At 39.3% G+C, this 72089-nt stretch overlaps 1 protein-coding gene across 1 annotated transcript; it reads right to left on the bottom strand.

Moving 5' to 3' along the window:
* Positions 1-29051: 29051 nt before the first annotated feature.
* On the bottom strand, positions 29052-71474 carry LOC134046793 (vitellogenin-1-like). Its single transcript, XM_062497558.1, has 36 exons — positions 71435-71474; positions 71113-71133; positions 70736-70887; positions 68058-68309; positions 65741-65902; positions 64902-65053; positions 62098-62248; positions 61840-61997; positions 61574-61739; positions 60387-60509; positions 58596-58814; positions 56333-56550; positions 56156-56253; positions 51665-51789; positions 51484-51579; positions 51280-51399; positions 50850-51039; positions 50668-50761; positions 50370-50555; positions 45170-45314; positions 43464-43683; positions 42438-42607; positions 41369-41783; positions 40818-41074; positions 40679-40735; positions 39797-39982; positions 38575-38781; positions 37291-37433; positions 36629-36767; positions 35815-35950; positions 34933-35119; positions 34433-34530; positions 33763-33857; positions 33502-33661; positions 32160-32321; positions 29052-29170 (listed from the first exon to the last, which is right to left on the bottom strand). The coding sequence occupies exons 1-36, from the start codon at positions 71472-71474 to the stop codon at positions 29052-29054; spliced, it is 5619 nt and encodes a 1872-aa protein (XP_062353542.1).
* Positions 71475-72089: the final 615 nt, after the last annotated feature.

Raw genomic sequence — 72089 nt, 5'->3', positions numbered from 1 at the left:
ATAAATTGTTGCTACTCTTTTGTTCAAGAGATACATTTGAATTGTCATTGGTGCCCTGTCCTGCTCTGGCATAACCCTCTGCTTTTCTGCTTTACCAAATTAACATCACATCATCCTGAAATAATCCCATTTTACCTGGGCTGAGATAGGGCTGTCCTTCATCCTACTGGCACTCCTTGTTGTAGCATTTCACAATTTTGAACATTATCAGTCAGGAAGCTAGTAGATTTCTAGGCAGGAAGCTATATATTTAATTCCTTGGCCTGCTCTGAATCATCTTGTTCTAACCTTTCAAGAAATTATCCTATGGAAATTCCCCAATTCTAGACCAGCAGAGACTTTAAAAAGAGCTATCCCTGAGCCCTATTAATACAGCTGGAGGCTGCAGAGTGTCCCACGGAAGCCAGAGACTGAAAGAAACAACTTAGTTTCCTTGTTTGACATCACTGTGCCTGATCCTGCGGGTTTTGGGGAGAAAACACAGGAAATGAAACAATGCCAGGTCAAATATGCCTGCAGAAGCAATACCGGGAATCCTTGGGAAAACAGTGACAAGCAAGAGAGGCAAAACCTCACAATGGAAGAACATGTTGGAGCTCTGCTAACCCAGCATCTGACCTGGTGGCAGCCAGCCCTTGTGCTGGGGAGAGGCCTTTTCTCCAGACCTGTCTCCAGGTCGGGGTGTGCAGCAGCTGCACCCAGGGCTGTGTGGCCAGGTGGAGGTTGCAGTGAGGAGCCACAGCCTGTGCTTGTGCCTGTGCTGGGGCCGGGCTCTTGGCACAGCACGGCCACAAACTTGGCCCCAGAGCCTGTGCATTAATCTGACACATTCAGGAATTTTGCTTTGTCTTCTGCTAACAGAAGGTAGCAGGGAGAAATAGATTATATGTATACACAAATAAAGAGAAACTAGAATATTGCAAGCTATGCATCATGAATAAGGCAAGGATATTGTATTCCTCAGCACAGACAGTATACCATGAGGGCCATCTTGTGGTCAGAGAAAGTTTATTCTCTGTGAGCATAGAGGAAAAAAAAAGAATTTTTTTTATGTACCTGAAGATACTGTCAGCTACATTGTAATTCTTGGAACCATGGCGTGTTTTGGGTTGGAAGGGAACCATAAAGGTCACTTAGCACCAACCTCCCTGCCATGGGCAGGGATGCCTTCCACTAGACCTCAAGCTCCATCTAGAGCTCAAAGCTCCATCCAACCTGGCTCTGAACACTTCCAGGGATAGGGCATCCACAGCTTCTCTGGGCAAACAATTGCAGTGCCTTATCACCTTCACAGTAGTGATCTTCTTTCTAATCTCTAAACCTACTCCTTCATTTTAAAGCCATTCCCCCTTGTTCCATTGCTACAGGCCCTTGTGGAAAGTCCCTTTCCAGCTCTCTTGTGTCCCCTTTATGAACTGGAAGCTGATGTTAAGGTCTCTCCAGTGCCTTCTTTTCTCCAGGCTGAACACTCCCAACCCTCTCAGCCCGTGCTCCTAGGAGAGGTGTTCCAGCCCTGTGAGCAGCTCCGTGGACTCCTCTGGACTCACTCCAGCAGGTCCCTGTCCTTGTGCTGGGCCCAGAGCCGGGTGCAGTGCTCCAGGTGGGGTCTCACGAGGGCAGAGAGGCAGAATCCGCTCCCTCAGCTCTGCCCGCGCTGCCTCCGACGCGGCCCCGGACACGGATGGTTTCTGGGCTGCAGATGGACACTGATGGATCGTGTGGAGCTTCTCACCCACCAACAGCCCCGAGTTCTTCACCCAGGGGCTGCCCCTGACCCTTTGTCTGCCCCACCTGCGTTTGGGCCGGGGATTGCCCTGGTCCAGGTGCAGCACCTTGTATTTGGCCTTGCTGAACTTCCAGAAGGTTGCACAGGCCCACCTCTTCAGCTTGTCCAGGTCCCTCTGGATGGCATCCCTTCCCTCCAGAGTGTCAGAATTGTTTCTGATATGCTGTAATGAATGGAGCTGCTCTGCTGCTGGTCATTAATCAGGTCATTAATCCTCAAGTGACATGCAACAGGATTAGCTGTGATCCCATGACAGTAAAGTAAGATGTTCCATGGGTTGGGAAGGCTGTTGTAGATTAATAACTAAGGTCAGAGTTTGATGAATATTTTATGCCTATTTGCTTTGGAAATTCTTTCATCCTCTATGTTGTATAAAAGCTTTTTTAAATCCATGGATTAAATGCCATCATAATGCTAGAGTTAAGAATGCCATTATTTATTGTCAAATAGCAGTTCAAACCAAGAATCAACATTCTTTTCATGGTTATCGTATGATGAACCCACTCTGTGTGAGATAGAGTTCTCAGCTGCACCCCTTGTTGGTTCTGTATCTCTGTGTTCTTGATGACAGACTAAAAATGCTGAATTGAAAGGGAGACTGTCCATTCAAATTAAATATATTATCCAACACAGACATGGAAATTTGAATAAGATCTTCTCTGTATTAACTGGTCTACTCAGAATTATTCAATTTCCTGCTTTTGTGTGCTTCCCAGTGAATCCAGATGCCTCCCAAAGAACCTAGGAACTTTTCTTTACTGCTTTCCTAATGGGAACCGTCTGCCAATGGTGGTGGGCAGGCACAGCTTTGCTTAGTTTATGGGATCATGATCCATGGTCAATTAACCAGGCTTTTTTGGTTCTAGAAGAGGTGTGTTTACAAAAAACCATCCCCACCATCTGGTACCATTGGCTGTAGATCTGCTATAGATCACTCACAGTGAACAAATATTTTTCTCATTTGTCAGTCAGCCTTTGTCCACACACAACTGACTTTTCTAATAACATTAAGTGTTCCTTATTGTACTGTTTTACTGCTACTTATGGATTATTTAATTCTTTTAATGGCTCTGCAATGGTTCATTTGCTTTCTAAAATTATTCTTTAAAGTACTTGTGCAGATGGGGATAGACAAGGTTGATTCCTCCTGCAAGGAGCTGTTGATAGATTCAGAGATGCTGGCTGCTGAGCACTGCTGTAAATATTCACTATCTCAGCTCTGCAGGCTTAGCCTCTTTGTAGGGTGTTTGGGAATATCTGACAGTACAGAGTATAAAAGCAGAACAGTGGAGAGCTGCCTTCAGCTTCCAAATGAAAATGACTGATTATAAAACCCGTATTTTAATGGCATTGTCTCTCTCAGGAACATTTGCAAGTTAATCCAGCAAAGTCCCAAACAGATTTTATGGACCAGGCACATCCGTGGGTTGTAGAGGCACGTGTCACTCGTTGTGTACCAATTCCCAGAGTCACAGCTCAGGTTTTACAGCTCTCTGCACATCCCCTCAGCAGTGCTCCCACTGCCTGGCCTGGAGAGACCTCACCTGGGAGGAGCTTTTATCAACAGCAGCTTTTCAATAAAGGCTCAGATGGCATTGTTGTTCTGAGCATGGTGTGATAACACAACCTGGCTCCTGGACACCTGGTCAGACGAACAACCATCACTTTTCCAGCAGGGAAAATGAGAGCAGTATCGGTAAGAATGTCACACGTGTCCCCTGGGGGATGGATGTCCCTACTCCCTTTCCAGCTCTTTCTGAGCAGGGTGCAGCTCTGGTGTTTTCACAGTGCCTTCTGCTGCAGGCTTCTGCTTTGAGTCATAGCAGAGCCCTCGGTCTGCTCTGCATCTCTTGGGAAAGGAGGTACAGCTCAGGGAGCCAGACCCCAGCGCCCAAGTGTGTCCACGTGCAAAGGAATCTCTGACACAGCACAGGGCTTGTGAGCTGAGTGAGTGGGGCATTTAAATGTATTTAGGAATTTTTATTTTTTAAAAGAGCAGAAAGATTTCTTGCATCTACCTGTCAGATTACACAAGTATAGAATGCTTGTTAAAGATATTGGGATTTTTCTTGTGATGCTGAATCACTGACGGTCTCAGAGATAGAGAAAAGAGCCGTGTAGGAAGTGCACTGGATATATGTATATAATTGGTGTACACAGAACACTTTCTTAGGTTCTTTGATGGTTTGGTAAGGAATAAAAATAATAAAAAAAAGGAACTCTTAAGAAATTCAGATTAGAATTGGTTCAAATAAATGAGATTTTTCTTCAGATAAAAGCACAAATATTGAGATGGATATGCATATATGCAGAGTGGATTGATTTCTTTCTTTACTCCTGTAACTATCAAGACCCTTCAATTGCAAAACACTTGGATCCAAACTTGCTTGGGACTCTGTGTGTCAGTACAGGCATATGTGAGGACTTGAGGGGGCATTTGGACATGTTTCTGCAGCTCTTGGAGGGGTAAAGGTACGTGACTCCAAGGCCAGTTTGCATAACTTGGCTGCAGAACTTTTTTATATCTAGCCAAAATTTTCCCCAGAAGATGGAGAAACTTGATTTCCATTTTCTGAGGGAACATATGCAGAGGAATGAGGAATCAAAGGCCCTGCTCAGGGCAGCAGCCACATCCAACACCCTTTGGGATGAGGGGTGTTTCTTGTGAATGGAATGTACTGCTGGGCAGGAGAGAGACAAGGCAAGAGTCTGAAGCCCCTTTCTGACCACATCAACAGGATTATTAATTCCCTTCTGCTTTTTCATTGCACTGGAAGGGTGGCAGAATGTAAGTACTTCTCCCACTTCTTCATTTCCATTTCTGAGAGCATTTGTAGTAAATGGTGAGCACACAAAATTACAGCTTGGTAGTGGGTGAGTTGGTTGCTGCAATCAAAGTGAGACAGGCTCTTGACAGCAGACTTTGGTGCTTGTGCAGAAGAATAGAATAAATAAGAAATGTCAGGAATTATTCTGATGACATGCCCAAAACTTTGGGTAAATCTTGCCAGACCTCAGACCAGATGTTTAACCCTCCCATCTTCTTATAACTTTGCCACTTGTTCAGAAAATGCCCACACATAAAGAAAATACAGGGTTTTCCCATCTAGGACTGTGCTGAGATATTTCAGTGTGTTTGGTCTGTCCTTTGGAGACATTGTAGTTGCATTTCCTTCCTTCTTGTAGGAAATAATTGCCCTTTTGCAAAAAGATACAGTCAAATATCTCTCTACTACTATATACACCCTCTAATGAAAGCCTCAGAATATTTTCATATCAACAATAAAGAACATTGAGCATGGACATGTTCCTTAGTATTAAAATGTTAGCAAAGATAGGAAAAATTAACACAGCCTGACTCATGAATGAGGCCTCATCAAATTAATTGCTGAAATCTGGTTAATACTCATTGATATTTTTGATTGTGCCACAGCTGGCTCATATTTTACATAAGGATATTGTTCAGAAAGGGTTAGTGCAATTGATTGATTATTAATAGTTGCTTTTACAAAAGTAGACCATAATGTTATTTGTTACAAATAACATTCAGGCAAGCAAATCAGTGTTAGCACTGTGTATCTGTTCCTAGTATTTTATATTGATTTCCTTTTAGCTCTCTGGAACTCAAGAGTATTCATGTGTAAAACATGGTCTTGATATTTTAATTAATTAGCTTATCTAAACCAGTAATGGAAAGTTGGTGCTGTTTGGTTTATTATTATCCTGCTACCATTTTTGGCAAACAATGCACAAATTTCATGCTGTAATAGCTCCCCTTGGATTAGCTAAGGAGCAGAAGGAAAGAAAAAGAGAAAGGATATAGAGTGAGTGCTATGTTTGCAACTTGTGTTCACTTTTTTTGTCCCCTGTGACAGTATAGGTTTGATGTAATATTTAAATACAAGTAAAGCAAAGTTATTGATACAATTTCTTTCTTGTGCCATGATCTATTTAGGCTGAATTCTGTTGACAGCTGAGTAACACTGTTACCTGCCAGTATGATTACAGAAGCGTCCGCCTTCATTTTCAAATCCAATTTGCATTTAATAAAATGAAAGATGAAAGCAACCTGGCTGAAAGTGCATCATCAGCACCAGCTTGCTGAATAATGGATTTGAAAGACTGGAAAGAAGTCACCAAACTAGTTACAAAGTTGGAGTGAATCTAGGTCAGAGAAACTTCAGCATGACTTATTGCAAGCCCATGATATAAATCATCCAGGAGAGGCCAGAGAAGACCAGCTTCCAAGCTTATTTATTGTTGGAAAGATTGGCATTAATGAGCTGGAGGAGCAGAATGCATCCATCTGGGATCAAAACACCACATGTCCTTCAAGGGAATGGTGACTATCCAGAAAATGCTGCAGCCAACATGTCCAGAGAGACCCTGTGCTCCAAACCAAGGGAGAGTTTCCTGCTGGCTGCAGTGTCACCCCGAGGTGACAATGCCCACTGCTCCTCAGGTGCAGCCTTGGGGAGCACACAGGGAGCTGGAGGTGGCCGAGCAGGGGCTGCCCTGGCTGGGGCTGGATGCTGTAGCTGCTGCTGCTTGTACAGCTTGGCTTTTCTGGGCTCAGCTGGCATTACCTATTCGGGCATTTCCCTGGTGCTGTGGTGGCTGTGAAGGTGGTGGAGGGAAGCCTGTGACAGTGTTAAAGATTGTGGTGAACCAAAAACCAGCCCTTTGTGAAAATCAGCCCTTACTCATACTGTGATTCTTCGTTTTGGGCACAGGCAGAAAAAAAATGTTTCAGCTTTGGTTCATGTAGGTTAAATTATTGCTGTTTTCTGCCTTTGAGCAGAGAGGGTTGAAAGTTTGTGGGCTTGGGACTAGCCTTGATTAAGGCCTTTTTTCTCCTCTGAAGTATAAATATTTAGTGCTCAGTTGGACAGGAACATTTTCCACTGCAGCTCTCTTTTCAGCATGATTTCCATTTTAGCTTCCATCTCTAAATCACAAATTTTTGCAATAATGATTCTGGGTGCAAAAGAATGGAAGTAGTTGGATTGTGGGAGATTGGATATCGTGACAATGTACATATGTTATTTTCTTTCCTTTATCTGATTTACTTGTAAGACCTGTTACCTAACTGTCATTTTCCTGGCTGGATTTCCTGTTTTATGTTCTTGTCCCAAAGTATTTATTTCTCTTTTGTCTGCACCCAGCACTTGCAAGCGTCTTAATTTTGTTTTTCCTTGACATGCTCCTGTGATGCTTTATTTCATAAAAAAAGTACACCTGGCAGGGAAGCCTTGTTTAACCCATCAGTTCTCAAGAGTGTTTATAGAACAAAAAGAACTTCCTGATGTTTCTGAAGGCGTAAATGTGTTCAACCACACCTAACATTCAGAACTGTAAGTTATTTTAGTGGTTTTTTTTCAGGAAATGATAATTACACAGCAGTAATTTCTTTCAAGTTTTACTGTCACATGTATTGCAAGGCGTGGAGGAAACTCTTTGGTTTCAAAAATTTAGGTATCTTAAAAGGGCTATGACTTTGGTTATTACTGCTGGAACAGTCTCTATAATACTTGTCATTTTAATAAGATTTTTAAAGTTAAGCTCTATAAAACATGCTTTTGAAGCAAGGAAAGAGGACTTGAATATACCTAACCAGTGAAGATGGGCAGAAAAACTACATAAATCTTACTGGGGAGCTGATGTAGCTGGAACCAGGATGTCAAAACTTTCAAGGGCCTGACAGCTATCAGCAGGACCTTAAGTGAGGGGAAGCTTTTGCTCAGTAGAGCTGATGAACAGCTCACTGATGCTAATAGGGCACTTTTCATGTAGTTTGAGTTTTTGGACTTTGAATCAGGTCTAACATTCTCATTGAAAGTGTGATATTGCAATCTCTGTTGTCATAAGAATGACACCTTCTTCAGTGGAGATTATTTTCTTTTGGAAAGGGAGGGAGCCATGAAGGAAATAATTGATAGTCTTAAATCCTGTACTTTGGAAATTCAGGTTCTCTTTATAATCCTCACAAAATGAGAAAAATTACTAGCAACTGCACAATACTTACAGCAGAACTGATAATGGAGTAATTATTTTACAGGGGAGCACATTCTTTATTGCAAAGATGAGCATTTAATTCTATCTATACACTGCTTTGCAATAAAGGTAATAATTTCTACCAGAACATGTATGATTAAATGAGCAACTCAGTATAGAGTTGTCAATCTTCAGTGTTCTGGTAGCAAGGAAAGAACAAGGACACCTTGTCTGTGATTATTGTTATTGGGTTGGGGGTGGACAGGAAGATCTTATGAACATTGTCTCAACTCACCTTAGGTGTATCCTTTAGATCCACAAAAGAGAATGGGAGATAAAGGGAATAAAGAAGATAAAATGACTGCCTGCTTGCTGCTGAACAAGCCAGTCTCTAGGAAAAATGAAGTAGAAGCATAAGATGGGGGAAATGCATGATCTGTGCCTGAAGAGAATAATATGGAAGTAGAGAGAAAAAAATAGTATAACTTAGAGTTTAAGAGAATAGCATTATCTAAAATTACACTGCCTTGAAGGCAATAAAGATATTAAAATATCTTTTTCCCCCATTTTTAATCGGTGGGATTTTTTTTTTAATTAGTAAGATTTGGAAAAGCAAAAAATTCTAATTAATTTTTTAAAATGTGCAGGAAATTATATTGTTCTTTCTAATGATATATATGCGTGGATTAGTAACTTAAAATTATTTTATTTTTTGCTTAAACTGATAATTGCATTAATGGTTCATAATCTGTTAATAAGAATTTAACTTTCATGTACTTTGATTAAAAGGCATTCTCCAAAGCAGGAAAAAAGCATTAGAGATGTGCAGTGCAATCCTCAGTGTATACTGGTGAAATATATGAGTGGGCACAGTGGAAGTGGAAGCAAATTTTTAGGAACAAGCATTTGAACTTCACAGTTTATATCAATGATGTGTCTCTGGAGAGCTGTGGGTCGCAGCAGCAGGAATTTCTGTGCCTACTCAAACTACAGACCTGGGAACATTTGGAAGGTGACCACTGCAGTGCCTTGGGGCAAGCAGCATTTTTGTGCCCAGCACTGCACCCACCACCACACTACAGAAGAGAAAGGCAGCTCATCTTCTCATGCCTTAGATTTCACCTTGTGTGGCACGGGTTCTGATGAGCTTTTGCCTGTATGCTGTAAGCAGTGGAACTACCTGTAATGTTTCAGTTTGGTGTCCTATGGCATTGAGTTCCTTGAATTCCACAGACTGCATTTGCATGAATTTTTGGCTTCTAATTTTCTTGTGAGTTCTCACTTTGAGCATTAGTTTGGGAAGACAAAGGAGGGTGATCTCTTTTTTTTTTTCCTGTGCCCTGCTGCAGCAAGAGTTGTTTCATGGGAGCAGAGCACCTGCAGAGGACAGAGAACAAGGACAAGAATGTGTTTGTGGGTGAGCACACAACTGCAGCAAAACACCAGGAGCTGTGAGCACTTTGAATTTTCCCCTTTGCTGATCTGTTGTCCTTGTGCTGTCCTCTTTGCTAGGAGAGGTGGGGTCTGAGTGGATAGGGTTCTCCATCCTCCTGAGGGTCTTTTGACTTGGTATTAGTATTTTGCTACCCATGCTTACCCAGTTACTTTAAAGTGAGATGTCAATGAACATGGTAAGGGACTCTCTCTTCTACATATATTGAGTAAGAAGATATTTCTTGGTATCAGGTGCTCTGATGTAAGGTTTTCTTATATAACCTGAGAACATTTGCTATGGTGTATGTTTTATTATAAAATGATTGTACAGCTAAAACTGATCTCTATTTAAAAGTTATGTGACAACATTGGGCTGGACTGGGCTGTATTTAAATACATTGTCACCCAGCTACCAAAGTGGTGAACCAGGTTCATGAATCTTTGTTCTTTCTTTGCAACTGGTAACAGTGAAAGCCATCTCATTTTGGCATCCTGCTATTCATTCTGTTATTTTCTGCCCCCTGGAACTGCTGGTGTTTTCATTTCTGTATTGAAACTTACAGACCACAGAGATGTCCAGGACAGAGCACAGCCCTCACTGACTCACTCCTGCTCATCACAAGGTATAGGTAAATGCTATAGAGCTGTGGATTTGAGGTTTAAGCAAATCTAGGCCTCCACAATGGAAAAAGTACCCTGTAACAAAAATATTAACCCCAAATTGCTTCAGAGTCCAAAGCTGCAGACCAGGTTGAGAGTGTTCAGTACATTTCTTTTCAACAATGAGTTGAAAGAAAGCAAGTGGCATCCAGAGGAACTTCACAACCCTCTTTTTAATGGGGACTGCAAAATATGTGTGAGAGGAAAGGCAAGAGAGTCTCAGCAAACCTGATGTCTTTAAAAACAAAATGGGTGAGCCAAGTCTATATAGATGTGGAAAGGGTTGCATTTAAACTTCATACTGGTTAAATACTTTTATAAATACACAAGAACAGGCTGCGCACCTTTGACTTCCATTAGTTCAGAATCTACTTACATGTTTTAGTGTGTATATATGCATAGAATTGGTGATTGGGTCCTTAACATTCCTGCTAGACATTTCCAGCCATCTCAGTTTTTCTACATCCTATTCTCTGATCAGCTAAAACCTTAGTGAAAACCCCATCCTTTCTCCAGAGATAGTTTTAAGAAGTGATGGGACATAATGAAGCTGACATCTCCCAGTTTGTGCAGAGTGGATGAAATAACTTCTTTAGAAGCAAATATTGCATGAAGAAATATGCTTTTCCAAAGAAATAGCCCTTATAAGGAACATTTTCAAAAACCCCACAATGAGGTCTATCATTAAACAGCTGAACCCAGTGCTTGTGTTTATGAAATCATGCTTTATTTGTGAGAACCACAGTGATGAGTTTCAGACAGAGAGCAGGCACAAAACTCCATGGGGAACAGAGTGTGTAACCCCAGCCCTTCCTCTCCATCTGTAGGCTAGGGGACATACTTGCAAGTGACAGTAACACAAGAAATTAAAACATTCCCTTGACATCAGAGACAATAATTCAGTCTTTTTTTTTACAGATGAAAACACAGACACCTGCTTGCCACAGTGACAGAAATTATTTCAGAACAGCAAGTGTTAGGGAGCACTCTGTGGGCTACGATGAGCTACAGGTTTATTGAGTTTTATATATTTTGTGTCATTTTTATTCTGCCTGGATTTAGGTTACTTAGGGAATCTTGGAAAGATTCTTTTAAATTATCTGGGGCTGAGAGGAGATAATGTATGTATTTGATACAAAATTTAAATATCCTGTGACATGAAGATTGATTTTTAGTGTACAGGTAGATGCACTGGAAGAGACCTTTTGATAATACAGAATAAGAGATGTGAAAACAGCCTGACCACTAGTCAGGATTTAGCAATCTGGGCTATGCATACCTGGCCAAAAAAGGACAAGAACCTTGTTTGTGGGACATTTTCTCATCAGTCTGAACAGTGAAGATTTATTCTGGCAAAGCTGCCAGTATGAAAAAGAAGGCAAAGGGCAAAAGCAGGGTGTGATAGAAAAATAATTCAAACAAGAAAACCAACAGCTGGTTTGAGTTGGGTCAACCCATATTCTAGTTTTTGACATCCATGCACAAAGAGGAAAATGCAAGTTGGCTAGAAAAATGCACAGGTAAAATTGATGTGCTCCCTAAGGGAGGCAGTTTGCTGAAATTCCAGAATTCAAGAGGTTTTTGTAGACCATAAAAATGTCAGTACAATAGTCTGCTGTATGATCGGTCTTTATAGAAACTGTTGTTTAAAATACGTCTATAAAAAGTTTATAAATAGTACAAAATATTAGTGAGGACTTAGATGTGATTTTACTCATTCAGGACTGACAAGTCTAGGAGATTTTTATGCCTTTTTAATGCTTAATAGATACAGAAAAATGAATTCCAAAGATGACAAAGTCCTTGAGACTAGTTCAGGATTTGTATTGTGTTTCTTTTCCTTTATCTTAAAAAATGGAGGTAAAACCAGCTTCTTTTACTCATTTGCCTTGTTTGTTCCAACTCTGGGCCTTGAATTTCAAGAACCATAATTTCTGTTCAGGCATTTCTCTGACCTCAGTAGCCCTGACCTCAGGCTGGTGTTTACAAGCACTGCAGATAAAATGATAAAAATATTAATGTTACCAGTAATAGGCATGGCATCTGATGTGGGAATAGATCTGTAAATACTTTTTTTTCCCACTTTACCTTTCAAGAGAAAACAAGTATTTCTGAATTACTGGAATGTAATTTTTTATTTCTTCTTAATAAGAACAGTGTCCATGGTTACCTTGCTGCTGCCAGTCAAGCCAGTGTTGTTATCAGTGTCTGAATGTTAGCAGTCATACAAAATAAAACTGATGGTGTTTATAGTTGTTTTATTAGTCAAAATTATATTCCAGCTGAAAGGTTTGCTAAAGATGAGATGAAATGGATTTTCATTTTATATTAAACAGGAAAGAGTGCAAAGGAAAAATATCCTATTAGAGACAATGCCCTGTATACAGGTTTATAAATTTGACCCTCATTTTGGAAACAAGTCTCTAATCTTGCTGTGCAAGCAGCTCATGCTGCACAATAATAGCACAGCCATAACATCAGGTTTTAAAAACTGCACATTCAGTGTGACAGACTTCCTTGGAAATTATTTAAATCTTGTGGAATGTGAGTCAAAGGCAGGTTTATCTTAAAAACCTCTGGTTACTCACTTTGAATGTTGCCCTGCTCTATCTCCTGGCAGGTGTCTGACATGGACACAAATTGCATGGCAGATAGTCCTTGCAGCAGCTGCTCTTGACTGTGGCTGGGAGCTAACTAAAGTAGATCCATGTTCTCCTAGGAGGTCATTTGGTTGTCCTTGATGCTTGAATGTTAGGTTCTTACCCATTCCAAAGAAGCCCAAGTGCCCCTGTGAAACTGGGGGCTAATTCTCTGAGGACATACAAGTGGTTTTATCCTTCCAGTCCAGGCGTGTAACTCTTGGTTGTCCTGATACCCCAGAGGATCAGCAGGGCTCAAGGGTGGGATTCTTGGAAGCTGGTGTGCTCAGAGCTGCTTCAGTAGGCCGGGGGGACATGTCCTTTCCCCCAGACAGGCACTTTGGGTGGGAGGCAGAAAGCTCTGTACACCACAAGCTCCACTCAGGCAGGAAGAATGAGGCAGTGCCTCTTGGATGCTCCCTGATCTTGTGGTGCTGACTTGGAAATGCAGCTGTCCAGAAAATCTCATCCCCATTGTAGAGAGGGTAAGATGTGTTAGAAAAGACAAGGGTAGATAAATTATAACGTATTATTCCTTTTCAAATAATCTTTGCTCTAAAATCCTCAAGGATATTTATTCTAAAATCCTTTAGGTTATTCATTCCTGAATAGGGGATTTTCAATTTAGCTTTCTTTTCACTGAAAACTAATTAAATATTACTTGAAACACGGGGTATGATGCCCCAATTAAATGGATGACTGCTGTAATCATAGAACATTTTTGAAATTAAATGGAAAGCTTTCCTGTTCCAGGTGCAGGCAGTACCATGGATACCAAGGTACTGTCCCAAAGACGAATGCATAAGGAGAGTGAAGCTGCAGTAGTTATATTAATGCTGCTATTCCACATAACTTCTCTCTGACCCAGGGAATACAATAGCTTGTACTTCAGTGAAAGAGAAGAAAGAATATCTGCACTGTGCCATGGAGGGGCAGTGCAGAGACGTTCAAGCTGCTGCAGAACTGAAATAATGTAATTGCACTAGCACATTGCAAATAAGGCTTGCCAAGAGGACTGGCATCATTATCTAACCTAGTGATTATGGAACTTGGCCAAGAGTGATGTATTCCTGGTCCCAGTCTCACCGTCCTTGATTATTTCTGGCTTGTATTTGTTTTTTAATCCAGATGCCATCTGACATTAGGTATTTGAACATCCCAGGGAGCAGAAACTCAGTCCTTCTTCTACTCAAATCCAGGTTAGTCCTTCTTTGCAGACTCTGCATTTTCCCCCAGGAAGTAGAAGCCATAGTTTCAGCCCTTCTCAGCAGAGAAAAGCCTGGAATTCAGGTCTACCACTTCCTGAGCAAATGCTCTATTCGGGTATTATGCAAAAGGCCATGTCTGTGAATAAAAACTTGGCATACATTAAGATTGCTCAAAGCATACCAAATAAATCAGGCTCTTCAGGAGGGACAGCTAGTCTGTAAATCCCAAGCAGCCTTTGTTGACAGAGAAGTGCTTAGATTGTCAGCTCAGCTTGGATTTCTGAGAAATCTAGTGCAAAATCCCTTTGTGTTTTCAGTTTTCATCACCCCCTGAGCTGTGAGGTGGAGTATTTGTGTTTGGCATTCAGGATGAGGTGCTTTGCCTGTCCTGTGCACCTACAGCAGCTGCACCCATAGTCCCTTTCCTGTAAAAGGAATTGTGGCCAAAGAGCAACAGTGCAGCGAGAGCAGGAGCAGTGCTGGACTGTTTGAGGGTACAAGCCTGGCAGGGGAGAGCACCCAGTGGATCAAAATTCAGAACAGGAGACTGGTGAATTTATCAAGAGGGAAAGCACAAACAGATCCCCAGTCTGCTTACGTATTCAAAAGATAATTCTTAAAAAAAAAAAAAGGAGAACAAAGGCAATTGATAGAACAAAGAGGTTAATTTTAAAAGAATTGTATAAGTCCAAATTTTAATTCAGTATTGAAAGGAAACAGCCTTTTAATATATACTCGAGCAGTTAATGTCTCACCCTTGTTGTTTCCCCAAAACGTGATGCTTATGGCTTACAAACTGAGCACTCAGAGCAGTTGTCCAGGGGCTGTGACCCATACCTGAACAGCCAGGTAACTTAATAACAGTGACAGCAAGTTCTTCTGTGCAGCTATGCTGCACTTGCCTAACTGCTCAGGATGTCCTGGAAAATTATGTCTAATGTCAACAGCATTTGTATCTTGATTCTTGTCTCAGACATGTGAAATTATAAAGCCTGATATGTCTGTCCTGGGTACTCAGAAACCTCTCTGGCATCTTTTCCCATACAGCATTAATTCTCCGACTGAGTTGCACAGTGGTTTATAATACTAAATCTATTTATGTGTTCACAGTATAAGGATTGCCAGGGCTTATTTGCATTTGTGGTTTCTAAAACCTGAACGTGATTTCCTGAGTGTGTGACAGTGCCCTATATTGTCTCCTGATACTCTCTGAAAACCAACCTCCTAATGACTTTTAGCCTATTCCTAAGGCTGCTTACATTATTGTAAAGTTGTAGAGTTACCTCTAACAGAGCCAGCAGCTCACTACTGATATTTAATTCCCTTGTGAGATGGTAAAGCAACTCTTTCTCAGCTGCATTAGTTGTCTCACTGCAGATAACTCGGTCCAGATTTACATAGGTGTTGGATGTCACAGCTGCATGTCCCAGTGGCAGCAAAAGGCACCTGGGAGTGCTCAGTGCTTGCTGAAGAATGACACTATTCAGATTTCAAATTAGAGGAAAGTGGAAAGTATGAGGCAATGAAGGATGTGATTTATTTGCATTCTCCTGATTCCTGTGTACTGGTGTGTCTACTAAATATATTTTGAGATCCCCTGAGTCTTAGTGAGAATGTAATATTTTTTTTGTCTTAACAAGGAAAGAAAGAAAATGATGGATGAAATTGGATGTCACAAATTTTATTTAAACACACTGTCATTGATTTGCATTTTATTTCTTGGTCCAACTGGAGTAGGAAAATCCTGTGTTTTCAGCTCTCCAAGTTCTATGATTACAGGAGTACCCCCTAAAGAGCTGATAAAACAACTGTGACAACTCAAGATAAATAATTGCTCCTGGCTAATTGTTTCCAAACTACAGATGCAATCACATAGTCAAAAATCATCTTGGCCAGTTCATGGAACAGCTGTTTCATATAGAAATGCTGTGATTCATTTTGTATTCCTGTCCATTATGTGCTCTTGGAGAATTTAGTGCAATTATGTGTAGAAAAAGGTTATTACTGTTTTTCAGGAAGGCACTGTAAACTGTCATTTTTCAGTTCTGTATTTCTGTGCTGTATTATTCCTCTCTACATGAAGCAGCCTGAAAGGTGTGTCAGAAAGACATTATCTTCAAAAACACATGAAAGGTGTCAGTCTGATTTTACACAGTTTTGTGCAATTTATATTTGTTTTCTGTCACATTAATGGTTAACTGTCCTGTTTGGTAAAAATGTGTGTTGATAGGAAAAAAATCCAAATGAGAAATGGCAGGATTTTCTAAAGAAAATTGCTTGTGAGAAATTTTCTGGGCTGTTCTTTCGATCACAACAAATAAACAAACTGCCATACCAATAGACAAGATTCTGCCCAAATTTGGCTCTCCACACATGGAAATGGATGTGGAACTGAAGCCACAGTCATCCTGTCTGTTAATTTTCCTGGGTGTTTGCTCTGTTATCTCACTTTCCTTCCTATAAAATGGAATATTAATCCTTCTTTCATTCAGAGAATTAGTTGGGTTTCGTGCAGTCCTTTGGTACTATTAATGAAGGATTTCCTCTGCAATTTAACTCATCTTTCCCTCTTTGCACAGACAATCCTCACTACACCTGGAACCTTTATTTTCAGAGTCAGATTTGCTGTTTTTCATTAGGAGCTGATGAATGCAAAAGCCAAGATTTTCCCTGAGAATCTGGAAGTGAAGCTGAAATCACTTCAGTGAAAAGTGATCCAGCATGGTGAGTTTTATATCCCTAAATTAGCACTGAAGAGAAGGGGAAAACTTAAGAAGTAATTTCACTGAAAAGCCTCAGTGTGCTGGTGAGTAGGAAAATAAAGTATTCTTCATCCATGAATCATGCTCACTCCCGGGGAGGAGAGATAGATACTTATTGCTCTTGCCATTTACCCTCTAGCTAGCTGTCTGAAGAAGAGTCATGCACCTATAGCCACATCTTGAAAATATCTTCTCTGCTCTCTCGAGTTGTTATAATGGTTAGAACAGAGAAGAATTTTGAAGGACTTCATTATTCTCCCCATTTAATTTTGCAGGATGCCCTTTGGTGCTTCTGCTCTGCGGTACAGCAGAGTCATTCTGATTGATGTATACATCTGGTGGGCACCAAAATAAGGCTACCATTACTAAGAAATACTGACTTTGAAGTCATGGATTGCAAAAAGAAGAAAGAGAGCAGTAAGACCATTTTGAAAATATGAAGTAGCAATGCTTACTAATTTAGTAGATATAGCACAGAAGGAGAACACCAAAAAGCAAATAAGCCCCCCCTAAAGTATGGGACTCTAGTGCTAGCAAGCACCAGTTCAGTCTTATCTCCTATGGATACAGTTGGACGCAGCAGCAGGAGTGTTATTTTCTCCCTGCATGATACGAGTCACTTCCACAGGAGACAATATGCAATCCTAAGAGCTAAGCACTAGGTGTTTCATATTTGCTGAATCTCTTGCTTTGAGTCATTGATTTCTTCACATCGAATCTCATCTCTGGCCCAGTTAGTGAGCCATTAAGTTAGGAGTCTACTGTGTTGATGAAATAATAATTCTGTTTACAGAGCGCCTTCTCACCAAGGCACTGTAGGTGCAGCACACTGTCTGCTTAATTCACAGTCCTTTAATAATTAAAGCTTTTCTACCTAATGCCTTTGTGAAAAACTGAATTCTTGTGTGAGCTTCAACCAGAGGTAATTGAGAGAGGCTTCCTGGTGAGCAGTTCCTAGAAGGCTGCCCATTTGTTTGGTGCCAGAGCATACTTTTCTCTAGAATGAGGTAAACATTTCCTTCTTTGGAGGAAGGTGCTCAGGCCTCATACTCAAGCACATCAGCTGAGGAGAATGCAGTTGTACCCCATTTTTGTCATACTTTTGTCCCATTGGGGATCACCGTACTCTGAATACATAAGTCGTGGGACAATTCAAAATATTTTTTCACCTTAATTTTTTTGAAGGTGTGCTGAAATGATACATATTCCCATATTCCTCAAAGAATAAATTGATCCATCCAGCACAATCCATAACTGCAGGAGTTTACCCACCCAACTGAGGAGTTCTCCTGAAGGAAAACTTGTTAATATATTTTTTTGGACAATCAGCTTTCAGCTTCTACAAAACTGCCTCTTTGTGTTTTTTTTTTTTTTTTTTTTTTTTTTTTTTTTTTTTTTTAATTCTCATGCATAATTAGGGGAAGAAGGAAAAAGGGAGTGAGGTACACTGGCTCTTGGGTGATGTGCTGTCTCATCCCCTAACACCTGCACACTGCTGGCTTAAATGTGAGCAGTTCCTTATATTCCACTTAACATTCCATGGAGGCACTTGCAAAATCTGTCCAGAGCTTTTCTTTCCTGGGCCACAAAAGCATATCTTTGTATGCTTGGTGAATCTAATCCAGGAGGGAATAAGGTTTAGTTTCAAAGGCAAAACTTTTGCTTTAACCTTAAGGGCTTGTGTCTCCTTTTTTTCCCCCTCTTCTGTGGACATTCATGAAGTTTTTGTAAAAAGAGACACTAGGACTCTGTACATACCTTGTGTGGGTGTAAAAATGACACACAAAAAAGAAGGATGTAAAGGATCACATGTCATCATCTTAAAGTGGCATTATTTGTGATTTGCATCTGTAGACCTGCTCTTGGGCTAATACTGGGTGATTAATTCAATGTAGCAACCATCTACAGGGGGATAGCTGAGAAACCAGCTATGAAACATGGTGAGTCTCACACCTGACTGACGTGACTTTCCTTAACCTGTGGGAAGGGCTCCTGGAAGCTGAGGCTCTTGTAGCAAAATTTAGACTTCAGGTCACATTACTGCTTGTTTTTGAAGTATGATTTGAACAGGAAGAAAACCTAGCAGGGAACAGATAATAGTCCATGTTGGCAGGAATGAATTAATTTGCTTCTTACATTCGTGTGCACGTTGGCTTCAGGAAGCAGTGTCTGTTCCCACTGCTGTGGCCTGTCCTTGGTGGCCATGTCAGGGAGCCACTGGCATAATAGATTAAGCTCATCAAGCTGAAACATCTTGAAAGTGCCCAGCTATATATTTTTTTCAATGTTCTTGCATTTCTGCTCTCTCTCTCCCTATGTTTGGAGGGTCTCTGGCTAAGGGATGGTGCAGAGAGTGTAATTTCAATTTTCTTGTGTTATCCCAAACACTTCCTCTGAAAGCAATAGGCTGCAGCACTAGAAGAATGGTTTTGGTGGCATTAGCCCACCTGTGAACTGTTTCCTGAAAGCTACTGGGTGTCCTGGTGTCTGGCTGCTGACAGAGGGCTGGAGCTCATGTGGGAAGGGTCACCAGACCCCCAGGAAAGGTGTTGGTTGAAAGCAAATGTCATCAGCCAAACTGCACCCATGTGGCACCATTGCTGGTGTGAAGGCAGGGGAGCAGCTAACACTTGTCTCCTCAAAAAATGCATTTGAAAATATTTTCCTAAAATTTTTACTTTGGTTTTGTCACAAAAAAACAAGGCTAGAAGAAAGTTTGAGAGCTCTTTAGGATAAATTCTTTTGTGCCTTTCCTACAGATGCAGGTAATTGCAGAGAGATTTGGGATCTGTCTAAGTCAGATCCTACCCATTAAAAAATATATCTCAGTGTTGGATTTGACATGCAGTGTTGACATCCTTCTTTCTATAGTAAGTCAGATGATATGTTTAGCAGACAGCTACTTTGACAACTTTCCTTGTGAGAAGCTGGAGGAAAGTACTGAAAATTTCCTGTAGCTTTTGACATTTTATGTGCTTGCTGGGCTAATCTTTGTAAAATCCTGAGGTTGGGAGGTCACTTACTGATACCAGAGGCAAATGCAACTCCAGAGACTGCATTTCATTGCAGTTAGGGAGTTGGACCTCCTGTTAACAAAAAATATTGCCTTGCTTATATTAAAAGGAAAACAGACTCACCAGCTTCTGAACTTTGATACCAATTCTGCAGGGTCTTTCTAAACCTATCATTTCTTTCCATTAGAAAAATCACCTGTGCAAATCTTTCAAGGAATTATCAAACGAATACTGTTTCCTCTTCATAGTTTAAATTACATCTTGAATGATTCCCTACAGATTTTTTTTTTTACTTTCTCTTTTCACTTTGCTGCACTAGGAGCTACCTTTTGTATCTCGAATAGTTGAATAGCTAAACACCCATATTATGTGGTAATGACTAACTCCACATAGAGACCCTGAAGCCATTATGAAGAGTTATTGAACAGGACTTGAGCTGTCTATGTGCTCATTCAGAATGAGATGAAAGCCAGACAAGAGCCTTGTAGAGGGAGTCAGTCTGGATGTCTCATTGTATCACCTCCTGCATTAATAGGAAACTCCTACAGTGGGATCTCAACAGTTTTCTGGAAGCCTTCTGACTGGTAACTGTGAATGAATTTTGTCAAAATAATTCTTTTCCATAGGGTGCAAAATATCTAGTTTATTTTCACTCGTATTGGTTTGACGAACATCAATGCATATGGCATAATTTTATTTGAGTATCTGAGGAGAGTGTTTCACTTGCTTGCAGTTCCAACCATGAATATTTTTAGCGTGTCTGACATCCATGTCTCTGGTAGAAGATACCACCACAGTATCCTTTCTGAAAGTACAAGTAGGCAAAGAGGCTTCTTCTCACAAAATTAGCCATAATGAAAACTGATTATCTATTAATGTACCGGGATTTATTTTGTTAAACTGCTTGGTCATGTTTGCCCTCTAGTGGCAGTGAGTTTGCAGCTGATGGACCCCCGGAGGTGGCCAAGAACAGCAGAGAGCATCACTAAGGGATTTTATTTAACTCTGTTGTTTATTTTATGGTTCTGTCTATTTATCAGCCTCCACTGTGAACATATCACTGTACAGGGAAGGCTTCCTTTCACCTACAGGTCAGAGTGAAGTGTGAATAAACCTATTTCCTGCTGCTCCATTCCCTCAAGAGTGAAACCGTAGAGGAGATCACCAAGTCTCTTATCCAGAAGGTTAATGCAGCAGCAGCTGGTAGGAGCAGAGGGGGCTGCAGTTTGGTTTCCTGAGGGTTTGCTGTAGGAAACTGTTCAGCTTGTTGAGACACACTTGATTATGTAGTGCTTTTCTGACAGCCCTGCTTATTGACTAACAAGGGAAAAATAAGCCTTACAAGTAGCATAATGCAGAATTCAGGCAAAGAGAAGAACTTAAAGTAAGAAAGGTCTTTTCATAGGAAGGAAATCTTCTGGGGAGGGAAGAGGGTAATGAAACTCAGTAGCTGTGAAATTGCTGTGTGATCACCAAGCAAGAAAAGCTCTTGGTTTGTCATTCAGAAAAATTATTGCAGTTTTCAGTCTTGAGACATTAGAATAGTAAGAGAGATTCTGCCAGACATTTTATTTCTCATATACTGTTTTAAAAGATCATCAACATTTTTGCAACAGAAGAAACTTTTTTACTTTTTTCCTTAACTGCATATTGACGTGGAGGAAAACAGCAAGGCTCAAGTTTTCAGTTAGTGCAACTATAGAGGAAATAGTTGACATTTAAGGATGATGTAATGAGGAAATTACCAGGTATCTTAGGGGCTGACTCTGGGTGATTCCACTCCATCACTATTCCAAACACCTATGGCTCAGGGCCATTGGTTTTTAAAAAGCACTATTTATTACTGTCTTGATTGCCTTAGTGCTTGCAGAACAGTGCTTATAGAAGTGCTTGTAGAACAGTGGAAGTGTAATGAGAGCCTTATTGGATGAGAAACTTTCCAAACTAAAATATGAGTTTTGGCAGCTTGGCTAAACAGATACGTTTCCAGCTAGCAGTTGTGAAAGTTTCACACTGTCTCCAGCCCAGAGGTTATGCAAATATAAGCTGTTGTGGCACTGCTTGTCTCTTCTGCTCCATATGGAGCTGCAGTTAAAAGGGAACTTGATGACTGGAACAATGGTGAAGGGATGGACACAATTACAGGAAATATTTCTGTTGCTGTTAGGGGGCCATTCAGGCATAGAATCCTGATCAATGATTTAAGAAAAAAAATCAGATGCATATATATATAATTAAAAAACCTCCTTTAAAATGAGACTTTCAAGGAGAAACAAGCTCAGGAGGAGCAAAAACTTATACATTTCAACTACTCTTTGGTACTGCGTTGAAAACATGCAGCAGGTGAGTGGGTGACATTCAAATGTTTGTAACATAAAGGAGTTACCCTTAGAATTGATAATATAAAATGTAAATGAAATGACAAATCCTTCTTAATTATTTTTGTATTTATATTGACATAATATAGAGCCATCCTATACTCTGAGCTAAGATTTTGCTTGGCCAGGACAGGGTTTACTCTGTGGGTGTTCATGTAAAGCTGCAGATTTGGTACAACACAGAGCACAGAGCTTTGCCTATGTCTATAACCTAAACCATGACTTTTAATTCACCCAGTCTGTGCCTACTCATTAAGAGAAAGCTGAAATGGGATGCCAAATGATGTGCAAAAATTTAGCACTTTGAGTTTCAGATCCTTTGAGAAGTATGAATGAAATAACTTCATCACAGAATCCCTGAAAAGCTCCTCTGTCCCCTGCCCCAGAGAAGAAGGTGAGGCCGAGAGCAGCCTGCAGGTGCTGCAGAAAGAATCCACATCCCAGGGCAGTTTGGGGCTGTGTCATCGTGCCTCGCTCAGCGCAGGAGGGTGATGTCAGCATCCCAGAATTTCTCATGAGTGGAGCAATCCATTTTGTCGATCTACCAGCTGGCCAAAAGGTGGGGGCACTGCCAGGTTCCCTGTCTGCCTGGTGCTAACCAGCTGGCCCTGGGCATGCTCAGGAGCCTGCAGAGCCAAGCTGAAGGCAGGAGGCAGCGCAGGGAGTTGGCTGCTGCTCGACTGGGAGTTGGCAACCTTACCCAGCCCAGGAAGCAGTGTAATCCGCATGGCTGCAGCTGGGGATCTGAGGACTTGGCAAAGGGGGCAACCTGCCTGCCAGATTTATTTTGGTCTGTCAGGCAAGGTCACCAATTAATTCCTCTGGAGCATTTCAGTTTGGTTGCATTAGGATTTTCCAATGTGAAGCTGTAGTGTTGTAGAGACTGATGCCCATCTTCACAGAGGAAAGAAAAAGACTTGCATACAATGCAGGTGCTTATACTCAACACTGAAATCCTTAATAATTCCTTCTATACTTTTAAATAACGACATCTTTCACTACCTAAGTTTTACAAGCTTTAGAGCTCTCCAGCATCCTAAAAAGCAGCCTTGCCTTCGCTTAGAAATGGTGAAAGATAGGCAGGGCTCAGCCGCTTCTCACATGTATGCTATGAAAAGCATCACACAACTTGCTCTTCCCTCTGTACTCCACCTGTGATTATGCTTATGCCTATTTTCATACACTTATTTAACAGGTTGAACAATCATGGGAGGTGTAAGCCTCCTTCCTTGGCCCACCATCTCCTGTGTTTCAGTATGGGAAATGTATGTGCCAAAACCTAGAAGGTGATTTCAGGTACGGAAACCTGTTTTCAGGGAGCCCAGGGCCCTGTGAAATGGGGTGTGTATGATGACATCTTCAGCATTTCCTACTGAAGAGTTGGTAGGTATTGGGCTGGAGGGAAAAATGCCTTAGATCCCACCTGAAGTGCTTTACTCTCCTTAATAATGGAATTCAGTATGTTGCCCTGGGATGGACACTGTGCTCTGGCTTCAGACACAGGAAAGTCAGACCTTGTAATACAGAGACTTGGAATGCCACAGACAAGGGGGTGCACCACGACTCATGGTGTAGATCAAAAGGAAGTGGTGTTATTTCTCAGAGGTGAAACATTCAGAGAGGCTGATGTATCTGCACTGAGTCTGCAGTAATGTAGGCAGGTTAATGCCACGGCGAGACAAGCACTCATCTGCCAGTTCTAACCCCAGCCTGAGCCTGTGTTAATCTCTTGTGCCCATAGTGAATCTAATCTGTATATCATCCCCCAAATCATGAACAGATCTTGAATATTAATAATTTTTTTTACCTCAGAAGCAGGAATCTGAGTAGAATTCTAGCATATTAGCTTATTCAGCCCAAATTCTCAGCTTTGTTTTTGTTGGTTTTTGTTTTTACTTATTTTTTTTTCCCCTGTAAATATCTTTTTTATCAGCTGGCAAGAAACAAAGCATCAAAACAACTCTAATTTGAGTAAATACTCAACCGCATAGGAGACACGTATGGCCACAGTTACACTAGGCATTTAAATATTGTTTCATATAATGCCTATAAGGAATGGTGAGTTACTTTTTGTGAAGGTTAAGAAGGTACATGGAGGAAATAATATAAAAAAGATGGAGATAAGTTTGAGGGAGCTAGTAACAGCATTTAATGTGTTTTTCACCATTTATGAATTTCATTCCCAAGAAAATTTTAAGAGTCATATAAATGTCCTGAAGCTTCAGTATGAAAAGAAACTGTGATTATTTTTCCACATGTTACAAAAGAGAGATGTGGCAAAAGCCTGAGGATTATTATTTCAACACTCTAGTATAGCACTATACTTGTTAGAGTGACCCTTGCAGAGTTTATGCAGGACTTGGGGTTTGATGGTGCAAGTCTCTGATTAGTATTTTTCTCCAAAGTACTCTCAGTTTCTCCAAAGATCAAATGCATCAATGAGGTTGGAAAACACAGCTTTTCAGTAAGAGGACCCAAGTATACTTGGATTAACTGCTGCTGTGAATACTTTGACTTAATTTTGCCCGTAGTATGCAGATGGCAGTTGGAGTAATCCAAAATAATCCATAGAGGTTTTGGATGTTCAAACTTGGACGTTTTGGGGCCTGAACTCCAACCTTGCCTAAAATCAACATCACCTTTACAACAACTACGGTGTTGCATATGCCCCTGGCTCAGCCTGTTCGTAATCATGGATGAGTGAAAGGCACTGCAGAAGGAAAGTCCAGAGAGGAGAGGGAGCAAGTTTGTAAAGCTCCAAAATCTTCAGCTCACTGATATTTCAACCTAGGGTACAGTGTGGATTCTGAAGATGCCTGAATAGATGGGGCACAGTGCACAGCTGTAGCACTGCCTGTTCTCCCAGGAACAGGGTGAGGGTGTGCTGAGATGCCTGCATCTGTCCTGACCAGAGCAGTGGACGCATAAATAGGGAAGGGAAACTGGGACAGCAGGAAGAGACAGGCTACAGATAATGAAGGAAAAGCTCTGTGATCACATCTGTCAATATAGATAATTCCTGCTTCCCAAATCCCATCTGAAAGGCAACTTAATAATATTAGGACATAGAAGTTTTTGCTGTGAATTACAGCTAAGTGAACTGCCAGTGAAAAAAGAGGGATAAACAGATTTTTTTTTTGGTACATTAAGCATTTTCAGGCACCAAAATAACAACCTTCTTTTACTGATTCAGGATGAACTGCAAGTACTATTTTTGAACAGTTTTGGATTGTATTAGTGAGCTTTTCTTCCAGTACTTGCAATATAATTATTGCCTATCTAGCAATGCCAGAAATAAGAATGTCGTATGCAATGTCTTTTTCCTCTGGGGACAATGTGAAATGGTATTCAGAATGGTAAAAAAAAATAAAAAAAAATCACATAATAATGAAGCGTGGAGATAAGAGGGAAAAACGCCCCACCCCAATCCTTGATTAGAGTTTATGTAAAACTACCTGGGATACAGCAGACCTATTAAAAAACCTAAAGGAAAAAAAAATTAAACCATTGTACCTAAATAAAAAAGCCAGTAGATGGCATGAGAGACCTTGAGATTTGACATAAAACTCTGATGGTCGCTAATAGCTACTCACTTCTGCAACCTTCTGAGCTGTCTCTGGTTTTAGCCCCTAACTACTGTATTTGCTAGATTCCTGAGGTTTCTTATTCATCAGCTGCACTTAGATCCGCACAGTACATTTATTTTTAGGGACAACTAAAGTTCATTTAATAACTCATTCAAACATGCTGAGTAAAAGCCTAGCTTTGTTGAGTTTAACCATTGGCTTCAGTGGGGTTAGAATTGTATATCCTATTTTTTTCAATGCTCATGCTGCGGAGCCAGTATTTCATTTCCAGGAGGGGTCTGGTGTTAGTGGTTTTGTCCTTTCCTATCACACTGCAGCTCTTTTCTCTGGAGCAGAATGATCATGCTTTCCTGAGAGTCACTGTGTCATTTAAAATTAGTGAATCAAAAGAGCCAGGTCTGATGGACAAAAGGTTTGTTGTCTTTGTCCAGGATACAAAAGGCTGTGTCTCTGATAGCCTTTTTGCCTATCTGTAATAGTACCATCCAATTCTAGGCTTTTAGGAATAATCCACTAAGGTTTAACCAAAGCTGACCGTGAACAAATTAAGTATATTGTTTTGATTTTTTCCAAATGTATAGTTATTTTACAGTTGGATGAATCTGAAAATGAAAACCTTCAACTTAGCAATGAAATATACTCATGTGGTTAGGAGATCTAGTGGAAAAATTTACTTTTCATTTCTAGAATCTCTGAAGAACTTGCAAAAGACATATGGGACTATAAATTCATAAGCATTTCTGACTCCATCAAGTAGGTAAGTAGTCATATCTTTTTGATGCAGAAAATGAGACACAGAAGTCCCCAGCTTCATGCAAAACCACATTACAGAGCTGCAAGGGCAGGATTAGGACTCAAGCCTGGTTTATGCTTAGATCTGCATCTTTTTTCTGCTATTTTTTTTAAAAACAGTACTAGAGCACCATAATTACAATATTATATTACTTGGTTACTGCAGTAAAGTCCAGAATTCATTAATACATACAACTGAGAAGCACTAGGAATGAAAAGTAGAGTGCATAAAAGCTCAGCCTGCGTAGCACACATTTTAATACTCAGTTGGGTACATAGCTTTGGCTTGCTTCATAAGATAGGACAGGCATGATTTCCAAATGAGGTTTAAATCTGGACTGCAGATATTCTCCCAGATGGGTTGGAAACGTCTGTGTGGTGCATTAGAAATTCCAGAAGGGCTTTTTTCACACTTGTACTGCTAATGTTCTTAATTCCTTTGGCAAAATGAGCTGGTTCTAAGTCTTTTGCTTTGCTGTGCACACTACCAACCTCGGGCTTTTCTAACGTTCATTACATTGTGATTTTACAGCTGCAGTGAAGCCTTTCAGGCAGTCAAAGGCATTCAGCTGTCTCAGCAAGAGGGCACTAACGAACAGGAGTTGGACAGAAAGGAAAGCTGCCCCTTCGAAGTGGAAATAATGAGGGCTGTGTCCTGCCCATGCCCTGTGCAGACCAGAGAAAGGTCTGTGCCTGGGCTCTACCAGCGACTGCTTTCCCCCTGCTTGAGCCTGCACCCCAGACCAGGCTGCGGTACTGGTGGGGTGATGGTGAGTGAACTCCCTGCCCTGGCAGCAGAATTTTTCTCTTACTAATGGCTCTTTGCTGTTACTAAATCCCTGTTTTAGTAGTCGAGCATGAAACTTCATTTTTCTTCTCTCCCTACTACCTTTGTCATATCTGAAGTGGTTGACTGGCAAAAGTTTCTCTTTTGTAAACAAGCGGATTAAAGAGAGAGGTGTTGGATTAAAGATGACAGTCTGATCCTATGAAAGTCAATGTCAAATCTCCCATAAGCCACAGTGAAAACAATACCAGGCAGAAAAGAGCTCTCCAGGTGTAAGACTAGTGTGATTTTAAGGGTAAGTGGAATGCAATGTTCTTCATCTCCCCTCTTGTTTGAGGCTGTTTTGCAGTCTAGCACTTCTGATGAGTTAGTAAAACCCAGCTTTTGTACAGGGAGTTTGTGAATGCTTTATTACAAATAAAAAAAAAATACAGGGCAAGAATTCACGTTACTGGTCTTAGTTTGGAGATATGTACATGAAAAAAAGCTGTTGAATAGAGCACTGGCTATTTGCATATTTTCTCAGATACAATACATAGACTGGAGGAAGAGAAAGAAGCAGGTAACTGCCTTTTTGCCTTTGCAGGTTATCCCCAGGAGAGAGGCTTGGGGCAGAGGCAAATAGTCTTGCCCCAGAGTATGCACCAGGCATCTGGTTTGAACAAACTTGTAATGGCTTACTTCTGGAAGTAATGATGTTATGGCTGTACATGGAGAAAAGCTGGGCCTTTTCTGAAAGTGGGTGGCAAGCTGCAACTCAAGAGGGAGTAAAAGGAGTACCTCCTTATATTACTCATGAGTCTGTTCTTGAAAGAAAAGCACTGGGAAGTGTTATGCTGTAATTATTCAACGATTTAGTCTTCAATCATCTCTCTGATAAATCAGTTTTTAGTAAGAAAGAAAAGTATTTTTTTTGATGACAGTCTCCTGCCAGGGTTTGGGTTCAGCTGTACCTTGCCCGTGCTAAGGCTTCTCTTGGAAGAGTGTGCTGGTTGCTGTTGACTGTAATGGAAAACATACCATGGTTCAGTGCACGGCTGATTTGTGACACAGGCTGAAGAGGTATTGTGCCACTGCTTGGGGGTTTGAAGGTGCCACCTATTCCTGGTCCCCTGGGGTGGGAGGGAATTACCTTTCTGCACAGTGAAAGCTAGCAGATTGACTCTTCCCCGGTTAAACACAGTCTGACTGTCCTGCTTGTGTTCCGTTTTAGCTTTATGATGCTATTGATCTTACATATCTTTCTATATATTGCTTTTTGGAGGATTTGGAATGCTACTTGATGTATTATTGTTCCCTGAAGTTTTTGAAGCCATCATTTTCATAAATATACAATAGGAGATGGTAAAGCAAAAAAAAGTTCCTATTCACACTTGTAGTTAGTTCATGAAGCAACAGCACATCCATTGAAATTTAAATGAAAATGGGGACTGTGTCACACACTATAGCTCTCTGGAAAGCTACAGTGGGAGTCTAGCAGTCCAATTCATTCCTTTGTAGAATGTACTAAGGCTAATGGTCTTGCTGGGAGTAAAATATATTTTTTTGCAGAATGATTCCAGGAACAGACGTTGCTCTTTACCAGAAAACATAAAAGAAAACAAATGCTTACTGTGTCTTTAGTATGCTAAGTATGAAATTCTTTGCACAATGGAATGTTAGCAGTAGCCGTAATCATGTTTTCCTTTCATCACCTAGTGAATGTAATTTTAAGAGCAGACTGCTGTAATTATACCACAGATAAAAGGGAGCAGAATTTCTGTATAATATTATAGTTGGCCTGATTGTTTTGTTGATAGGGAAAAATAGAGAGACCACATGAATACTTATTTAATGAACATATTTATTAAGCAGCACAGACTGTACATAATGCATTTGACTTTGCAGTAGGCTTATTTTCTTCAAGCACCTTCTTAGTATTTTACTACAGCTATTATGTTCCCTTCTTATCTGTCCAGCTATTCAATTATTTGTGTAGTATGTCTATAGCACAACGCCAAAACGTTTAGCTTAACTACAGCTGCCAGTGCAGGTACAATCAATGTCAGCATCCACAGACTCCACAATATCCTCAAATGCAGATCTCTTATCGCTGCTTTTCTGCCATTCCAACAGGCTTACAGCAGTTTCTGTCAGAAGAGTGAAGCCATTGTTAACTAACATCAAGCAAATTAACACATTTCAAAGAAATACTGTTTTGATGGCTGTCATCTCCCTCATCAAGTAAAGAGTGAAATCCTGCCCTCACAACTGACATCTGACTCATTGACTTGGAACAGGATTTTCATCCATGATATAATTACTGTAATACTTCCCTAAAACCAAACTGAATTACATTTCATGAAGCAAAAAGGCAAAAGGAGGCTGTGAAAGTGCTGGAGGTAGCCCCTGTCAGTGTAAGACCACCACGTACCAATCCACATCAGCAATCACTTGTGTTAGTGCTGCATATCACTGGGTATTTCAGCTGACTCTTTGTCGAAGTTCATTTCTGAAGGGTAAGCCCTTTGGAGAATTTTCAGAGGTACATAAACTTCTAATTAAAGTTTCCCATATATTGTGGAATCTGGCAGACCATTGTCAGTTGCAGTATTAACCTTACCACACTGCTTTATCAACAGCAGCTTGAATAAGCCATATTCCTTAATGCTGAAATAATCTAAATGGAATAATGATATTCATCCTCCCAATAAATATTCCTAGCTAGTTGGAGGTTTATCACTGCATCTGGAAGAATATTAGGACATCCATTTAGATTGAGTTTGTATAATGAGAATGCATAAACCTTTCATAATTTTACTTCCATTGGTTTTATTTCTTAGTTGGATAGTACATTTATAACATGCCATTCCTCATCACAGGGAAATATGGACACTGCTGTATGAGTTCAGGTGGCATCAGTCACTTATCTTCTGAAAGGGTAACACTCTCGGTGGCTAAATTACTGTCCAACACTAAGCGCAGGTTTTGCATAATAAACTGGATAATAAATATTTCCCAGAAGGATGCTGGAGATGCTTTTAAAAATATGTATTATGTTTTCAGGCTATGAAATGAGAAATGCTATAAAATGTCTGAATTCTGTTTTTTATATACATCATGTCTCTTACTCTTGGCACACTGTGGGTCTGAGCACCTTCATATCCATGTAGGAAATACTTTCCTTGCAAACTGGATCATGGCTGAGTAACTGATCCCCATGCATAGGCCTTGTGGCATGTTTGAAATATAAACCAATATGTGGACTTAAACTTGGAGTGATGCCTGCCTCAGTGAAGTTCTCAAGGCCTTGCTGATTTGAGGACAACAGGAGAAGCTATGCATTCTTGTACTTCTTTTTGTCCTTGCTCCGCTGGTGGCAGTGATAGTTTGAAACAGAAAACTATCATGTCTGAATTCTCACATAAAGAGTTGAGAAAAGTTCTTTGTCTTGTGCATGCATGGTCCTAGATTGAGAAAGGAAGATTTCCGCTGCTTCTATTGCTTCTCTAAGTCATCAGACAAAGAAAGAAAAAGAATAGTTTTTAAGTGCTGGCCTTGTATTCCTATTGATCCTTAGCTTAAGAAAAAGCAATCAATTTAGCAAGGTAAAGAGCAATAAATGGCATCTTTTTCTTTCTTCTCTCCTCCATCCTCTTTTTCTACTTCCTCTACAGGAAAAATAAATGAATGAATAAATAAATAAATAAATAAATAAGACCTTGATTAGAAGTATTGCGAGCAGACTTCCCAGTCTCTGCTTCAGTAAATGAACAAGAGGAGCCTGCAGCTGCTTTGAAAGCAGCACTGGCTGCAACAACTAACATCTTTTTTTCTGATTTTCCTCTTTTCTCAAACAGTTTTGTGAGAGAATGAGACAGCTTTATTATAGCCTAATATTCTGAGGCAGTGAGTGGTCTGGGGTTATGACACTACAGAGATACAGACTTGGATACACAATAGAAATCTGTGAAACATGGATATAACAAGATTTTAGAAGGATTTTTTGTAGAGGGTGGGTTTTTCTATTTATGAAAGAATGCATCCATTCTCATCTCAGGGAGCCATCAGAAAACTATTAGCACTCTCTCTGTGCTGCTTGTCGAATAGGCTGCTGCAGGTATTTGACTATTATAGAGAGATCCTCTCCACTTTTCCAGGCTGATTCAGCACATTGCAGATATTAATAACACAAGCAAAGTGCAAAGTTCTACACAGATGTTTAAATTGAGACATAAAATACCCTGTACAGTACAGACTGCACCCTGTCCTTCCCAGTACTATTCAACACAGGGGTGCATTGGCTCTGGTGAAACTACACTGGGTTATCCCAGCTAACAATGGATGTGGCCAGCAATGGTTAGCAGAGAACAAACCACTTCAGTAGACAGTGCCTAATGGTAGGTTTTCCTGTATGTAAACTATACAGGTAATTAATTAAAAGACTTAGGAAAGAATGAACCAGAAATATCTGTAGGTTCCAGGCTGGATTCTCCTTTCATGATGATATAACTTCAGTGTGAAACTGTGTTAGACCGTGCCTTATATCCTGGTATAAATGAAATGAGAAAAACTCTCTCTATTTTTTTAAAAATATATCTGGGGCATAGGTATATGTGTCTAAAAAAAACCCTTAAAAACCAAACCATTTTTTGGAACAATCTAGAGAAACTTCCAGCAATGTGTTTTTGCTGATGTATTGCACAGTGGCATAGCATGGCAGTCTAATTACAGCACTCATGTCACACTACTTGACTGACTTTCAATTGCCTTGCCTGCCCTGGTCTACACGAAATTGCAGGCTGTAATGTACATAAAAGGACTCAGTGTTGCTTATCTCAACTTTATGGAGATCCTGAAGACATGACAAATTTTATTTTGTGATTTTATTGATCGCTGCTGCCCCTTTTACCTCCTCAAATGTTTTTCTCAGATGATGCTACCTGCCATCACCTAACCTAGCTTTTAGCTGGCCAGCACTGTCAGCAGTTATAGCAAATACTAACGGGATTAAAAACAGCAGCTCAGAGTGGAGCTGGAGCAATACAGGTCTGTGCCTGGCTGCGCTGTTTTTTGTTCTTTCAAGGGCTCTGACAGCTCCTGCAGTACATGACACATGGAGGGAGAAAAATACTGTACCTTTTGGGAAGCAGTGGAAGCCAACCTTTACTGAGGCTTTTTCAATTGGAGTACAGTCTTTCATACATTTCAGTACTGGGTCAACAGAGTAGCACGTAGATTCCTCACCATCAATAGTAGGATTTCGATTCAGCTTCACATAACTGCGCTGCAGCTTGCACCCTAACAGGAAAAGGAAAGATAGTTAAAATTATAGAAATAAATCCCAATCGATCCTTGCAATAATAAAGGTCCATATTTTCTCTTCAGCTTTTATTAAAACACAGGTATCTGACAAACCATTTTCTCAGTAGCGAGGTTATCAAGATAGGACAATAACAAGTTGAGGAAAGAGTCTGAAAGGGGAGCTATTTTTAAAATCTAATTGCACAGTATAACCCAAATGGAATAATGTATACTCAGTTTTTTAGAACTACATAATACACAGAAAATAACCTCTCATGTCTGAATGCTATTAAGAATAGATACTGCAAGCACAATGGCTACTTCATTGCATTAGGAAAAATGTCAACTGTAGTGAAGGGATAAAAAAAAAGGCAGCATTTATATAATAACAACAAGGATAATTTTTGTATTGGATGATTTTTATAATGCTGCAATTATCTCACTAGAAAGGTATAATGTAACTTAACAGGATCCCAGCCATGACTCCGTTTCCTGACACACAGATAAGTACAATTCTGCTGTCACTGAAGTCAAGGAGAAAGCAACCATTAACTTCAATAAAATTATTTCAGGTCCAAGGTAAACGGAGACCTACCAAACAAAATTGTATTGATATTATGGGAGTCCAACATTGTTTTTCTAGCTACATGTAAGATTAAGCTCTTTAGTGTAGAAGTAGTTCTAAATGTTTTCCTGAGATTGCACCCTCACATAGTGCAGAACAAAAATGAAATTTTTTTGTGCTATGGAAATTTACATGAGTGTAGGATCTGACACTGCATTCATAATTTGCAATTTGTGTGGTGAAATTAAGTCTGCAGACAACAGCTGAAATTGTTTTAATACAATGGTGAAAAATCACAGTTTTTTTCCAATTGGAGCAAGATTAGGGCTGATTTTGCCTTACAAGAGAAAAGCTATTCAGCGTAAGGAAAAAAAAAAAAATCAGTTATTTAACATTGAATTGCACATGAGATAAAGACTTTTGCTGGAGTATATATTCTCTATATTCACAATCTGTGTTTTAAACAGTCAGTGGTTAATAAAGTTAAAATGAATACACATTGCTATTGAAATTTCTAAATAAAAGATATCTACTGTTTAAAAAAATATTTTCTAGTTGTTGGCAGAGAAATCATAATCTATCCAAGCATAAAGTTTTTCTAGATCCACTCACCACCAGAACAGGTTTCTTCTAGCAATACCCATGAATGGACAAATGCAGAACAGCTGTGTGCCAACCTATGGTTTGGCATGAGGAGTTCATTTTCTTTTTCTCTGTCATTATTACCACAAACTCCACAGGTCTTTCCTCTCATCCATGAAGCAACCGTAACCTGCAAAATAGCACATCTTTGTAGTGAGTGCTGAAGTGTTGCTCTGTCACACTGGCAAGGTACTAGGCAGAGAGGAAGCAGTAACCATGAAAGTGCAGTACCGTAAGAGTCACACCATCGAAAGTCACCTTCTTCAGTCCAAGTGCTGGAACTTCGACAGTAACAGTTTTTCCATTTTTATAAATTTTAACATTGCCTTTAAAAGAGATGGTGAATCATACAGTGATCATCTTAAACTGATGAAGAAACTGTGTAACACAAAACCCACCACAATGCATTTTCCTTCACAATGATATATATTTAACTGTAGCAGCAAAATTATATGTAAGTGGACAGGAAAAACAAAAATAGAAGAAATAATATATTTTCAAAAATATTCTACTGCTGTTACCTATAGTTGGAACTGACTTCTGTATCCAGTGTGATAAATTTTGAAATTATAATGACAGTGGTGGTGCTCCAGCTAAATGTCAGAACTAAAGCACCTCTCTGTGGCTATAACATGAACTTTTTTCTGAACAATCACCAGCCTGGGTATACTATAAAAAAGGGCTTTATTCACCTGTCTATTATGCTGGAGAAAAGTAGAAGTGTGTATCCTATAGGAAATATGAGCATAAGTCAATGCAAATCTTAAGATAGTAGTTTTAGTTTTCTCTTTGAATTAATTCCAATTGTGTTTTCTTTACACTCAGATTTTTCTGTGAAATTTATAAAATCTTGATATATAGTTCCCAGGTCAGTCCTGGAAAACTGTGTATCACAGCTTACCTTTTTCATACTCAGAATCTCCACTGTGTGCTAGAACTTGTTCTTCATTGCATGCCACAAGGAGAGATGAGTTTGAGGCAGGACAGATTGTGATGTTCCTTCAGAAAAAGCAAAAATAAAAGAGAATAAGTTAGTGGTTAATTTAAAATGTGAATAATATAGGTATTTGTGACTATCTGAATTTGAATGAACGAACAAACAGTTTTCTTTCCAAAGTGCAAAATTCACTGAGGCTATGGGCTTTAATAGTCAGCCTTTAAAGAAAAGATAGCATGGGGACTTAGTGAGCAAGTTATCACATATTGGTAGCTGTGGAATTCATGACAAGAAAAACTACACCACAGAGTCTCAGATGAGGACCCCTTCTGGAAATTCTGTCTTTCCCCATATGTCTCATTGAAAACCAGTTTCAGCTAGAAACTAGATATTTCCCACTCCCAGACTAACTCCTTGAGAAACTTTATACCTAATTTCTAAGCCTCAGTATAAACCACACTTACGCTAATGTTGTGTTTATGTGAACCTCTCTTGAGAAAGATTGAGGATCAACCTTTCTTGTAGCAATGATGAATTTTGGGTGTTCAGTACAGTCTTGAACCACCACCAGGTTGCAACTTTTATTGAACGAATATGAATGGCTCACACGATCAAATGTTTTGAAATCTCTCTCCCTGATTTCACACGTGGCTGCAAAATAAAACAATAAAAGAAATGGCACATATGACTACTGTATGTGTTGCTGTGAAGTACTGAAAGACACTTCTGTGAGACTGAACTACCCAGCAAACAGGAAGAAAACTTCACTTCCTTGGCAGAAGCCAGAGAGAACATTACATGAGAACACTAGAAAATGACTACCTGCTGTTCATTTTACTAATATTGGTTTTGATTACATGCCAAACACAAAACTCAAGTTAACAGGGACTAAAATATACAAAATTCGTGAGAAACTGGATGTCATAACAAACTGATAAAAACTCCCCATTTCCCACAGGAGTGCTAGGCACCAACCAGGTAGAGGTTCACATGGCTCTTTTTAAAATAAAATAAACTGGACAGAAAACACATGGACTCTCTTGTGCCCATGACCTGATGCCTCTGAATGCAGAGTTGGCACCATCTCAGGAGGGGCAAAATGAAAACTCTAGTCCTTGAGGACAAGAGTGATGCCCAAACTCTGAATGTTTATAGCAGTTTGAAGCCTCTTCATTCACTTGCCAAAAAACCTGCTTCTCTGTGAGGGAATGAACTGTTGAAAGCAGGGCTGCAGATGCTATGCTTCCCTATAAGACCATTAGAAGGAAAGGCAAGGCCCAGGCATGGCAGAGTATAGATCTACACACATTGCTTATTCATGAGACAAACATATAAGTAACATTTACATTGATCTTCTTGTGCTATTTGTGAAGCTATTTCAGGAAATAAATTCCAGGCAGTGATATCTCGAGTCTCGTAAGCTGGAGATGGGCCTAAGGGCAGAGTGAATGGCAATCGGAATCCCTGACAATAAAGTGTTACCTGAAAAAGCAGAAATGAAAATACATTAAGATAAATTGAACCATATGCTCAAGATATGACTGCAAAAAAACCCCACTCTTATCTTGGAAAAAAACCCCTTGAAGATGCATTTCTACGATTGCAGTTGTGTTAGTCTCTGCAGAATGCACCCTAACCTTCCGCTTTTGTGAGGAATCATCACCTCCTCTAGTCATACTTGACTTTTTGAGAAATTGTTAAGAACACTGAAAAGTAACAGATAGAGATGAATTAAAGTGATAATTGAGTGACTTCTTAAAAAAATAAGGTAACAAGTTGAGTAACTAAGATGTTGGATTTGTTTGGAAAAATGAATATCATCCATTAAGGGTTGAAAACCAGCATGATCAGCACTGAGGTAAGATCCTTCACTGTAGCTACAAATTATATTTGCTAAGAGAATCAAATGAATGTCTAATGCACCGACTTCTTCATTGTCACATGTTAAAGATCCTGCAGAACTGAAGCACTATGGGCCAAAGCAGCACAAAATCAAGAGAAGTGTTGTATGTATTTGAACACCCGCCTAATATAGTCAGGTATATAGCAGCTTCTCTAAAAGGGAATGTTTTGCTTTTTGTTTCTTTACATTGAGTGTCAAAACATTCCAAGCTGAAAAGCATTCAACGTGAGGAAAAACAAAATAAAAATGTAATGTACCTCAGGAGCTTTAATTACTGTATCAATTGCTCGTGGAGATGTTGCAGCTGCTCTTACTATAAATTCATGAGATGGATTTCTCTGATGTACTTCTGAGAAGCCCAACATGAGTGCTGCACCAGGAATGTACTGCATGAATCTGGAGATAAACAAGATATGACAAACTCAGGTGCATGAACAGAAGCATACTTGGGATGGTGAGGACTACTGGCAGCTCCAAAAAATCAGGAAAAAATGGAAGAACTGAAAAGTCAAGGAAGTAATACTTGGGTTGATTTTTAATAACCATAAATGGTTGACTTTATCCAGAAGAAACACACTGGTTTTATTTAGCCTATTTTAAATGGTTATATTTTGAGACTGATAAGAAGAAAAGTTTAAAACAAAAAGACATTTTGTACTGAAATAGCAAATAATTTAATATTGAAAATGAAATCAAGCATACTTTTTAAATATTTGGAGGCTATCATTTAATATGAAACATGTGGAAAAAGTAGAACACATTCATAAAATACTTGTGCACCACTGAACTTGTTGTCTCCATACAAGCACTGCCTGGACAGTTTAGGTTGAAAAATTTAATCCAATTCTTTCAGTGTTTTTCAAAAGCCAAGTAGGGTAAAAAAGTCAAATAAAAACTTAGGAAATAATGAATTACATACGCTGTGCTTGTCTTTTTTATCCAGGATGGAAGCTTTCCCCATTGCACCTTCAGCTGTGCAGCTGGCTTCCTCGCCAGTTGTCCTGTGGTAGCAATTGCTGCTATCCTGTAATCCTGGCACTCCTTGCCCCATCTCAGTCTGGCCTTTGTAAACAGGGAAACAGTCACCCAAAATTCAGAAAAGGATCTCAGAATGACCCTCAACAGTTTCAAAGTACAAAATTTTCTTTCACCAATTTGTGCATTGATCCTTCATATTTCCAATCTTTTACTCTAAACAGAGAAATTTTGACTTAATGCAAAATCTGAGGCACACTAGGAAAAGTGTAGGTCTGTGCAGAGCTACATCTCCTGTCTCAAAGCAGCCACTGAAATACGTTGAGATTTTCTTAGACGTGGTAACTTCTTAATCAATATGTATTTTTTTCCTAGAAGGGGACTGCACTATAATTTCTCTTTGCCTTTCCCAAGACCTCCTGATTTGAACCCAGTCCCCCTTTCTTCAATACTGAATACAATGCTGAATTTGTTAATTGCAGCTGCAAAAAGCTGAGGTTTCTAAATTGTTGCACAAATATCTCTTGCTCTAAAAAGCTCATGGGAAGCACAGCATAAGGATATGCAAAAAAGTAAGGACCTGTTCCTTCATTTATGATGCTCTCTTTGACATCAACCTGTTACCCAAGTTTGCTTTTTCCATATTTTCATATAAAATCTAAGAAATACAACATTGTAAATATATATTTGAGTGATGAGTCTTTTGAAATCACAGAACAGTCTGACTTGCAAGGGACCAAGAAGGATCATCCAACTTGATCCAGCAAGAGTTCAACTCCTAAGTGAATGGCCCATATAGGGATCAAATCCATGTCCTTAGTGTTATCAACACCATGCTGTAACCAACTGAGCTAATCTTGGGGTCAATAAATTATATACAGAAAAACAGGCAGATTCTCAGACAAGAAAACTCAGAGTAGAACAAATAATAAATAGTGATGAAGAAATCAATTTTCCAAATATTTTTAATGCTTCTACTGGTTATATTTTGATTCATCTTGAAAATCAATATTCTTTTTCCCAGATTTTGAAGTGAGTTTTTTCTTTTTTTACCATCATCTCTTTTTAATTCAAAAGAATGGTGAAACATTTCCTGAAACTTCCCCAACTTTATGAACATTTAAAAATAAGCATGCCTTTTCTGTTTAATACTCCTAATCAGCAGATTCTCTGTGCCTGCTCTGGGCTTTGTAGATGTCTCTGTGCGTGAAGCTGCCTGTGCACTTACCTGTGCTTTCAGAGGCAGTATCACAGCATCAGCACACGCTTTCCAATTGGTTTCAGCCAGCTGAACCACAACTAGTTGCACATCAACTTTGGCAGCATCAGAACGAACATATGCTGTAGCTTGATAACCTTGATTTCTGTTGTCACTCCTTACTGCCTGTGCCACAATCGTAATGCCAGGTGGAATTACGTCTCCCAGGAAGTTGCGCTGAAAAAGAGCCCCCAACCATCTGTGCTTAAGTATTTCTGTGTATTCACCAGAGACCATGCAGTCCAGTTAATGTGTGCTGATAGCAGGCTGCAGCCCATGTCCTTCATCAGTTTAGTTTGCAGTACATATTTCTATATCCACAATACTTAAGGATGGATTCGGTTGCAAACTTAATTATTCAAAACCATGATTATTTTGATGAGGGATCCAAGGCACTTCCAAGCTATCTTTATGCATACAGCAAGACTTTTTTCATTATTTTAATGTTTCAAATAGCTGCCTACAATGTGTACTAGAGACATTCAGAGTAGCATACACATTCAAAAGTTATTTTACTATACTACAGTTTCTTCAAGTCAATCAAATATTTTGAAATCCTTCTGAATAATAGAATTCCCCTAGACATTGCCTGCATTTGCAGAGCTATTTGTCCGATTATTATTATACCTTTGTGCAGTACAATTATAGAATACTAAATGAATAATAAAGGTAAAGATGATCTGTGCTTAATGGGCCTTCACATTTACCAATCAATAATGTCCATGGGAAGTCTGACTTTACTTATACTCTGCATGCACTCATGACCTGCAGTCCACATTTAAAAATAATCAGGGAGACTTATTTATTTCTTAAAGCAACCGATTTTGTATTCTGGGCTTTCACAAGGAAAAGAAATTCTTTCCTTTTTAACTCACAGCTACATTTCCTTCAATGAGTATAATTTCCAAATCCAGGCTTTCACATACTGCAAATATCTTCACAAATGAAGGAAAGGAAACAGGCAAACAAAAGCCTGAACACAAGGGGATCTAAAAAAAAATTGATTTTTTTTTTTTTTTTTTTTTTTGTGAGGGGAAATATCTCAATGAACTTTGACTTTCAATTTACAGACTTGGCTTTTAGTGCCCCTCCTGAGCCTAACCTCTCAGCTAGTTAGTGCCACCACATCTGCAGCTCCTGCTCAGCAGCCAGCTGAGCCTGGCTACTCGGGGTACCACACACAGGGCTGTACCTCATGTGTTGGGCTGGAGCCATGGCTGTGGTGGATGCTGACTTTTTTGCTCCTCCTTGAGTTGTGGGCAGAGTTTTCTCCATGATGGTGGCTGCTGCTGCTGCCACTGCTGCTGCTGTTTCTGTGGCTGCTTCCTGACTCAGAGGAAGATGATGATGAGCTGCTTGATCCTTTATGATCTGGATGCTATGAAATAAAAATAGGTTAAAAATCTATGAGATAGCCTTTGGTTTTAGCCTCTGCTGAAAGAAAGACTGCATAGACACTGATTGCAAATGACAACATCATATTGTTTGGGTCCAGTGCTATGGAAAATGAAAAGTGGCATTTCATAAGTAGCCAAATACATCCATATCCAGAAAAACAAAAGTAATACAATTTTATGAATAGAAGTATAAATCATCTTCCTCTTTCACATGCAGGGTAGATAATAACTGTACAGGTAACAACTAAAAAAGCCACTCCATTATCACCCTTCTAATACATGCTAAAAATACCTTAGTGCCACAATGTGTACTGAACCTGGTTTCTGGAAAAATCCGTGTAATGATTTTGCCATGGTTACTCAACAACTGTGGACATAACTGTTCCCATCAGAAGGCCCCACTCTTTTGTCATTTCCCCATGGTCTTTGTTAATCTAGCTTTGACTGCATTTGTGAGTCCTGACCCAAAATTTGAGAATTGCAAGTGCTGCAACACCAAAAAGATGCAGTGTAATAACATATTAGTAAAAAATCTGCTTTTTTTGTTCATCATCAATATTCTTATTGGGCATTATGGAACTGTCAAGGGAAATGGCCCAAACAAAGCCGTTCAGTAACAGGCTTGATCACATCAGCTGCAGCTACCATGGTGATGTACACTTGAATTAGGAACCTACCCAACGGATGTGAGCAGACTTGAAGCGGAGACTGTATACTTTTGGAAGGTGAGATTTCTGCAAAATTCCAGAAGAAGTTATTACCTACAGCTCAGTCAAGACCACCTCCTAGAAGAAGTCAAAGTGTTAGACATGTTACCCATTCTGTGGAAATGTCATGAATACTGCCACTGCTCACTTGGGCCTTGCCATGGGTCGTCTTAGCTCGTTTGTCAGATTTGCTGTGCCAAAGGGAAGCACCAGTGCTTTCACTGCTGCTGCTACTCTGTGTTTTGGGCTTCTGCTCATGGACACTTCTCTCTCCTTCAGAAGCACGGGCAAGTGGAAAAGATGTGGTCTTGGACTGCTTTTTAGCCTTATGCCTTGTACCAGATGCTTTGCTACTGCTGCTGCTACCTGTGCTGCCTCTGGTACTGCTGTTACTGCTGCTACTACTGCTGCTGCTGCTGTCCTTACTGCTGCTACTCTTACTACTATTGCTTTTGCTACTGCTACTATTGTTCTTACTGCTACTACTGCTGCTCTTGCTGCTACTACTGCTGCTCTTGCTGCTACTACTGCTGTTACTACTGCCGCTCTTGCTGCTACTACTGCTGCTCTTGCTGCTACTACTGCTGTTACTACTGCTGCTCTTGCTGTTACTACTGCTGCTCTTGCTGCTACTACTGCTGCTCTTGCTGCTACTACTGCTGCTCTTGCTGCTACTCTTGCTGCTCCTACTGCTGCTGCTCTTGCTGCTACTACTGCTGCTGCTCTTGCTGCTACTACTGCTGCTACTATCACTACTGCTGCTCTTGCTGCTACTACTATCACTACTGCTGCTCTTGCTGCTACTACTATCACTACTGCTGCTCTTGCTGCCACTGCTAGCACTGCTGCTGCTCTTGCTGCCACTGCTAGCACTGCTGCTGCTACTGCCACTGTCCCCAAAGGGGTAGAACTTCTTTCCTTTGGCTTTGGAGTGCCCTGTTTTCAGATTTATCTGGGTGCCTTCCTGTGATGCTCTGTCATCAGAGTCGCTGCTGGAGGGGCTGCTGGTTGTACTCTCAGCACTTCCACTGGCGCTGCTGGCACTGGATGAGGAGCTCCTGTATTTTCTTGTCCCCTAGTCAAAGGTAATATTAGAAAAAAAATATTTTTCTGTGCTCCTGCAGAGCAACGTAAGAAAAATCAGAACAACACAAGTAAAAATATAAGTAACCCCTGAATCTCTGCTGCCTGAGAAGACAGGTGTGTGCTTGATAACATTCTTGCAACACATCACAATAATTCAAAGGCAATTTCATAATAATGTGTTAAACGCAAACATAAGCAGAACAATACTCCAAACACTTTGGTGATAAGGAGCGTGTGCAGCACTTGTTGACCACACAATGACATGTAACTGGTATCAGCAATGACAATGCTGTAGCTGTCACTGTCTCAGGGCAGGTTGTGTAGTTGGTGTCAGAGCATTTTGGTGCAGTTGCAGTAGCTGTAAATAACAGACTATTTTTTGGCCACACAACAGCTATTTTATCTCTTACAAGAGATTTTCAGAAAAGCATACAAAACCAACCTCCTCTTTCTAAGGTCTTTCACTTGCAGAAAGATAAGTGTAAATGAAAGACCTGCCAAAAGACTTGTGTACCCAAATGTCTGTCTTTATTTTCCATTTTGGCATAATATCTAAACAAAGGAAGCTACTTAGTAGAAGGAATAAAAATAAGCTTTGTGTAATGTCTCCCACAAATTCAGAAGTAGAATTTTGCAACAGTACCTGATCATCAGCGTCAGTAAGGATTTTCTTTACTTTTTTAATTGCTTCTTTACTGGAAGATGCTTGTGCCTCTGGATCTTCAAATGTTACTAGACGTACCATTTTTGTAGGAGCTTGGTCTCCTGCTTGAACTGTGACTTGTATTTTTTCAATAGGTGCCTCAGTGTAAACTGAAATTGCATGACAATTAGTATTACTGTTACTATTAGCAACTGAATGAGAGAATAAGCCCATTTTTTCTCAAATATAAATGTTCAATGATTATTATTTGTATCGAGCAACTTTGTTAAAAATTTTATCTAATAGCTAAAGCACATAATGGCAAGCAAATTTTAAAATATTACCAGGATACTGGATTATTTTCAAGTCAATAAAGAAAATGATCAGCAGATTTAGGCCAAGTCATTTGGATTGCATAAAGAGATAAACCATGGGTTAGTGAATTAAACGTCAGAAAGGAACTGAAGCTCAACTCTTGAACACTAAAGGATGGCCCAATGGTTAGGCCATTAATTTGGTACTTAGAAGACCTAGATTCAGTGGCCTGCTGTGCTTTTATTTCTTATGATCATGGATTAAGACATTAAGGACTAGATCCTGGCAGGGTTAATCCATAATTCCCTTTTAGAGTCTGGGTTTTAGAATGTAGCTACAGGACACTGCATCAGATCTGTTGCCCATGTCCAATTGCTTCATGCTTGCATCCCAAATCCAATGATTCAGGATGCATCAGACACACTCTGCAGGCACAGATCAGCTCTGCTTGACGCTGGCCATGCTGAGTGACATTGCTGGGAGAGCTGGGAAATTGCTGCTCAGGAGAGTGGGGTAGAAATGAATTCCTGCTGTGAGCATTGTCTGTTGCCAGTACTGGCAGGCCTGGTATGTCTAATTATAGATTTAGTGGTACTTACAATGCAAAAAATATATATGTGCATAGACATCAGTATCTATTTATTTGTATGTGTATGTATATACACACACCTTCACCTACTGTTTTAATTTTTTGTGCCCACTTTTATTTACCTGGCTTGAAGCTCATTCTCAGGGCATGCTCTCCAACTAGGTAATAAAGAGGCACGTTTTTGATAAATGCTGCATGCATGCTTTTCTTCTCAATGCACACTTGAACTCCAAAGGTACTTGCATTGAAGCACATGGACTGATCAAATGGCTCTTTTCTTGAAGAAGATTGTCCAGAAGAAAAGGGATTTCCAGATGAAACATCCTCTGCAGACTGCCTATCCTATTAGATAGTACACATGTCAAGTTAACTCAGACAACAGTGAGAGGAATACCTGCATGCTATGCATCAAGTTATGGTAATAGTTACCTGTACTCTGCAAGGAGAATTAACCAGTTTATCCGAGTCAGCAAGACTGTAGCATAGGACAACTTGGTTTTAAATTTGACAAAATTATCATCTGAATGGGTTGATCAGACTACTTACTGTATATCACAAATTAATTCTAAATACTTAATTTTGTTTTCCTGGGATTTTAGACAGTGTTAATGGGTTCTTGATAAAACTGAGTGTGTCTTAGACTGACTGGAATTTTTTCCTTTGATTTTTGATATGTCAGACAACAGAACTTTCAACTATGTCCACAAAAATTTCGACTCAGATGAAGTCTGACATGAATGTGACACTATATCAATTAAATGTTCAAAACATATCATGTAATAGAGACTTCCACTAAAAACTATGTAATTTACATGTAATAAGCAATGCTTGCAGAAGAAAAAATTAATTAAAATTGGAATCAAATCCATGAAATGAAAACTGTGATTTCCTGAAGCAATGAAGCAAATACCTAAAAACACAATAATCACAAGCTTTCATTTCACATATAATTCAGGTTTGCAATTAGTTATTTTTATGCAGTTTATCATGTCTCAGAAGATTCCAGCCTTGCATGAACCCTACCAAAAACCCTGGAATTTTTAGGGGTACTGGGAAATGCCCCACTCAGTGCCATTTTTTAGTTGCTGTTCATTTAAGAATAACTGTGGAGTGCCAAGTTTTCAGGAAGGGAAGCACAGAGGCACAAAGCAGAACAAAGTATGTTCCAGGATATTGGAAACTGCTCTCACTGATAGCACGTTTGTCTATTGACTTCTCCATAGGAAGGTGCTGTTCCTGTCCTCTCTTCGTCTCTTATTTTATCTGAAAACCTTTCAGAGCTGCAGGTTGACAATGAAACCAGAACAGGACAGTGTATTCCTTGCCTCTGTCAGTCTTTCACTGAATGAATTCTCACAATGCCTTCACAACACTGCCTATCCTGACATTTATGGAAACCTGGCTCAGGAAGTCATGAAAAAAACGGCACTCCATCCTTGAAACAGGATGCTTGTAAGCATTAAATTCAGCTCTATATGTCGAGCAGTGGAGCATCTTGTGGAACATTTGTGACTGCCCCAGGAACGTGATGCTTGCATAATGGTTGCAAAGAATTTTAAAGATTGTGGGCCTGTAGATGGCAGTGCAAAATTAATTACTGAAGAAAATGCTTTTGCTTTAGAAAAAGCATTGCAAGTTTGATGTATTACATTCCAGATTTTAAAATAATGTTACTGTAAAGCTATTTGTGTTATTAGATTGAACCTGACTTATTTTGAGTGAAGCAGCATTGGTCAGAGATGAATTGTACCCTTTCCTATAGAGAAAAGAGTTGGTTCCCTACTGTTTAGAAGCCCAAAAAAGAATAGTCAGACACTACATCATTTACCCCAATGTTTTCAGTCTCGCTTGATGCAGAATCTGAATTGAAGGATGTCTTCATTATGTTGGGCACTGCTTCAGGTAAAAGAACTGGAGTCTTCTTACTAGCAGCCAAATCCCCAATATTTCGTGTAACAGCAAATGTCTTAGACCTGCAGAATAAACATTAGAGGAAACCCATATTAATAAAACACTACTGAGTAAAGTGCCCTGTAGCCTGTACTCCGCAACAAGTTCATACCTTGCGAATTGCTATACAGATATTTACAGCATCCTTCCTGTCAGCTGTGTTTTCAAGGCCTGCTAAGAGTCAATAAAGTCACAGACCAATCTCAGGGGCAGATAGTTCAGTTAGGCTTTTAGAATCACATGTACAGGTTAAAAACCTTACAGCTGGTTGGATCTTCATACCCTAATTCCCTGAAAAACAGCACACTTACTTAGAAGCCTGGCTGTGGATTACATTATTAAAATTTTGAGTTTCCTGTTTTGACTTCCTGGAATTTTAAATTTTCAAACTAATCTTATGTGTATTCACTGCACTAGCTTTACTTCTAAAATCTTTTGACATTATGTTTGGAGAAATACTGCCATAACTTAAAAAAAAAAATAACCTGGGGACTGGTCGCTACTGAATGCTGTTTCCTGTGCAATTTTTATTAAAGCAGAATTGGAGAAAGGAGCAGGAAATCATGAAAGTAAGTGTCTCCAGCTTGATTTAAATTCACTAGTACTAATGGCTTGGCCATGACTTGGCAAGAGGTCAGGAGAGTTGTGCAGGAAGGTTAAGAGCCTATTTATGTAAATGTGTTCAGTACATTGTTTCCAGTGTTGTGAACACTAAGTGTATTAGGCAGGATCCCAGACAAGTGTTAGAAGGTGCAGCATAAGACTGAGACTATCATGGCAAAATATTCTGAACCCCTGGCTTCACACCCCACATTCTTCAGGGAGCTTTCTATGGTGCTGTGAACTGTGAGTTTTGTTTTGGGTCAGAGAAACATCTTGAACGCTGAAACACTCTTGAGAGACAAAACCTATTTCCCTCAGCTATTAACACTGTGCTAACTCTACCTTATTAGCCATTTATCAGCTAACATCCAAATTCCCCACGTGCTGTTTCTCAAGGATGAAGCTGATCTCTTTGCCCTGGGGCTTTTGTGGTCTGCCAATGGAGGTGGCTGCTGTGACAGTGAATGGAAAGATGGTCTCAAAATGGTCTCTATTTTAATACGGTCCACACTGTACTAGCCTGAGCAATTCCAATCTAACCTATTTGAAAGATGAATTTGTATTCATTTGATAACCCTCTCTTCCTCTTGAAGGCTCCTACCGTGCTGTGTGCAATGTAAAGCACACAATTGCTCTTCATGTGGAACACCTCGATAAAACGTGTGTCACCTGCGGGCTTTGTTTTCTTTTCCATCTCTCTCTTTTTTTAGATAAGGACATGACAGCAACGCTCCACGCTGGGTGATAGGAGAACCTTGAAGAATGGAATCTGAAATAAAATATTCTCCCTAACAAGCTGAAGGGATAAAAGAAAATACAAATCAACTTGCATTTCAGATGGCTCATCTGGGTAAAGAGACAAAAAAGGAAATGGTTTTATTTTAATCCCATTCAATAATTCAAATGACCACTGAACTGCAGGCTGGATCTCCAAGCAGAAAGCCCTGGGGTTTCTTTTCCAATTTTTTTAGTATTTTTATGCCAATAGTCTACTCCTGCCACCTAATGAAAGCAAAGGATCGATTCCTCCCTGTTGAGCACAGAGAGCCGACAAATGTAGCTGCATCACAGGTGACACATGTCAATGTCTGCAGAATCACACGGCACAGTAAAAATAGGCTACAAGAGCCAGCTCTGGTGCTTTAACAAGAAAAAACAGTCACAAAGAAGGCCTAAAGCTATGGTATGAAAGAATCTGCTCTCTCTGATCCCACACAAGGGAGAAAAAATAAAAAGGAGATTTTCCAATATGTATTAGTGCATTTTTTTGGATGAGAGAAGCTGTGCTATAAGCCAAACTCACTGCAGGAGTGAGGGACAAGCAACTCCACTATGTTGGACCCACTGATGTTTCAGAGTGTGGCCTTACATACATCTCTAACATGAGGACAGAAGAGCTCAAATGTCTGTTTAAAACAAAAAACAATCAACAATAAATCTATTTTCCCAGGTTTTAAAACACAGTATGACATCACATGTAAATAAATGAGAAACAAGACACAATCAGCCAGCCAGACCTTTAGCTTTCTTTCTCATGTGGTGAAGCAAAATCTTCTGCCTTTCCTATGTACCTTCCTTCCAACTTTGGTGCAAAGGTGGTATAAAATCAGAGACATAGAGCCCCACCTGTTTCCCTTTTCTGCCCCCCAAACACATCTTGCTGCCTCAACAGGATCACAGCGTATGCTGCCTCTTCTGCATTTTCTGCTATACATGGTTTAGTCATGTTGGACAAAGAGTTTTCTAATTACCTGGTTCATCTTATAAATAAGATGCCTATTTGAAGCAATTTCTGCTTATCCTAAAGCAAAAATAAACAAAAAACCTTATGATACAAATTCTATTCATGATTATGTGTATACTTCAGTAGGCTGTTATTATGAATATGTGGTATATTAGCAAAGTGCATTCTCTGGCAGGTCTCCATGTTTATACTTTAATCACAGAGCTCCAATTTCCCCTGAAATTTATTTGATTTTTACTTCTTGTAAATTTTGTTTAAAAGTATGTTGAAGTAGCCATCTGTAGTATACTAAATAATTATGTTAAAAGAGCCTTAAAATAACCATTATTTTTAATTAAATTTTGATAAGATTGAATTGAAACACATGCTATATATTCTCTCCATAGTAGAATTAATTACTGTACTCTGATTTTTGCTATAGAGATAGTCGAGCCCATAATGTGCTGATTTGTCTTGGGAATGCAACGTTTCTATCACCACAGGTTTTTGTTTGTTTTTTTTTTTTTTTCTTTTTGAGCCTGTGATTACTTACCTGATTTTCTCTTAGACTCTTGAAAATTTATACAAATGCCACTGCTGTGTGAGTTTATAACCTTTATGGTGTGTAAGATATAAATGAACTTAATGCTATTGAAAATGGTTTGGTTCCTGCGTCTGAATGTGAGAGATGATGAGGAAAATATCACATTCTGTCTAGCTTTAATGACATGGGACTGCCATTGGTAACCTAACCATCAAGACAGTGCCCAATGCTAAAATATTTTGAACAGAGCTTACAAACACATGAAAAATCAATAGCTTTCTAGAATTATTTCTTTAAATGGGGAATATAAACTAACAAGGGAAGGTGTCACAATATCTCTAAAATATTGACTTCAATTAGATCTTTATTATTTGGTAGATATATGCAAAAGGAAGAAAAAGACTATGTTGAATTAAAATTTTTAACTTAGTCTATATAGCTATATATAGATATGTCTATATATCTGTATCTATATATCTCTCATTTTTCTCTACCATGCCTGCTTATTTCTCTTCATACCTCGAAGATTTTACTTTACTTGGTCTTTGACCTCCTCAGTGATGTGGTTCAATGTTACATTCTCTAGTTATTGCCTTGCCTTCACTTGCACTCATTGCTGTTTCATTGCTCTGTGTGGTTTCCACCAGCCATTTGTTTTGTAACAGTGAATAGGAATGCTTTTTGGAAAGAAATTGATGGTGCTAGAAGCCATCTAGTGAGTATTAGCTTTCTCATATACTTGACATTATGGAGCTATTTCCAAGTGACTACTTCACTTTATAAATGGTAATGCTGCAGGGTCTAGAGCAGGGCTTGCACTGGAACTCATGGGCTTCTCTGCTGTAATACCTTGTTTCTGATAGTGACTTGCTTTCTGCTTTATGGCAATGCATTTAACCCTTTTTTTGTCTCATTTCATCTCCCCTTAAGTCAAAGGAGGAGAATATTTTTTATTTATTTGCAGGGAGGATCCTTCTGCTAATATTTTTCTCTGCTTGAGGCTCTAAACTCTCTATTAGTATTCAATATTCTCATTTCAGTTCAGTGCTCTTATTGAGATCATTAATATCTGCCTCACCCTCTCTAACAGTGGGAACTAGTGAGAGTTGTTGCCTGATGTCTCTGATGACCTTAGGAGCAGCCTGTCCTGGCCTCCATAAGAAACAACCAAAAAACCGTGCAGCTAACTTTTCATCTCTGAAATGTTGAGACCCTCCCTACCTCTGCATGGAGAGAACCTTATTACAGCCACACTTGATGGAGTGGAGGAATTGTGTTAGGGAGGAGGATGAGATGTCAAATGCACGTCAAATGGTCTGTGACTATTGAAGGACAAGGGAAAATAATGATTAGCCTAACTGGTGGCTAAATTGAGGAGACCTGCAGAGCGTCTCTGGGCCAGCAGCCATGAATGCTAATTGCAGCTGGATCAAGCAACAGAGGTCTTTTATTACAGCTGTATTCCTAGAGCAGAAACTTGTTAACATTTCAGTGGTTTGTATAATCGCCGATTTCTGCTGTCAGTGAAGCTTTTTCCTTTGTGATGAATTTTCAGCTTCTCTTTCTCAGGTTTTTTTCACGTGTGTGCGTGTGAAGGTTTTCTAAGCTTGGTCTACTGCTTTGATTCCTAGGACATACTCTTTCTCTTTCCTCCTGCTCTTTGCATTTGTATTTCCATCTGTTTTCATTTGTTTGGCATCTGGCTACAACAGTTTTCCAGAGTGCATTGTAATTGCATGCACTGATAATAAATCAAGGAGACCTAACGGGTAAGAAAACCAAATGGCAACCACAGGGGAACAAGGTAAAAACATAAGAGACACCAAACCCTCTACGCTTCACAGCATCTAATGCAAATATAGATGGGTTAACTGTTCTAAGTGATAGGATTCAGCTGGCTTATATCTTACCTAGTGTTTCCAGTTCAAATATTTGTATCAAGATAGAAATTTTATATCATTTGTGTTTCAGATAGTTTATGGATCTCAACAACTATAGTCCTAAGGAGGATTTTCAGGTGAAGACCACAGAAAGTAACATATATTTTCAAGCAAAGCTTTAGTGCATGTCAGTTCAATTAAAATAGATTATGTGAATCACCACCACTTATCCAAGCTACAAATTAAAGACAAGATTCGTAAATGTATTTGGGTTTTTTTAGGAAGCTCTGCTTTGCTACATAGAAAAATATTAAATGTTATGTCTTACCTTAGGCTAATTACATTAAACTCATCTTTACATGGTGGAATTTCAATTTTGATACTTTTTTCCCTCATCTGGATAGTGGCAACAACATTCACAGGTACATGAGCATTCATTTTAGTGCGTGCTTCAAGTCCTGCCTGGACTGTGTGTGTGTTGATTCCCATTACAAAGGTCATCTCCTTGGCCATGCTGAAAAGGTAGAATGAGGGTATAATTATGTTCAGGCAGCAAACAGCTGTTGAATATTTATGGCCTCTGTCACTCAAAAATATTATTCTTTTATTTTATACTAAATGCTTACCTTAGGCTCGTTTTGGACCTCAGCCTAATGTTGGCATTTAGTAACTCAGTCAGTCTGAAATCAGACTTTGGAGAAGGCGTAATCTGTACTTGAACTATTACAAAGAAAGCAAAGAAAGGGTTAAAAAAGCCCTCCAGTCCTAGCAAGAATGTTTGTATTGCTAAAGCAATGAAATATGTTACCATTTCCTGCCACTTTTGTGATAGATGAGTAATAGAAGCTGGTCTCTGTTGGGAAGCCAGTGCAGGTGGGCACAATGTGGCGGATCTCAGAGGACAGGAGAGCTTTGGTCCACTGCCTCCCTACACCACTTTGAAGGCTACTGATTATTCTCCTTAGTGAAGGGATTTTTTCATCAGATCCATACCATGCCTGCAATTACAGAGTTCAACATGTCTAAATAAGCAGAACTTGAATGTCGTGATCGGTGTCATTAACTATACCTCAGGGGAAATTCTGCCAGCAATGACTATAAATAATCCTGATCAAAGCTTGACATTATTTGCCTTGATTAATACTAGAGACAAAAAACCCAACCATGAATTTATAAAAGGGAGATAAAGTAACAGTATATTAGATCTTTTGATGCTGGGGTAATGATAAAAATGATACCTGCAGTGCATTTTGGATGGCGTTTTTATCAAGTCCACCAAAAAACAGCTCTTGGCCAAACATCTTCAAGTAGCCTGATGCAAAAGGTTTGTCACTGGAGAATGCCTTCCAGTCAGAGAGCTGTGTGAGAAGATGAAAAAAGCCTGATTCTTCAATAAATTTGAGAAAGCAACGTTAGAGATTTTCTTTTCCCCCAGAATTTACCGTTTTCAGGATTTTCTTGAAGTCAATCTCCCACTCCCTGTCAGGAGAGTAACCTTTAGCAAACATCTCCTGCAGTCCTTCAACTGTTATTCCTACCTGTGGGAAGAAGTAAAGTGCAGATGCAAGTGGATGACAGCTGTAAGAAGGGATTGGAGGGAAAACTGTGGGTAGATCCAATTACCTCCAAGGGATCAGCTACTCTTCCAAGGAAATGTGTCCGTAGCTGGGACGTTGCCATAGCTGGAATTAAGCTACCAGCATTATTCAGTACCAAATATTTAGCTGCAAGCCCACTCATAAGGAACTCTGCAGAGAAACAGGCAGTAAGACACAGCACAGTTAGTTTTTAGGTCAGAATGTGCAAATTGTGTCTAGTTACTAATTTAATCATCAGCATCATATGAGCAAGGCCAGAAAACTCAGCTATAAAACTGGTGTTCTAAAACAGTTATAAACAAAATATACTGAATTTTTAAACTAATAATGGGCAAAGCTACAAGCTCATTGAGCATTGCATGGTGGTTGTGCCATTTCCCCAGTTGTTTCTGCTATATAATAAAATCATAGTATGATTTAGGTTGAAAGGGACCTCAAGGATCATCCAGTTCCAACCTCCTGCCATGGGCGAGGGCACCCTCCAGTAGACCAGTTTGCTCAAATTCTCATTCAACCTGACTTTGAATACTTCCAGAACTGAGGCATCCACAACTTCTCTGGGCAAGATGTGCCAGTGTCTCATCACCCTCACTGTAAAGCATTTCTTCTTAATATCTAATAGAAACTGACTCCTTTTCAGTTTGAATACATTCCTGTCAGTCCATGCCTTTGTGTAAAGCTCCTTTCCAGATCTCTTGCACATTCCCTTCAGGTGCTGGAAGGCCACAATTAGGCCATCCCAGAGCTGCCTCTTCTCCAGACTGAACAGACCCATTTCTCTTAGCCTTTCCTCATAGGAGAGGTGTTCAACCCATCTGATCATCTTGCTGGTCCTCCTTCAGACTTGCTCCAGCAGGTCCATGTCTTTCCTGTACTGTGGGCCCTGGAGCTGGATGCACCACTGCAGGTGGGGTCTCACAAGAACAGAGGACAGGTGCAGGATTTCCCCCTTGTCCTGCTGGTCAGGCTTCTTTTGCAGCAGCCCAGGACATGATTGGCTTCTGGGCTGTGAGTGCACATGGCTGGCTCATGCCCAGGCTCTCTTCCTCCAGCACCCCGAGTCCTTCTTGGCAGGGCATCTTTTGATCTGTTCATTCCCCAGCCTGGATTGATATAGGGGGTTGCCCTGACCCACATGCAGCATCTTGCATTTGGTCTTGTTAAACCTCCTGAGATTCCTATGGGCCCACCTCTTGAGCCCGCCTCTTTCCAGCCCTATGGAAAATATGCCTGTCCATACAATTTATGTCCAGTCACACTCTGTGAGATCACCTTATGAAATGCTTTTATGAGACATCATTTAGGCCACCTTGACAAAGGAGATAAGAAATGAAAACAGAGTTGCCATCCTTTGCTAGTAGTTCAGGGAAAGTGATACTGATGTCCTATAAGGACAGATGGTGAGCTATAGATTTGTCTCTCAAATGAGTCAAAGACTAGTTAATACAACTAGTTCCAAATGCTGTAACCCTTACATGAAATGCACCAGTTATTAAATTATTGTTAACTATTGAGTGAATTTTGAGCAAACTGTTTCTATTTATTTCTCTACTTAGCTTTATCATCTGCTATGTATTTAGGTACAGATAATCAGTGCAGAGCACAGTCAGGAATTCTTCCTCATCTTGGCACAATTATATCCTGTCCTGTTTTATGAGTTAAAGTAATCCCACTGCTTTTCTAAGTTTCCTTAAGTTTCAAGAGGAACAAGGCTGATGGGATATGTAGGCATCCTTGTTGTGCTTCCTTCTAACATTTCCTCTCCTATTCCTACACCATTTGGAAGATAGGGAAATATGTATGAACTGTAATTTTACCACATTGCCTTCATTGTTTTGCTGTATGAATCTACTGTGCTATCCAAAGTGCTGGGCACTATCTACCTACAATGTATGAAATACAGAAACAACTCCTGGTGTCAAAACACAGGTATTTATGCCACTCCACTTTTGTTGGAGGACTAAGTGGAGAACATTTAGCAGATAGTAATGGTGATCCTATTTAAAAACAAAACAAAACAAAACCAAAAAAAAAACCAAAAACCAAAACAAACAAAAAAAAACATTTAACAAAGTGGTGCCATGCACATTACTAGTGAATTGACAGGGAACTTGGAAACGTGAAGATTAGTTTTTTTCTGCATGAGCTTAGCCAAAACACAGCCAGGTGTTTTGTGGGCAGGACACTAAAACTGAGGCACAGTACTTTAAGTGAATTTTTAAAAGCTATTTTTATGTTCTTACCACAAAAACTTAGTTAAATAAGTCCATGTTACTTCCTGAGACTTAATAAGAAATATTGCTTATAAATGATTAAATGATTATATAGAATTCATTGACCTGAAGAGAGCAGGAATATTTTCCATACCTCATGCCTTACAGACTACTAATGCTCCTAGAATATATTTGCCATTTCACTGTGAGAATTTGATGACACCTGTGTGTATCTGATTAAATGTCTTGCCCCAAAGATGAGGGAAAGAAAACTTATAGAGCAAAGAAAGCAGACTTCGGTACATATAAACATTAGTACACATTTACTTATACGAATCTGTGCATATTGAGAGTCCGATTCTCACAGTCCTGACACTGAGCAGAACATGAGTCACCCCTTTGATTTCAAGAACAATGAGTAGAGCATGAAGAAGTACTATTTGTGGTGGCTATGTGTGACAAATTCCAGATTAGAGGTAGATTCAGGTGATGTTATTGCCTGTCATTAAAAATTCAGCATTGAGCACCACAAAAATCTGTGATGCTGAGGGCAGATTTTTGTTTTTATCAGGGAAATAGGAATGGCATTACAGCTGTCACTATGGTAACTCCTCCAGAATGGACTCAAAGAAACACATTTTACCTGTGGCTAGAGGAGACAAATCAAATTAGGAGGAGGATGGATCCTATTCCTATACTAGTGTAGTAGGAGATTGACTTAATTTAGTTGAGTTATACAAGTCTAAGATTAACATGTGTGAGGAAAAGATCTTGTTTTTTATTCTTCAGGGTGAGGACCTATTTATCCATAGTAGCCAAATTATTGACAATGGTCTTCACCAGGAAGTAACAGCAATTCCCTGATGTTCTGTATTTCCAGGCAACAGCCAAAATAAAGTATTCCATTTCACATAGCTCCCTGCCAGCACTCCTCATACATATTGCACCCCTCTTTCTGACTGTGTGAAAATTTAGATGGCTTAATTTTAAGAGCAAAAATTAGAGGATAAAATGAATGTCTAAACCAAGAAACACATATCTTCATGCTAACAGAAAATGCATCTATCCCCAAATATGTTTTAAGTAGTATAAAAGTTCACATGATATATATTAGTGGCCATGTTTCTTTGGGCACTTGCTGTGTCCATCACTGAGGCAGCAAGAACATGTATAGTATATTACTGTGATTCTTGCAGTAGGTATTAAATTTATTTCTATTACAGAGCACATTAAATGGTCATGTAAAACCCATGAATTTGGAGCAAGACAATAATAATATTTACAAACCGCACCCCTGTCTCAAAGAGGCAGAAGTACTTGTACACTCAGTACTGTGGATTTCAGATGTTTTGGACTCTCTTAATACTGATTACTTTAAAAAGAATCTCAACACATACCAGTGAATAACAGAAGTGCTAAAAACATATAACTCCTGATAGATAAACAGCATGTGTAAGGAGACTGTGTTTGGAGCTGTAATCTCCCTAGTCTGCCAGCTACATATGCCAAATCACTGAGGCTGTCATGGCCATTTACACAGGGGAGTTGCTTTAAAAGAATCTACTGAGCAAAATAACATACATAGAAAATAGCATAGGCTACTACCATGTGGCTGAACAAGAACCTGTCTTCTAATCTGGTCCTTCCCTGCTTTAACTACATTTTTATATGCAACTCTGATGTAACTGGCCAGTCTCCAGATACCCTACATGGATCTGCTCATTCTAGTAAAGAATCTTGGTAGGAAGATGCAAGAAAAATCTTTAGACAATAAACCTGATGTAGCTGCTCATGGGTGCAATGAATTGTCACATCTGAATGTTTGCGGAGTTTTCTGTTTCACTGGGCAAAACTGTTGGGGTGAAGAGTGTTGAACATCACATTTGAATGCAACAGGAGTTGTAGGTGTTCAACATGGGTAGAAATTAATCCACTTCAGCAGTAATTTAGATCCCTTCTGTTTGGTTGATGCTGAACAATGGTATGAAATTGTTAAGCACCACTGAGAATACGGCATTTGATACAGGAGCATGTGCCTCCCTGACTAATGAAAACAGAGTGTTAGAGCCCCACAAGCCCTCTGGTAATTTCATGCTGGCAGTGTACAATGCAAAACACACAGGGACCTAAACAATTCTCAAATGGAGAGCCTGAGATTCTTATATATTTTCACTGAAGATAGGAAAATATGGAGGAGCAGCATGCAGCCCAACAGTTGGCTAGAATTGGACTCTCATACTGAACAAGTTTTTCCCCACATATTCACCAGTAGGTATCTCTCTACAAAACCTTCTGGATCTTACCTTTAAAGATACTGAAGCGGAAAACCTTGCTGAACTGATATCCAGATCTGTCAAATTTGGGACTGAGTGCTCTGATAGCCATTCTGCAGGCAGAAGCTCTGAAAAAGTTCAGCAAGCTCATTAACATTTCTATTAGCTTGCAACAAATGTTTCTTCTAGGAAGGGAATTTCTCTTACATCCCTTGAAGATCTGGAGCTGTGCTTCTACCCAGGGCCCTCAAGTGAGAGTAGATGAAACTTGCCACTTGCATGCTAGGTTCCTTCAGCACAGCATCAGCTAACGTCATCACAATTGGAAGACCTGGCTTGGTTTCAAGCAAAACTGCTGCAGCTAACATTCGGATTCGAGGATGAATTTTTTGATTCAGGAAAATTTCAAGGGTAATAGCCTGGACCTGAAAATAATAGATATAGCCAGTTTTACTGTATTTTTGAACATGTTGCTAATAACCACCCAACACTGATGAATGATCTGTTTCATTGCTACCACAGTAAAAAGTTGGATTATTTAATTATCATGGCAACAACGTTTCTGGTTTCATAATTTGAGGGCTGGAAGGGGCATTATAGTAATGTAATCTGTCTTCCTACGTGATCAAAGCCAAGGAACTTCACTCTATTATATCAAGACTTTTATCCCTTTTTGAGCTATCCCACTCTAGGTAAAAGAGGTTTCAGGAATCAATTACCTGCCTGAGTAGTGATTTCAGTGATCACTTATCCTTATACATAAAGGTACAACTTATTTCTAATAATGTGTTCTTCTGGGGTATTTTCTGCTTAATAATGAAATAAAAATTAAACAAATAAAGCCCAATTTATTACCAGAAATCTCTATGTCATATAGGCAGCTTAAACCAAAATTTGATGCAATAAACGTAATTTCCTTAGTAGTACTTGTGGTCGATGTGTTTGCCCTCAGCAATATTCACTACCAAGATCAATTTTGTACTGGAACCTTTGCAGTTTCCAGGGAGGTGCAGGAGCCTTTGGCCCTAACTTTAAAATGGATGTGGATGATGTGCCACTGTTCTGGCAAACTTTCTGCACAGCCCAGTCCTGCCCGGGAGAGTGCGCGTCCATGAGCTGTGATGAAGAATGACCCAGGAAACTACAGCAGACTTTGGAAAAACCCTGACTGGTGCTATTAATTTGAATATGTTGATTATTGAATGCCAATGTAGAAGAGGAGACAAACATGCAGTAGGCCTAATGGAGGCCTTTCAAATTAAACAATAAAAAAGGACATGAATTAAATATGTTTAATCAAAATATGGGTTGCACCTATTTGCAAACCAGGCCTTAAACTGTTTTATGGGCAATAAAAAAACAACATTCACAATCATTAACTTGTTCCAGATCAATCTTCTCTAAAGAAAATGCACAGAGAACAAAACTGAGTGGCCTGGGGCACCTGTGGAAAGCCAGGCCAAAGAGCAATCAGAGATGCAGTGTTGTTCTCAAAAACCAAATTAGCTTTTTTTCCTTCCCCAGCAAATACTTTAACTTCTACCCTTGCAATTCTCTCCCTTCCCTTCCCTCTATTTCCCTATCCAGCTCCTGAACACCACTAAATTGTTTCTTTATTCTTTTGGTTAAAAGCATAGCCTGGCACACTATTTTCTATGGATCAATATGTGCACTCAAACTGGGAAGCACATGCAAAAAATGAGTATAATGGACACACTGATTAGTAGGTGAAGAGTTAATGAAAGCTTTTATTTTTCTTTTTATATTAAGAATTTACTTATATAAAACAAAAAAATTCAACATCAGGAAAAAATCTTGTGAACTTTGAAAAGGTTTCCTTTTAAAAACAGATTTCTTCAAAGTGAAAATGATTGTAAAGTGATGTCTGTGGTTGATGAGAGCAGGCTGGTGTAGGCATTGTATGTGAATTCTAACAATTATCTCAGGGACAAAAGTCAAATTTAGTAAATGTTCAGTTTATGACTTAAGCCTGCACAATGTCTGTAAATTTGTAATTAGGATGCAAACCCCTGGTACCTATTTACAATAAAATCTAGTCTTGAATTACGATTAGATGTGATACTTGGTATTAAATGTCAATTCTCTGAAAACCTTGTTTTGTGGTTCTCTCACACGGAGAAGGTGAAGTAGCACTAAACGCATTTGGGTCAATAATTTAGTTTTCTGCCTAATGTCCTTGGAAACGAAATGTTTGCAATGGAAATACCGATTTGTCTTCCACAACAATGAATGCATCCATTTAATGGGCTTTTTTTGTTGCAGTCTGAAATACTGGAGGTTAATGTCAAAAGAAATAAGACATGCCTACCAAGGAATCGCTAAGCATTTTTTTAAATAATGTTATCTTTTTTTTAAAAAAAAGAACTGTTTATCCCTCATCAGCCATTATCTATTAGCAGCCTTGTAAGTGGAAGCCACAAGGCTAAAGGAGGCAGCTTTGTTTTCTTACCATTTTGGGGTCTTTCAGGCCAATGTTTTTCAGGGCCATCACAGCAGTCGCATGGATCCTGAGTGGCAAATCTGAAGCACCAGCTGCATATCCTGGCAAAAACTTCTTGATGTGCTTGATGCTGGCTGGATGTCCTACGTTCCCAAGGGCTTTCAAAGCCAGGGAAATTTCTTCTGTGCTAGACTTGCTCAATGCCTCTCCTGCAAAGCCATGAAGAAGCTGAAAAATGAAAACAAATCTGTTGAGTTCAATTCCAGGTCTTATCCAAATTCCATCCACCAGACTGTCCTGGGGTTTAACTTCCATAATTTCAGTTTGTTCAACTAATTTATTTTAAATATTTTCAAATTCTTTTTTCCCCCCCCTCATGAATAGAGCATTTTATTCATAGAACAAGTATAGCCAAGAAAGCTGCAATGAGCAGCTTCTTCATCACTCTACCTTAAAGTAATCAAGAAAGATTTTTAAAAGAAAAAATAATGGCTAGGACTTAGAGCTCACAGCCTTTCAGGGTAAGGTGGGAACCCTGAAATAATGCTGTTTGAACATCTCTCTCTCTCTCATGGTTGAAGACAGGTGCAAAAATACAGACACAGTTAAACCTTCAGACCCTTAAAAAGGATTCCTGAAGATATGGCTGGTGGTGGTGCCCTTAAGCAGCTGACAGCCTCTTTTCAGTGTGGATTAATAGATGGAAAATGAGATCACTGCCAAAAAATCAGGTCATTTTACAGCCTTCATTGTAAGCAACTGGATCACACTCCCATTAGAGTGGTAAGATTAGAGGTAGTTGTCTGAAGGCTGAATAAGAGCAAAGAACTAAATCCTAATAGATACCAGTTTTAAATGATAACAAATGGCTCTAAAAAGGAAACTGAGATGTTAGAGAACAATTTCAATACAGATTCTGTACTTTAAAATAACACATTTGAGTTGCCTTGATGACACAGAAACAGTCTGCTTGACATTACTAATCAAATGAAGGGACATCTGAAATGCATTGAATAAGCCTAAACAATCATTTGCTTTGGGAAAGAATTTTCATTCTCTGGCACAGGGCTTCTCAGATTTAATTAGCTCAAGATCATTGGTGGCAATTGTAGCACAGGAGACGTTTGTAGGAATGTTGGCTGTGCCTATGTAGTACAGGGAAAACATCATGTCAGGCACACAGTGTGTTTGGAACACCCTGCTCTCACGGGGATGGTGGACTGATGGGTGCCAAAGACTAAGCACACGTTTCTCTTTCCCTCCCTGTTACTGGCTGAGTGGTTGGCCCCTGTAAAACATGACATGCATTTTTAGAACTGGGAAATGCTATTTAATGACTGCTCAAATTGTCTTGAAGCCTGCTGATTAAAAGCAGTGTAGAACAGGGAGGGTGTCACTGCTGTTATAACAACCTTATACCCTATGTTGATGACTGGGTTCTGCTTCTGGCTGGGATACATTAATTCTGACAAAAACCTGGGCTTTTGTGTCACTTAGCTAATTTATAAATATGCATAGTACCTATATTTAAAGTATTTTTGAACAATGTCACAGGACTTAATTAATAATTGGCAATAAAGCACTCAGAGATACTCAGATAGAAAGTGTTATGAATTGTTTGCTTCTTCCTCTCACTCTCTTTCGTGTGCTAATCTGAAGATAAAAACGCTTTATTTAACCAACGGGGGTTCTTTTCCCCAAAGGAAAGAGTGTAGTGAAGCAAAATACAGCTTTCTGAATAATGAAAAAAGAATTCAGTGGCTAATTTTTCTTTTAAATGGTAAATAACAATGTGGTTACCTGGAGACATTCGGAGCAGGAGTCAGAGGAGGAGCACTGTTTGTGGCACAGTGACGCGTAGCTGAGGTGGCAAACCTTCCCAAGCACAGAGCTTGAGCGAGGGCAATGCTTCTTTACAATGAGCTAGGGAGAAGGCAGTTGTTTGTTACTACCATGGATGAAGAGAAACATTATGGAAAAATATGTTTCTGCCCAATGAAAGACAAAACCAGGCTTTTGATATTTATTTTGTTGATGGATTTTCAGTTAATCTGTGGACAGTACTGTATTTGACAGAGTAATTGTAAAGTAATTCCAAGTAATATCTGAAAGGCAGATCTATTTATTTTACTGTGTTTCAGATTTAAATTTGGCATAGACTATAACCCAAAGCAAAGAGATCACCCAGTTATGGAATGGAAAATTGCATTTTATTGAAGAAACATTCATTGTACTTTATGAGTGCCTCAGCTATAGGTACAATGAATTTGAGATTTGTTGTCAATGGACCTCACTACTTGGGCAGACAGGAATATTTTTTATAAATGTAAGAGCTGACAGGAGGCACCACCCCACTGGTTTCTTGCGTGGGATCAGAGCACCAGCACACAGTAACAGCTGGGCTGTCATGGCTTTAACTGAGGCTAAAATTCTAGTCTGCAGTTCACTGTCTCTATCTAGGGTAGGCAGAGATGAGTTCTTGCATCTGAGACTGAGATTAAACACTGCATAGACAGAAAAAAAAATTAGACTTTCTCAGACATGGCCTTCACATTGACATAATTCCCTTGGTTTTTGCAGATCTTCTCTAATTCATACCCATCCTTCTAGGGCAATTAGGACAAATATGCAGATATAACAAACATGTATTTCTTGCTCCCTTGTCTTTGTAGACAGTCAGAGATCTAATCAGATATAATATAAACTACATTTGGAAAAAGAGAGACTAGAAGCTACTGCTTGCAGCAGCAACTTCTGTCCCTAGGGGTATTTTAGTCATTATTTCCTGTTTCATTCTGGACTCATTTTTACCCTTTTGATTTGCGTTCTCCTCTCCTTAAGACACTCAGGAAACAAAACTCTTTCAATCTCACTAGAGGACATAAAACCTTTATCTTTTCAAAGCTTTTGCTACCTTGTCAAAAGAATAAATACAACAGATGCTAGAATCAGCAATGAGTGATTTGTGAGTGTTTGTAGAATCCTACCTTTGCTTCCTCCATCACATCCCGAGTTGGAGTGCTGGAGTGCAGAGCCACAAGCACTGTTTGAGTCACTTCCCAGCTGGTGAGCTCCTGCCTTTCTATTTTATGCCGCAGGAACCTGAGTGCACGGTGACTGGCCACTGCAGGAATTATATCCAAAATGTGGCGCCTGTAATGGGAAAGGCAAGCAGCATTTTCCAAGTCTGCCTCTGAGCACAGGCATTCCAGAGGGTCTCCAGCAGAAGCAGCACCACCTTCATTGCCTGTACCTGTACGCTGGCCGATTGGAGAATTGCTTCCACACCGATTCGTAATTCTCCTCGTTTGCTGCACGGAAGAGGTGCAGAAGCTTGAGAGCTTTTGCTGGTGCATCACTGGGAAGCTGGTCAGAAGTGGCCTCCACTAATTCTTGCAGGCTTTCCTCTATCTGCAGAAAGAGGAAAATGTAGGAAGCTCACATGCAATTGTTTCCCACATTCGTGGATTTAACTCTCCAACAAAGAATCTCTCCATTGGCCGGGCTTTACCTGGCTTTCAACATCTTTTACTTTGAACAAGTGGACAGGAAGCTGAAGCAATTCACTGCCAAACTGATACTGAAGAGATCCACGATTCTGGTACTCTTTTGGTGGGATTTCTGCCTTCTGCTTCTGCACATCAGTCAAAGCAAGTTTCTGCCTAGAATGGAGAACCCAGGAAGAAAACATCACAAGATGCAGGGTACAAACTAAAAAAACCAAAAAACAAAAAACCAAAAACCAAAAAACAAACAAACAAAAAAAAGCAAATAAAAAACCCAAACCCCCAGTAATTCTGCTTCTCCACATTGCAATGCAACTACAAAAGGTTTTGCTATTGAGGGCAAAGATATTTACAGACAGATGCATTTGGACATGCTGTTCAGAACTATTCTCTGAGAAGGTGTGCACTTGCACAGCAGGGCTCAGATCGGAGCCAGGTCCTGCCTTCCTTTGGGAATAACTTGGATTGAGAATTTACAGAAGAGGGAGGTGAGAAGCTCTGGCCTGAAGCACACCGCAGGAAGCACATGTTGTATCTTAAGGAGTAAACTGTGGACTGTACAAAAACACAGATGGGAAACTTGCTCAGAAATTACGACTTAATTTAAACATTTTAAGAAGTTCATAAAAGCTGTTATGTGTCTGTGTCTCTCCTGAAAGCTTCAAATAGAATTGAAAGTTTTTAGATACAATAAGAAATGCTACAGTCTTTTTACTTGAACTGTTACAATTCCCTCCCCATTTTGTTTGGTAAGCTGAATATCCTGGGGACTACAAAAGAAAGTTCTCATTAAGCTTTAAATTGGATTTACCAAACAAAAAGGGCTGCATAAACTCAGGATTAGTCTTTGGAAAAGTGCTCAACCTTTTGAAAAGTTTTAAAGAATCAACAAACCTTCATCATTTGTTATTAAGAATAATTCCAATGAGAGACTGTCTTTGTAAATATTTGCTGTCTTTTTACGTTTTCAGCGAAAGAGATGCAACCTATCCTACCTAAAATGGGTCATTTAGGACGCTATGATAAAGTTAGGCATTTGTACTGAACAACTGAAAACATTCCAAAAGCAATATTGCTGTACTATAGAGTCTCTCAAAATCTCTGTAGAAAATTGGTGCATTTATTTCAGAAACTCTGTGATCTTCTGTATCACTTCTATTCACTCCTTCCATATGGATTGCAGAGAACTGCTACGGAAAAATAGCATACAACCGCTTTACAGACAAACCACTGGAATTTGAATAGATACTGCTACAGAATCATTAGAGATTTTTTCTCTCTTGAAATTTTATAGAATATTATTGAAGGGCATTTGGGTTAGTGAGTATAGCATCAGGTACACTGGGCAGAATTTAATTCTCCCTTTCAAAGCATGATAAATCTATTATGTCTTCATTTTCATTGTTTTGGGGAGAGATATATCTGCCTAGAATAGATGGGAAAATGCTGTATTGTGAAGAGAAGAGCAAATGAATGCTAAAGATAGGATTATAATGGTGAAGCAGTAATAAAACCTCTCTTGGCCTTGAAAGGTGCTGCAAGAGTCTTATGCTGAGCAGGTCTGAAAACTCAGCTCCAAGTGCTTTAAGGCCTTGATAGATCATTATTTTTACAGGGAATGCATTGTGGAAATAACTTCTGAAGACTTGAGTGAGATAGTCACATCTTCCCAACTATCTTATATTTGTCCCCTTCAGCTGGGTAATGATAAAAATGCAGAGAAAATGGGAAAAGTAAAGGTACTACCCTTCTGAGAGCTGAGAATGTCTTCAGTAAGGTCTATCTCTACAGGCTGCAGGAGGAGAGTGTAAAGCATCGTAAGCCCATTGTCACCAGACTAATGTTGACTCACAAAAACCTATAATTTCATAAAAGAACTGCAGTTGTGTCTATCTACACCATGATTGCATAAAATAGTAAAGCCACTTTCATGGTTCTGGTTTTTTTTTTTTTGTTAGTTTGTTCGTTTTGGCTTTTATATATTAAACCAATAGATCCTTCAGAGCTAATAGAACAATGAAGATTACAACAGCTGTAGAGTGGGATTAAAGAACATCTTCCACACTGTGACATTTATGCAAAAAGCCTCTCCCTTTAGTGAGGAGAGTCCATAATTAAATAGGCAACTAAAATTTTTCTCAATAAATGAATTTGATAGATGAACAAATTTTCAAATACTGAAACTTTGACCGCTTGAGTTAGGGGCACAATTTCATAGACAACCATATTCTTGTTTTGCTCCAAATTTCTTTAAGAAATATGCAACATTTACTGTGATAAAGCAAATGCATTTAACATGCCTTGTGCCCAATTGTTTTGCAATAAAACTCAATTTCCTATCACGAAACAGTTTTGATGGGAGATTTGCAAGCTGCCCATGGTATTTAGGAATCCAAAGTCCTATCTAGGTTTCTTGTGAACTAGTCTCCATGGATCTCTTACTGCATTATTATTTTCCAGGGAACTCTCTTTCCCGAGTAACTGTCTTTCAAAGTATTTTACTTCAAATATATTAGTTCACAATTTCTCAGATGGAATTACATTTGTTTTGGCTTTTGTGGCTTTTTTTAAAATTAAATATCCCTGAGAAATAAAATAGTCAAGTCCTGCCAAGTTTAGCTAACAAAATTTGGATAGTGATGTGCATGTTTCAGATTTACAACTAACAATGAAGGTTGTTTTTATGAGCTGTTTGGGATTTTATGTAATTAAATAGTGGCAAACAATAGGCTGTGGAAGTATAGGATTTATTTCACTTATGGACCTTCACTCAGATTTCTGAGTTGCTGAATTAAAGGAATATGTATACCTTGCTTCTACGATAGCATTTCCTCCTGTTATCTCGTTGAAGGGTGCAAACTGGTGGATTTCCTCGACATCAGCTTGTGTAATTACAGCTTCACTACGTATATATTTAATTTTGTAATTGTAAGTAGCAGTTGCACGGGAATTCTTGTTCTTCTTTATAGTATAAAAAAAGCAATGAAACAAAGAAAATAAAAAGTCATTGAACTTTGAAATTCTGTGACTGGAGGCTATTACATCACCCACTTCAACCCATTTATTTTCCAGGGCTGTTTTGCTCACTGGCCATAAGAGTAATCAGTATGAATTCTGTGCTCTCACTTCCATGGGAGAGGTCAGGCATGCTGCCTGTCTCCATTACTTTTACTGCTAAGAAGCGTTAGCTGCTTTTTCCTTTTCCCAAATCTAAGTAATTGGTCATTGCCTTGAAATGCAGACAAGTTTTCTGAGGAGAACAGCCGCACAAAACACAACAATTTTTTTATTTCAAAGACAAGTTTATAATAAAATGCAGCAACACCTGTCTTGATCAGCAGAAAATGGACACTGTGACTTTTTATACTCAACAGAGTAGGTGAATTAAATCATGATGATAATTAATGGTTTCCAAGCCAGCTACTTTGAGCAAGCTCAAGTGTGCTTGCAGTACATGACTGTGTGCAGACCAGACCTCTGCTTCCCTGTGGGATCATTTTCATACAGAAAGAAAATATTGACAACTGGATATAGCAGATCTGAGTCTTCCCTCACTCTTACTATTTCAAATGAAGATATTGTGTGGATATCAAATGGTGTTCTGCATAAGAATATAGCATACATATACATAATACCACTCTGATTTACCTGCTGGCAGGTCTTGCATGGATGAGTGTATGCTGAACCTGTGACAATTTGAACTTTCTCTTCACAGCTGTTCAGATCCTTGGATTTGGCCACATAGATTAAGTTTGCTCTCTTGTTTTCCTGAATTGCATATGTTGTGTTACAAATACCTCCAATCCCAGCCTGGCAAAAATGAGAACAGGTTCAGAGAAGTTCACTATTATGCAAAGCTTCATTTCACCACATGAAATTTCCTGTTTAACTCCAGATTTTCAAAATTACTAATGGAAATGAATGCTTTATTTTTCCTTATACTCTTCAGAAGCAAAACTGTGATGACCATTACTTTCATCTCTTTTTTTATGTGTATGGATCTTCAGTAAGCCAAATTAGAGTTACGCAGAGAGAACTAAATGTCCCCAAAGTTTCACTTGGAGCCTCAGGAAAAGGTAGTAACAATTTTCAGTTAGAACTGTTGATTATGAAATATTATTTGAGGAATATTAACAAAGTGTCAAAATAATTTGGTCAGAATAAAATCTTAACAGCAAAGTGTTTCAAGGTTGGAGATGACATTCTGCCCTCAAAACTTGCTTTTACAGACAGCTTACAAATGCCTATGCAACAGGTCTTGCAATATCAAGTGATCCGTCATAATATGACCAGCAATCATTAAAAAGAATTTCAGGATAACAGAATTTTGATTGTGGGTCTTCCTGAGTTCACAGTTTTAGCTGAGCTCTTCAATAATATTTTGAGCATATGCATTTATAAGAGCTTTTAAGTTTCCACAGTCAGTGATATTTTTGTAGAAGAAAAATGCTTGATTGCATTTTAGGAGGAAGAGTTATTTTCCTGATTTTTTTATTATTGTTATTTATGGCATAGCTAGTGCAGAGACCAGCTCTGGGCTATGTGAGCAGTGAAATGGTCACGTGGCATTTAGAAAGCAAGATGTACCCACTTCATCTTCAGCTTAACTGAATTCCCCGAGACACTGTGTCTTTGGTAAAGGCTAGAAATAGGAGCTGCCCAAGCTTTCTGAAAGTCTTGTACTCTGCAAATACAGGTGTGGGTCTCTGCACACTGCAGGGCATGGGAGAGACATCCAGATTTTCAATGGCAATATCCAGCCCAGATTGTTCAGTGGGATGAAGTGGACTCCCGCCAAGCTGAACTTCATGGCTGTGTGCAGTTTATGGCCAGCTCAGATACCCTGAACCCACAGGCTGGGATGTACAATTTCCCAGCTTAGTCCTTTAAACCTCTCTGCAGCTCAGATTTTGGGACTAATAACGTTTATCTTCCTTTGCAGAGTGACTCAAGATTGTCAAGCAAGGGTGCCAAAGCTCATTAATCAGTTGCTGTCTGAGAAAAGCAAAGAAAATGTGGAAATTATTCTAGTAGGCGAAGTCACATCTATTGCCTAGCCGTGAGAGTAGAACATATTGCTAACTGAATTAGAAAGAATTAAGATGTGAAACTAGATATGAGAAAATAGTGTTGCAGAATATGCAACAACACCACCCAGATTTTATGTGCAGCAAACAGTGCGAAAAAATTAAATCATCTAGTTCCTTTCCCAGAAACAACTCCACTTACACAAAAATAAATTAAAAAAAATTAGAGTTACTCTGGTCTATAGTTTCAATAAAAATAAAATGAAAGCATAATAATTTCAAGGTTTTTGCTGATCTCTGAATTGTATATAGTCTAATCAATGTAAATATGGTTTCACAAAAACTAAACACATTGCAATTTCTGTGGTGAATAGTAATATCAGATGATTGACCTTGACTAATATATTAAAACTTGAAAAACAGTGGAAATTTCCAACAGAGCATCAAGTGCAACTGTCAAAGCTGTTACAGTAATGTTATGACATATATACTATTTTCTTCCTAAAAGAGGAGCTAGAAGAGATTAAAGTAAGTATGATTGGTAGAAAAAGTCAAATTACTGTTGACTCTAATATTATTAAAAATATTCTGTATTTTTAAGCTTGTTTTATACAGTATTCATATTTTATGTAGGCTTTATCTTTCACAGTTTACTTTCTCTGGAATCACAAGCCAGATTTTCTAAGGGTTTAATTCTGCAACTGTATTTTCTAAAATACTTCCACCAACCAGTTTAAAAATATGTTCTTCTGTTGTCTTATTTAAAAGTACATCTCCATCAAACGTTGTCCCATATGAAACTTAATCATATGACCAAGCTTAGGTCTTTCTTGTAAGTGAAGTTTATGTCAAGGATGAATTCAGAAAATGCGGTAGAAGACTGAAGTGAAAGTTTATTTATTTACAAAGCCACCACAATGGCCAAACCCAAAACTCACCTCCTGTAAACTGTATGAATTCTGCATCTTCTTTATGCTCAGCTCCAGCACGTTGATAATCCCTCTGTAGATGTTCAGACCATCATCTGAGACAGAATCTGGAGCCATAATGTTCCCAACGTGGCCATTGCTGTACTCGAACTTGATGGGGTTGCTGAGCTGCCCAGTCAGGACCTGGGTCAGCTTCAGTGATCGAGAGAAGGAGCTCGTGGGCCAGACACCATTGTACTCTGCCGCTTCGATCGAGTGAACCTGGAACAAAGGGGCAATACAATTCCTATTTTCTTTTGTCTCCAGTTAACTTTTTTTCAATACACATAAGGATCTAGAGCTTTAACCACATGAAAAATGCAATTTTTAAATAACACAAAGCTTCTTCAAAGAGGAAACTTAGAAGTTGTAATTTAGCATAACTAACATCTATACCCATATTTCTGTATATAAAAGGAAAGAGAGCGCTGCAAATGGCTGATATTTCCACAGCCACTGCACTCTGTTCTGTATCATAGACAATCCATATTGCCAAAGGTTGACTTGTGCAAAGAAATGAGCCAGAGAAGAGCCACATGAAGCAGGTTGCTACCCAAAAGTAGTATGGAAGATCTGCAGGAAATTGTTGCCTGCACTCTGTGACCCCGGTGAGGGAAATGACATCGTCCACAGCAGGAGTAAATGATGCTTTATGCAACATTAACTTTCTCTTGCAATCTGAAACTAATAAACACATGGCCTCTAGGCCAGCCAGACATGCAGAATTAGTTTGAGCAGTGGACAGCAGATTACAGAAATTGTCCTTCCCTACTTGTTTGCAGTGGAACCAAAGGCTGAGGCACTGTCTCCAACCCCACTCTGCACTTCACGCTCCAGCCTCAACCTCCAAGCGCGTAGAAAGTTGTGCTAAACTATGCATAAGTTGAATAATTCCTACCCCATGGGAATGGGCATGTTTAGCTTAGTTTCTCAGAGGACCCTTCCTTTCTATATATTTTGACAATTTAAAGAGACTTTTCTCTGACACCTCAGGCTGGTGATGTGGTGCAAGACACGGATTAATTTCTCAAAAAGCCACACAAACTAAATCCTCATACAGCAAATCGCTGGAGACTGCACTTTCATATTTATTTTTGTTATTGTTGGTAGAGATCACTGCCAACCCCAGTAACTGAAGCTTACAGGGAAGGCTGTTAGAGAGTAAATCCCTCATGCTGCCTCTTGGACATGCTTCTGGCATATTGCATACAGGCATGTTTGGGACTGCTCTGCAGGGTCAGGGCGAGGTAGTTTTCCCCAGCCCTTGGGGCCCAGGCAGGACTTAGGCTGTCTGCTTGGTTTTGAACACAGCTGGCAATTCTTACTTGTAGGTTTGTGATGAAAAAATTGTCAGCTGGAAACTGCCCAGGGAACGCAGCTTTTTGTTTGGGCTGAATGCGAACTAGTAGGCTGCAGATGAAAGTTTAATTCCCTGAGCCATTCCTCCAAACTATCTAATTTAAATATAACAGCATCAAAATAAACTTTTCCATGAGAAGAAGGGAATAAATGTACTATTACCTTTAGCTTAGAACTTGCCCAAAAAGTTATGATTTTTTTCCCCTTTTCTTGCCTGAAATTATTTCTGAAATGGAAACTTTTCACGAATACAGTAACACCAGTAAAATTATGTGAGAGGGTTTTAGAGAACAGGGGTCAACTTTTGGTGAAGACTCACCCTGGCACACCAAGAGCCATTCAGGCAGGAATGAAGGAGGATCTGGGATAAGGACAAGATTGCTTCTTCCTCTTTTCTGGCAGGGAAGTTTTCTACTCACCACTGCAGATGTGTGACTCTTATTTCCTTGGCTTTACTTTGTTTTGAAATCCATCCCCTTACAAACATCATGAAAAAGCAATATTTCCCATCTAGATCTGTTATAATTTGAACTTACAAAAATACCTAGTAACAGCAGGCTAATTCAGGTTGGAAGGCTACAACATTTACAACATTTATCAGACGGTCACCAGTCTTTTTAATCTAAAGTTTTCCATATGTCAAATTAAAGCTTTTAAAAAGATAATTTTTTCTTCCCCATATGCATGAGACTAAGTGGAGTTTGTGTAAAGCAATTGAGGTATGCATTTCCATACACTCATTATAAGTGGCTATAGGCTGCTGTTAAGGACAAAAGTGTATTTCACACAATCAAAAGCATCAGCAATTATTCAGCAAGCAGTAAATTTATACAATTGAGGATGGCAAAGAATGTCACTTAGGACCCTTCAGAAAAAAGAAGGATGACATTAATTATGCTAAATATTGAATCACATGCAACTACTGTCGCATGTTTTATTGCCTTTTGTCTGGTGGTTATGAAATCAGTTGATTAAATAATCCTGTGTTGTACAGTCCTAAACAATTGGATTGATCCAGTAATAAATTATTGTGCATTTCAAGTTACATTCCATTGTCTTCCTAACCACAAAGCAGAAGAAATCCTTCAAGCCCAAGGTTGTCTTGAGCTGAGAATTACCTTGCAAAGTGCAAATAGAATTTAGGGCACTGGATAAAAAAATAACAGTGTTAGTTACGTTATCCCTGGGTAAGTACAACACATGATGAAACCTAGTTACTTCACAAAAGCTTAAAAAAGAAGCTAAGTATGATGAGAATTTCACCTTTCAAATGGAATACATTTTCTTACCCTAATAAGACAAAGTTTTGGCCCAATACCACTTATCTCCACTTTACTTTTTATTTTTATTCCAGCTCTTGCAAGTCCTTTCTCTGGAAGTCCACTGAGAAGCGTGGTTTCATAATCAAATGTATAAACCTTGTTTTCATTGAAATCAGGTTCTGCAAAGAAATGGTTCCCATAAAATATTATGCAGAATGTAAAGAACATATTAGAGTACCTGCATTAGAATGTATGGAACAAAAAAAGATTAATTTGTTCATTTTTGCATTACACCTGAACAAAATTAGCTACTGTAAAGCTATATTAAACCTCGATATGCTTTTCAGATTCTATTTTTAACTTCACTCATTATAATTTTATTAGTTGATAGGAAAATTACTTACGGTAATTAAGATGCTGGCTCCCTGAAAGAGAAGAAAAAAAGAGAGGAATGAAACAACAAAGAAAAACAACCCCAAAATGTTAATGTATTGTAGTATAAAAGGCTATATCTCATCTTACACATATAGCATAACCCTTTCTAATTAATTTCACTTTTATTTCAGTGCCAGCCAAAACCTTTTTTTTCTTTAAACAGCAAAAGAAGTAATAAAATATTTTTCCTATAACATGCTCATATCTGTGAGTGAACTATATTTCGATTCTGAAAGCTTTTCCTGAATATACAGTTTTCAATTGATCAAAGCAGATAAGTTAGATACTTACCCACCAGGGTTAAAACCAGGGCTAATACCAAGCCCCTCATGATGGGGATAAAATAAAGGTGAATGTGACGGGTTTCCCTTTTATAAAGGCATGTGATATCACATGTTTCTTTTGGCACATTGGTTTGACAAATAAGTGTATTCTAGAATGCATATTGATCAATCAAAAAATAAACATTTCTGAGGTCACAAATGCTGACAACTTCAAATCAACTCCGGATTTCAGCTACCTTACTTCTATGTAGCTCACCAGGTTTGTGAGCCTTGTGAAATTCAGCAGGATACCTTGGCAGTTATGTGCTGGAAAAGAGATTTAATTTTTAAAATATCCGGCTGTAATTTCCCGCCATTTCTCTACATTCTATTTATACAGTAAAAACCCCCTAAAATTTAAATTATACAAATATAATTCCTCCATTACAACTGGATGCTTAATAATTTAGCTTTCTTTCAGTCATGTCTTCAATCTCCTGATATTTTACAATTCATAAGGGTCACTGCTTCGGAGACAAACCTTGAAACTTCACTTTTAGAGGAGAATTTGTGGTTTACAGATTTAGGCTTGAGACACCTTCCAACTCATAGGCATGCAATGAGAAATTGCCTTTCTGTGCTATCTGCCACATCTGTCTTTGCAAGCATATCTTGTTACCCAC

The sequence above is a fragment of the Cinclus cinclus genome, chromosome 8 (genome assembly GCF_963662255.1).
Source record: "Cinclus cinclus chromosome 8, bCinCin1.1, whole genome shotgun sequence".
Classification (NCBI taxonomy): Eukaryota; Metazoa; Chordata; class Aves; order Passeriformes; family Cinclidae; genus Cinclus; species Cinclus cinclus.
This window is presented reverse-complemented; position numbering and strand designations above follow the sequence as displayed.

Bases quoted from the DNA above. Each gene is read 5' to 3' on its own strand.
- LOC134046793 (XM_062497558.1), bottom strand. From the start codon at position 71,474: ATGAGGGGCTTGGTATTAGCCCTGGTTTTAACCCTGGTGG. The intron at 58,815-60,386 runs GTAACCACATTG...TTCATTTTTCAG, and splicing joins CCTGCTCCGAATGTCTCCAG to CTTCTTCATGGCTTTGCAGG. The intron at 38,782-39,796 runs GTACAGCCCTGT...GCTCTTTTTCAG, and splicing joins GCTCCAGCCCAACACATGAG to CGCAACTTCCTGGGAGACGT.